Below are 71041 nucleotides of genomic sequence, written 5' to 3' on the forward strand. Positions count from 1 at the left end.
TTATATTCTGGTAGGGAGGGAGAAGAGTAAAATGAGCAAGTAGGTATATAATATCAGTAGTGGTCAGACCTGTAAAGACCACCGGAATAAGAGAAGGGCATTGAAAGTGATGGGTGGTAGTGAGGACAGGTCTCTGGGGAAGTGATATTTGAACAGATGAATTGGCCCAACACCCCAACTCCCATCCTAACACTCAAGAAGAGAAGAAAATTCTTGGAATTATTTCTATTGGCTTGACCCAGTGGAAGGGCTTCCCCAGAGCTACAAAACTCACACGATCAAACCTTCCCACTGTAGCCCCCTTCTGTGGTGGTGATCCCGTTACAGTGAAAACTGATATCATTGACCATTTTAATTGCATCCACCCAAACTCCTTACCATGGTGCGCAAAGCCCTACGTGATCAGGCCTCATATTTTGTACCACCCTTCCCTCACTTGCTAAGCTCTAGCCCCTGGCCTTTCTACTGCTCAAGCTGCCAGCTCCTTCCTGCTTATGCATTTGCTGTCTCCCTGCCCAGTACAGTCTGCCTTCTGAATCTCAGACCTCACCTCGCCAGTCGCCTCTCACAGAAGCCCTCCCTGGCCACCAGGCAGAAGTCGATCCCTGGTTCCTCACTATTAGATCCTCCTGCTTTGTTTTCATCAGGGCACTTGTTATCGGAACTGCATGCTGTTACTTGCTTCTATCCTGTCTAGTTCCCGCAATTGAATATAAGCTCCATGAGATCAGGCGTACATCGCCTGAGTTCATCCCTGTTTCCCAGTGCTTAGAGCAGTGCCTGGCACCAAGAAGAGGCTCAAAGGCCTGAGACAAATGAAGGAACATGGGACTCAATCTATCAGTCAGCTAACCAGCCAAAATAAGGCCCCAAATTGACAACTCAACTTCTGCTGTGGAATTCAGGTAGCCATCTCACAAATTTTGCCTGAAAGGCACGTGGAAGAAATGGGTGTTTATTCTGAGCAGCGTTCTGTACAGTTTGGGGCAAGTGAGAGTAATTAGGTACTGCTGCTACTTGTGCTATTTTGCCTCATATGTCTAGGATCTATTGCTGTGCCTTTTTAAATAACTTAATATTTCTTTTCAATATATTGACTCATTTTTACAGGCTAAATGCTATGTCATTGTCTTTGAGTGTTTGCAAGTAATGGAATGTGGGCCCAGAGTGAACCATGGCACATTAGTATGACAGAGATCCTGCTTCTTTAGAATCGATGATCCTAAGACTTCTTGCTTAGTGTATAGCATCTGGGAAATACATCAGAAGAGGGTGATATTGTCATGTGATGTCAGTAGATTTCCTCGTGAATCCTTGTGAATTGATGATCCTAAGACTTCTTGCTTAGTGTATAGCATCTGGGAAATACATCAGAAGAGGGTGATATTGTCATGTGATGTCAGTATCAGGATTCCAACTTCCATTTGGGATATAATTCGTAGCAGACTCGTGAATGTTTATCATGTACCAGACTCCACGGCAGGTGCTGGGGTACCAGGTGAAGAAGGCAGTGTTGCTACCAGGAAGGCTGACAGTCAACACTGGTGGCTCTAAACCCACCTGCATGCTACAATCACCTGGGGGTCCACTATATATGCTGAGGCCTGGGCCCCCTCCCAGACCAACTGAATCAGAATTTCTGATTCTATGGCCAGGGGCTTACACATCCATATATTTTTAAGCCCCAAGTGCTGGGCAGCCAGAGTTGGAACCCACTGGTCTCGTAGAACAGGCAATGGGACGAGGGCCATAGTAACAGCTGGTAGGTCTGCACTGGAAAATGGCAGTATTTCTCTTTGGTGCATAACTCCAACTCAGAAAGAAATGTTTGTGGGGGTCAGGTGGCTAGAGGACCTGGTGTTGTACAATAGCTAAACGTTGCATGTATTCACTCCCTCCCACAAAAAACGGATGAAAATTGGCAGGCACCATCTGTTAAATGATTATTCTTTCCTACATAGGGCCAAATAAATGATTTTCTTTTTCTATATAAGCCAGGAATTGGATATAACATCGTTCATCAAAGAAAGAATAGTGTCTTTCTTAACTGGCAGACATGAGAGAAAGGAAAATATGAGAATCCACAGGGTAACCATCAAAGGGAAGGAATTAACATGTCCTCTAAAATTATTTTAAAATGTCAGAATTTCCTGAAGTGTGGTGGTGAAGGTGATCCGAAACTCTCTCCCTCAGACTACCTGTGCCTTTGATAGAGGGCATTAAAGTGTTTAGACTGGAGGGGAAAGAAAGCAAATCTTTCTAGGTAATTAATGGAGGTTTATGTCATTCAGCTGAAGATCAGGCTTTGCTTTTTTCCCCCTTGAATATAGGTGAAAAGAACAGGCAAGTGAAAATGATTCTTAAAGGGCTAAATTGTTGTTCAGAGTGGCACTTCTGATGCCTTGGTAAAATATTCCTGTCTGATGTCTAAGCGGTAAACTGTGAGTTTTTTAAAAAGCAGTCTTTGTGATCCGATAAGGCAGCATGTTCTAATAAAGTCTGTAAGCAGAGTGTCTAACCCTCCCTGTTAGGCCCTCCTTCCTGTAACACGCTCTCTGCTCCTCTGCTCACCAAAAAGACACAAGTTTCCGTCAAAGCAGTTGACGCCTGACACCGGGAAGAACACCCGTCTCCGCATACCCGTCCTCAGACTCTGCCTCCTCGGATCTTACAGTTACCAACAGTTGGTGATCTTTAGAAATGCCCACAGCTTCAGATAAGCCCTATACTTGAACATTCAAAGAAAGAGAGATGTTACAAAGTAGAAGGATGACCTAAGAGAACGGCAGGAAAGAAGCCACGAGCATCCAGCCGTCTCATCCAGAACGAAGGTGGCCAACCAGCCCAGGCGAAGGGAAGGCCGCCCCCTAGGGGTGGCTCCCCAAGAACACGCTGCTTCCTGCAAAGCAGCAGTTCTCGGTCCCGGCTGCGCACTGCGGTTACCTGGGGGCTAGAAAAAGACTGACGCCGGAGGCCCCTGCCACGCGATCCTGCGGGGAGGACAGCCAGGAGTAAATGCATTTAGAAAAGCTCCCGGGGGGATCTAACTAACGTGCAGCCAGGATTGGGAACCACTGATGTAGTCCCAGATTAGCGACCGAAATGGGTAACCGGGGAGGTAACGTTGGTGGCAGACTCCGCCAAGCTCAAGGTCTTGGCACGTTCCGGGGTCAGCAAAAGGTAAGGATTCCTTGTGAAGGGAGAGGCTTTGGCAGGAAACAATAAGTCTGTATTGGAGCAAATGTCCCCTTCTTTCTGTGACTTCCTGACTGCTTCTTGCCCTGCAGAAACCACAGGGAGCAGGACAGACATAACTGTCAGATAAATGCCTGGCTTTCAGGTCCCTCCTGGCGTTAATGAGATTATGGTGAGAAAAGCCACTTGCAAATGAAGTAAATACTTGAGAGAGAATCAGAGGCTGGGCAATAGTGGGCCTGGGCAGTTCCACCTTAAAGGAGGGCAGGAGGGGCAGTTAGGGAGGTGTGTGCCAAGATCAGGGGCAGCTGAGAGACCACAGGCTGGCCAGGGCTCCCAAGTACAAAGACGCCAGAGAGCCTTGTATGCCCCTCACACCTCTGCCCCACACCTCCATCTCCTACAGCTCCCAGGACTAAGCAGAGCCGGGGAGCAGCATGGGGAAGGGGAAGAAGCCAAACACGGGTGTAATTGAAGTGAAATCCCAGATGCAGCCTGGTCACAAGAGGGGCTTGGGCACAAATTACATCTCAGGGTTTGTCCAGCCTTGGGACAGAGGGTGCGAGGCTTGTGTACTTTCACGGGAGCCGGGCATTGGCTAAAGGCCACCCGGAAGGCTTTGGGCTCTCTGCGGAAGGGGTGCAGCTCTAGGGCCCAAGGAGCATCCCCTGAAGGTCACAGGTGGGAGCTGGTAGGAGAAGAGCCTACAGAAGCTGGGAGATGGGTGCACAGCGGATGAGGGGATCCGGGAGGTCTGGGCTGGGCACTGACAGTGTTTGCCACGCAGGCCAGAGCATGGTCTCCTAAATCCATTAGCTTAGCACCCTGTAAGTCTACAGTATTGACAAACAATAGAGCGTATTTCTACATTTTCCTCCTCTGATACGGTAGATCTCCTCTTGATACCTTTCTCTTTCTTATTGCCCATTCCCTCAGTTTTCATTGTTTTTTGTTTCTTGTTACCATCGGAGTGGAAATTCTAGAAGGTCAGGGAGAGAATGTGACTAAGGAGGCCACGTTAACCTGTTCTTCAGTTAGGACGCTAGTGGGAGAAAGAGACAAGATACCCAACCAAGGGCCTTTGTAATGGGAACGCACACACACACACACACACACACACACACACACACACACACACACACACACACACGAGAAGCCTGGCAGCAGGTGGTCCAGGTCTGACTCGCTTGTTCAGCAATGTCAGGGCTCTTAGTAAGGGTGTGATATTGTGATTTATAAGAAGAAATATGTATTTGGTCCTTTATCTGGCACAAAGCTCCTAAAACTCTTGAATCTCCCAAGAGGTAAGAGAAATAAAGGTGTTTTGTTATGTTTTGTTATGTGACTTTTAGACCTCCATCCTAAGGATGGAGGCTGGTTGCCAAGAGAACCACAGTCCCAACCCCCGCCCCCATCCCTAACCTCCTAGGAGGGGAGAGCGGCTGGACATTGAGTGCAATCGCCAAAGGCCAATGATTTCATCAGTCGTGCCTATGTGATGAAGCCTCCATAAAAACCTGAAAGGACGGGGTTTGAAGAGTGAGCACGTGGAGGTGTGGGGAGAGTGGTGCTCCCAGAGAGGGCATGGAAGCCCCGTGCCCTTTCCCCACACCTGGTCCCACGCACCTCTTCCATCTGAGTTACATCCTTTTATAACAAACCTGTAATCTAGTAAGTAAACTTTCTCTGAGTTCTGTGAGCCACTCCAGCAACTTAATGGAACCCAAGTAGGGGGGCGTTGGAACCTCTGATCTACAGCCAGTCAGAAACAAGCGGGGCTTGCAACTGCCATCTGAAATGGGGGTGTGAGGGCCGTCTTGTAGGATGGAGCCCTTAACCTGTGGGGTCTGATGCAGCATCCAGGTAGATAGTGTCAGAATTGAGTTGACTTGTAGGATACCTGGTGTCAGAGAATTGTTTGGTTGTGTGGGAAAACCTCCCACACCTGTTGGAATTGGGTGCAGAATTTTTTTTTTTCAAGGTGCAGAATTATAAAGGGCTGCTCTACCATCCTCTTGGCCTTCCCTCCGTAGTGGTGGCAGCAGGGCTGCAGCAGTCCCTGGCGTCATGTCCCCACACCACAAAATCCAAAATCAGGGAGGGAGAGACTGGCTTTCCTCATGCATCATTCTCCAATCAAAAAAAAAAAAAAAAAAAGGAAATATTTCCCAGATCCAGGCAGAGACTCCACTTTACAGCTGAGCTGTTGGTCAGGACGGTGTCATTTTCCTATCACTTAGCCTTAGGAGGACTGAGAGAAAGGAGTATCTGCCTGCCGGTCGCTGCAAAAGGCAAAAGGAGGGTGATGGTCATTCTCCAGTTGTCCCTTGGACCCATCCTCTGCCCTTCTCCACCCTGCTGCCAGCTCTGTGCCCTTGGAGGCTGATATCCATGCGTTTTATCACCAGGCTCCGCCCTTGGTATCTGAGTGGGTTCAGCCCACGGGGCGGGGGGCGGGGGTACCAGGAAGAGATGGGAGGGATCAGGGAGAGAAGCTGGGGCATTTCTTCCCTCTGCTCCAGCCCTGCCAGGCCACAGTGTGGCAGTGGCTGCACTTCCCTACTGAAGACCACGGTCAGGGACATATTGCCTTGAGTGACCTCCTGAGGTATTGTTCTGCCTTTCATACTTAGATCCACAGTCCAGTTGTGACTTTCTCCCTGTTTCTTACTTTGAAAGTTTTCAAATCTACTGAAAAGTTTAGAATAACTTAATAAACACTCATACCCTTCAGCTAGATTCCCCAGTGGTTAGTGTTATGCCACTTTTTCTTTATGTCTCTTAATATATAGATACAGATATAAATAGATGGAGATATTTGTATAGACAGATAATGCACTGAGCTGTACAATTTTGGGTTTTACTGAACGATGTGAACGTTCTAGACAACTTGACATTTCACTCCTAAATACTTTGGCATGCATCTCCTAAGCATAAATACATAACACCCCCAAATTAACCTTAATTCAATAGTATCACCCAACTGATTTTTCTTTTTGCTTAAAAAATACTTTCTTGATAATCCTGACATTAGATAGTGCTTTGCAGCTGACAAAGCACATTCACCAACATTATTTTATTTCATACCCACAGTCACCTTCTTAAGCAACCGTTATCATCCCCATCTTATAGGTGAGGAAAATAAGAATCAGAGAGGCTAATGACCCACCCAGGGTCACACAGCATGACTGGGATTCTGACTCCAAATTCTATGCGCTTTCCATGACATCACCACTCATTTTGGACAAGGTGTTAGTTTTTCTAGAACTTATGCCCCAAAACATTTCCCTTATTTTTTCCCCCCACCAACCTTCTCATTCACCAGAAATAATGAGGATGCCTTTCTCCACCTTCAAATAGCGATACTCTAGATGTACTGGTTATCCACCTTGGCCTCTGCTTGGTGTGGAAAAAATGCTAGGCAACACGTTTGGAGACTGCATTTAATTTAAGCTAGCGTGATTGATTACATAGTATTTCTTAGCTGCCTTATGCTTGATTCACCCCTTCCTTCCCTGGGCACAGAGTGAAAGAAAGCTTCCCTCCTGGGTGGCAAGAACCTGGTTTATACTGCTCAAGAAGCAGGAGACGACAGGTGTCCTTGACGCCCAACCAGGGCAGAATCTTGGACTCCCAGCTACCAGATCTCCTCCTGAGGACCTCTCCAGTCAGGCCCTTTCTCTCCTTCACCACTGTCACTGTGCCAATCCAAGCCACCTCGACTCCTGCTAGGAGACTGCAGCAGCCCCTCACCCAGTCTGCCCATCTTCATCCCCTCGCTTCACTCTGAACCTCATCCGTAATGTCTGTCACCCTGGGAATAAAGTACAAAGTCTGTGCTGTGCCACCTCCTGGCTGCAGCTCCCGCTGACCTCGCTGCCTCATCTCCTACCATGCGCCCCTGCCCACCCCAAGTTCAAACCAGGCCAGCCTTGTTTTCCTCAAACAAGCTCAGGTCCCACCCCAGCATCTCTCTACCTGCTTTTTTCTCTCTGCCTGCGGTGCATCCCCATTTCCATCCCCAGCTGCCCGATTATGCATCCTTCAAACCTCAGCTTAAGGATCCAGCCCTGAGCCCCACAGCTGGGTCCCCCAAATGCCTGAATCACACCCTGTGCTTTTCCTGCATGCATCCCAGCATCTTCACATAAGAAGTGCTCAACAAATTGGTCAATGATCGAATCCTCCCAACTCCTCTAGAGAAAGTAGTGAGGCCCAGAGAGGAGGGGTAACACCTAAAGTTGGTGTCAGAGCCCAGGTGAGCCCAGGCCTTTCTCACCCAAAGCCTCAGCCCTCGCTCCCTCCAGAAGGAGCCCTTCCTGCTTTATCCTGGCTCCTTCATCCGGGAGTGGTGGCCCCCTTGCCCTGCCATCATCACGGGGCATGCCCCACTGGAGGGTGGTGGGAAACCCCCTCACCTTCACTTCACATCTACTTTTCAAACCATAGATGATCGTTTATACACTCGTTTGGTCACTATTACCGTTCACTTATTCACCAAATATTTATTGAGCAAATTATATGTGTGACATTATGCTATTCATCGGTGAGCAGTGAGCAAAACAGGTTGCTGCCTTCAGAGAGTCACCATGTAGAAGGAAGACAGACCAAACCGCATAAACAGACAGTGAGTGTTGAATGGTGGCCAGAGGGAGGTGCCGGGAAGGAACCCAGAGGGCAGAGTGACAGAGGAGCAGTGGTCCCCACCCAGCATCAACACTCTCGGCCTCCTAACAGAACCCCCGCTGTTGCATTCAGCGGTCCATGGCCTCAAACGTCCCCAAGCCGGGAGAAACCATCCTAACCCCCAGGCCCCAGGGTGAACCTGACTGGCCCAAGGGTAATTCTACCCCCTTGCCAGGGACAGGCTCCGAGAGGGAGCATGTGACCCATTTCAGGCCAATGAGACAAAGGTAGTTCTGCTAGGGAAGACAGGGACCTAGGAAAGCATCCTTGCTTTAAAGAGAAAGCCAAAAGAAGGGATGGTCATTCGTCTTCCTCTGGGTGCTGTCATGTCTGACTGGGACGGCTAGGAGTGCTGCAGCCTCATGCTCCCAGCCTGAGGGTGAAGCCAGCCCTGCGCCCGGCTGAGCAGAGAGGTGGAAGAACCAGGTGCGTGGTGCTGCTGTATCGTGAGGGCGCTGGAGCCCTCTGATTTCCCATCCGTGTGAGATTTCCTTTTTTTATAGCCCACCTAAAGCACCAAAATTGATACAGAGATGCGGGCTGTATCTGCTTCCCTCGTAGTTCTATCCCTAACTCCTGCCACAGTGCCTGGAACACAGTAGAGACTCAATAAATCGTTTTGGAATGGGTGGTATGTGTTAGGTCAGACTTCCCAGAAGCACACTGGTGGACAAGGCTTCCTGTGCAGGTGTCATATTATGAAATGTTCCTGGGAGTCTCATGAGGGGGAAGCAGAAGTAGCCCAGGAAGTGGGGGCAGGGGGAGAACAGGAACAGGATCAAACAAAGCCCCCAGGGCAGCTTCCACCTGATCCCCCAGGGAACTAGACCTAGGGAGCTGGGCTTTCTCTTTTTTTTTTTTTTTTTTTGCAGTATGTGGCCTCTCCCGTTGCGGAGCACAGGCTCCGGACGCGCAGGCTCAGCGGCCATGGCTCACGGCCCCAGCCGCTCCGCGGCATGTGAGATCTTCCCGGACCGGGGCACAAACCCGTGTCCCCTGCAGTGACAGGCGGACTCTCAACCACTGCGCCACCAGGGAAGCCCAGGAGCTGGGCTCTCTTAATCCCACTCCTCAATCTCTGCCTGAGGGCCACCCAGGGGGATAGAAAGCCAGTCCCTTCCAGTTCTCAGCTTTCGCAGTTAAAGTGGTTCCAGGAGCACAAGAGTGGCACCTGCCACCCCCTGGAGCCAAAGATACAGTGAAGCTGGCACAGAAGTGATGAAGAGACCAAAGAGCGTCCGGACGTGGGCCAGCAATGGGGGCCACAGGTAGATGAACGAATAGGCCTAGAGTGTGTCCACAATTGATTCTCAAACAGCAAAACCGAGGCAGCCTTCTGGTCTGCAAATGCTCCCACCATACCCCTCCTCCAGCCAGACGGGTCTTTTCCTGCTGCCCACATAGGATGGCCAGCAGAAACCCCCAACTTTTATTAAAATGGAAAAACAATCTTTGCATTTCAAAATTATTATTGTTATTCATCTTGAGATTCTTTTTGCAGAACATCAAAACCAGATCATAATTTTATGATGAAATATTGATTATGCATCTATATTTGTATGCAGAGCTCCATACTATGTAATATCGTCCACTTGTCAATATGAAGATGGATGTTCCCCCCAGGCAAGTTTTGATAAAATACTTGTGTTGATATAAAAAGACATTGATGCCAATGCAAATCAATACCTGCTTATTGGTTTGGGTCTCTTCTCCTCCCCGCAGCAGCCGCTCCAAGAGGGGCTTCCAAACACTAGTAGCTCCCAGTCAGTTTGCATATTTCTTCATTACACCACGTGAGTGGGAAATGTCAAGGGAATGTGGACAGGCAGGGGGCTGCCCACACCCGCTCCTGAACCGAATCGGGAAGGGAATGAACATAAAAGCAAACAGCCTGTAAACAAATCTGAGAGACACTTTATTACTGTCATTAGCAATGCGCTTATCCTGTCTCGCTTTCAAAAGGAGTAATATTTAAACAGCAGAGGAACCAAGAATCATCTCCATCCTTGTCAGGTTCTCAGCATACGACAGGAACTAGGTCTCGCCTTGACTGTGGGCATCTGCCATGTCTGCCTGCCCAGCACTTACTGTCACCTGAAACTCCATGTATTTGGTACTCTCTAAAAATCTCATTTATTCTCTGCCTTCCCCCCAATGAAGTAAGGTCCCAAGGGGCAGAGCTTTTTGTTTGTTTACTGCTGTATTTCCTATGTCTGGATGCTGAATTAATTTCTTTCTGCTTCATTCATTCATCCAACAAATTGACCAACTACTATATGACACGACTCTACTGGGTTCTTGGTGAACAAAACATTGTTCCTGGTGAAAAAACATTGGCGAACAAAACAGACATTCTAGTGGGCTAGAGGACAATAGAGATAATAAATATACAGGAAGTTAGAAGGCGGTAAATGCTATGGAGGGGGCAGAGGACGTGCAAAGTAAGGACTGGGAATGCTGGGGAGATGGATTCTGATTTTAAATCGGGTGGTCAGGTGCAGCTTCAGAAGGTAGCTTTGAGCAAAGCTTTGCAGGAGGTAAGGGAATGAGATACACAGCCATGGAGGGGAGGGGTTAGGGATTTCCATGCACTTGGAATAGTGCAGATATCCTAGGGCAAGAGTATGCCTGGTTTCTTTAAGGAAAACAGAAAAAAGTGAGTGGCTAGAATGGAGTGAGTAATGTTTGGACAATTGAAGTAGTTGGGTGATGCTGAGGCTTCTAGGGGCCACCTTGCCCCTAACAGCTGCCGTATGGGAGACCCCATGTGAAGAATAAACAGTCACACAGAGCCCCCTGGATCCAGCCACGCCTGAAGCAACTTCTACCCAACATCTTTTCTGTGCTTGAGCCAATGTATTCCCTTTTTAAAGTCACTTGTAACTGAAAGAGACCTGAGAAAACAGTCTGAAACCAAGCGACTAGGACGTTTGAGTTACTGTGCCGATGGTGGGTCTCAAAGATACCAGCCGGCTGGCTGTGGGACAATGGGAGATCCAGCCTGGGAGAGTGAGGCCTGGAAGCCATCTGTGCAGGGGAGGCCTGGATAGCTGACAAGTGAGAAGGAGTCTTTCAAATTTGCAATTTTCAAGTGTCAGAAGGATGTTGTGCCGCTCCTCTGACACTCGGCATCTTAGGCAGATTCTCCCTGTTTCCATCAACACATCTGCTGTGTGAGGTACAGCCTTTGCACTCACATGACCCAGAACCCACAACTGAGAATGAGAACTCAAGGTGTTAGTTTGTCCAACAAGTCACATTCAAAGGACCAGACAGGCCCTTCTTCCTCAGTTACCAAAGTTGACATAATACTTTCAAAGGATGCTATTCAATTCAACAGGTGCTTTGAACAGCTGCTCTTCAAGATGCTGGGGAGTCAGAAACACACAACTTGGCCTGTCCCATAAAAGATAATCTAGTGGGTGAGGGGCCCTTTAATTCATTTCATTCATATTTATTCCATGCTAAAGGCAAGACACTAGGTGCTGGGGTAGAAACTCCCAAAACAGGAGAAGGACAGACATTCGCATGTGATACTGGTATGTGATCACCCCACCATTATTCATTCAGCAAACTTGAAGTCGGTACTTCCTGTGCACCCAGCACTCTTAGGCATTAAGGATGTAGCAAAAGCAAATGGGCAAGATCCCAGTTCACGTGGACTTTATGTCCTAGTGGAGCATGACGATAACAAAGTGAAACTAATCTTTTAAAGAAAGGATGACTTCTGAAATTGTTAAGTGCAGAGAGGAAAATATATCAGGAAAATATATTCCAATAGAGAGATACTGGGGAGTATGGGGCAAGATGGAGAGGTCAGGGAAGGCTGAGCTGAGCCCACGTGCTGGGAAGGAGCCAGCCTGCAGAGATGCAGGGGGAGTGCTGTAGGCAGAGGGAATGATGGGTGCCAAGGCCTGAGCAGAAGCAGGCTTGGCACACCTGAGGACCAGACTCAAGGCTGTGTGGCCAGAGCTTAGCCGGTGACGAGGAGAGATGGGAGATGAGGTCAGGGTGAGTGGGGCCAGATCATGAGGGGTTCGGGTTTTATCCTAAGTGCCGACACCTTTATTTCAGGGTGATGTTGGCATACTCCCACTCAGATAAATTAGCATTCTCGCCTTGGCCGATCGTTCGGGTAGAAACAAGAAATGTACCCAGCAATGCAAAAAGAGGAGGGTTCCGCAGTTTCTCAAGATCCAGACAATGGCACCTTGTGTTTGTTTTGTTTTAAAGAGAAGGAAGCCTGCAAATAAACTGAACCCAAGACTGAAAGTAAAGGGGCCACAATAGAGGAGGGAACCACACAACACACGCCACAAAGTGAACAGCAAGACGAAGGCAGGAGCAGTTCATCCCAGGCGAGGGACTTGGGAAGGAGTGGGTGACCCCCCAGAGGTGGGAGAGATGTCCCCGCTCTGGAGGCAGCAGCATGGATGGGGGTGCAGCGAGCTGGCCAGGAGGATCAGGGTAAACGTTGGGGCTGAGAGTGAGGGAGGAAAGCTGGGTGCTGGGAGCAGATTTAAAGTTAAATGGCTGCCGTAGACCTTGTGTAGCCCTCTAAGCTTCTGTCCTTCTTGCGGGGGCTTCGGTCCTGGGCCCAGGGGAGACCTCACTAGGCCTCTGCTTTGCATCTGGGCCGTGGCAGCGTCAGGCTGCAGGAAGGACGAGGTCCCAGGCTTACAGCAAATCACACGTCTAGTCCTTGGCCGCGGCTGCTGTGTTTTTGGCAGTTGGAAACGCATGAAAGTTCATTTTTCTGGGGCTTCCCTGGTGGTACAGTGGTTGAGAGTCCGCCTGCCGATGCGGGGGACACGGGTTCATGCCCCGGTCCGGGAGGATCCCACGTGCCGCGGAGCGGCTGGGCCCGTGAGCCATGGCCGCTGAGCCTGCGCGTCCGGAGCCTGTGCTCCGCAACGGGAGAGGCCACAGCAGTGAGAAGCCCGCGTTCTGCAAAAAAAAAAAGAAGTTCATTTTTCTGTAGCAGCTACTGTCATGAAGCAGGGAGAAGCGACTGGAAAGGTCAAACATGCCCTTCACCTACTCAGCTCATAAACCCGGGGAGAGACCGAGCCCTGAGCCTTTGGGAGGAGAGTAAACCCTCCGCTGTGCTGAGGCTGCAGAGTTGGAGTCAGGGTCGGTGCGTCCTGGGGGAGACCTCCTCCTGTTCTAGCTCACCAGGCCCTCTGGCTGAGCTTTCTGTACAGGATGGACAAGGAGGAGATGTGCCTCTAGGGTTCAAGGGCCAGGTGCCTTAGAGAGGCAGGTTAGGGTTGTGGTCAAGAGAACGGGCTCTGGACTCAGAATGCCATCAGTTCAAATCCAGAATGGCTGTCATCCTAACTTGAGGGTGACACCGTTGAGGCTGAAACCAACCAATAAGATATTACAAAAGGAGGCCAGCAGCGTGAAGGAGGCCGTTCCTTCACCATACTAAGAGAAGCTTCACTGAACCGCAGAGCAGGTAAGAAGTGCAGCAGCTTGAATGTCTCCGGTGGGTTCCCTGGTAGCAGGCACGAGTGGGGGGCAGAGCTCAAAGGTAAAGCGTTAGTGGATTGCTTCCAGCATTATCTGGGATGGAGAGGGGTTTCCACTCCTGAAAGGGCCTGGATAGCCCTTTCTAGGAAGTTTTATCCCAATAGCCATCATAGTTTGAAGACAATGTCATTAAAACTATGAACTCCCTAACTCTAGTTCTATGCCCACCAAGCATCCTTCTTATTTCAAATTAGCTTCCTATGTTATGTGCGAGAGAGAGCGTGTTGACAGAAAGAGGACCAACTGACTATTTCTCTTGGTGGACATGTTTTCATTAATAAACCAACTTTACAGCCTCTCTCTCTCTCTCTCTCTCTCTCTCTCTCTCTCTCTCCCTCTCTCCCCAGCTCCCAGACGAGCATTAAGCCAAACACTAGGGGATGTCCCTACTGTTCCGACCCCCAAGGTACATATTGCTTTCCCACAACCCCCTCTCCTCCTCTCCTCCTGTGCCCACTGTGCTCCACCCCTCCTGGTATATCAGAGCTCAACAGAGTCAGGTCAGAGCTTGAAGGATTCTGAGAGCCCACTGAAAGCAATGACTCCTGCACTGAGGTTCACAGAAGTAGCATTGGGTCCTGTGAATTCTTGGCAAAAATTCAGAAAACCTAAGGGAATCCACACATTAGCCGATAATGAGACCACACAGACTAACTACAGCATCAACCACTTCATTAAACTGGGAAGCTTAATACTGTTTCTATCGCACAATCACTCCTAAATGTCTTTTATTAATAAAATTGGGGAAGTGAATTAGTTATTCCTTAATAAGTGCAGAGTGTTTAATTGGCAAAATCTTTACAAAGAAGAGGATCCACGAGCGGTGAGAATACTAAAAGCTGTCCTTGTTCTATGGGGTCAGAAAAGCTGAGCTGCCACCCGCCCCCCCTCACCATTTTACAAGTGAAGAAAGGGGACACAAAAAATACTTTTCCTCAAGTTTCAAATTTCCACTTCCCTTAAACTCTTAGAATATTCTGTAACCCTTTATAGCCTATAGCAGCTAGAATCATGAGGGATAGTCTCTCTAGAGTCTGTTTCCTTTTTCTGAATTCACTCAAACCTCAGTGGATGATAGATCTGACCCTTGAAGTCAATATTACACATAAATAAGAATCATCCTCAGTTCACCTACTATTCTTGGTGGGAGGGGAGGGAGGGAAGGAAGTGGTTCAGTAATTTTTAAGTGGGGGAGAAGGGTGTAAAATGACACTCTTACTACACCAGTAGTTTCTCCACATTATTTAATCTTCACAACAATCTCATGAAGAAAGTATAATTTTCCATTTCACAGATAAGAAAACTAACATTTGGAGAGGTTAAAAGACTTTCTAAGGGAGCAAATGTTTAGAAGTAAAGCGCAGTTCTAGTGGTTAAGCCCAAGTTCATTCCATAACGAGGCTCTATAAACGCCACTGGCTTCAGCACCATGGACAGAGGCAGAGCCCCCAGAGTCTTCACTGGGAAAGGACTGGGGGCAGAGAGGGTGGGAAGTTGGGTGCTGAGTCCCAGGGAAGAACTCTAACTACAGAAATGCCTGAACAAATAGGAAGGGGCCAGGGCCAAGGAAAGAGCTATTATCATCATAGTCTCTTCACATCTGCATCAAACTCCTCTTTTGAGAAGAATTTTCTATCCTCCTACCAACTACTTAAGCTAGAACAAGCATTGTCATCTGTAAAATGCCATTCCCAGACTGCCACCCAGAGTTCTTATAAAACACAGATGAATCAATGGATGGAAAAGTTATCTGAAATTCATAAAAATTCACTGTTAAGGAAACAGCTGTAGGATTGGGATTCCCCCAATCCCAGTGACTTAACACAATAGACATTTATATCTGGCTTGTGTAAAGCCCAAACAGGGATTCCTGATAGCCAGGAAGCTTGCCTCCAAGAGTGATTCTGGTACCGGGTACCCTGGGGTCCTTCCTCCTTGTGGCTCTGACACCTTCCAGCATGGTTTCCTGTGTTTAGGTTCCTGTGTTTATCGAGCTAAAAGGAAAAATCATGAAGAATATCCAGGGAGATTTTTATAAGCTGAGTCTGGAAATGGCATACATCACTTCTCACATTTTATTGATTAGAACCCAGCTCATGGCCACACCTACCTACAAGAGGGGATAGGAGGTGTGGTCTAGCAGTGGGTACAGGAAGACGAGGAGATGAGTTTAGATGAACACAGAGCAGTTTCTCGCTCCTGTGCAAAGCTAAGTTGTCACAATCACGTGATTCTTAGCCCCACTTGAGAGCTTGAAAGTGGGAATAAACTAAGGACAAACCATGTTAAATATCTTGACTCCTGGGCTTCTACTGGATGAATTCCACATGTGGATAATCTTGGATTCCCTAGCTGGGCATCTTGTGACCTCCATGGTACAAAAGCAGGGGAAATTATTACAAGCTAGAGCTGTTAGATCATTAGATCCCCCAGGAAGATATGTATATCTATATAGATAGGTAGGTAGACAGATAGATGATAGATAGATAGATGATGATGATGATAGATAGATAGATCTACATTCCTGGAGATTCTAATTCAGCTACCTGGCATGGACCTGGGATGTGTTTTTAACCTCAGGGGATTTTTCAGGACTCTTTCAGTTGCAAGTGGCAGAAATCCAACACACATGCTCTTAAGCAAGACAGGAAATGCACTGGTTCATGTAATTGTGCCAGGGATAGGATTAATTTGGGTCGTGGCTGGATATAGTTTCAAACAGTCTCATTGGGACACCCCAGCTCTCCATCTCTTACCTGATCTCTTCAGTGGAGGATCCATTTTCAGGCAATCTCTCTTCATGGGTCAAGGTGGCCACCAGCAGCTCCAGGCATACTTTTTTATCCACAGTCCCAAGAGAACACTGCTCTTTCTCAGGAAAAGTTCCATAATTTATCCCTTTGGAACTAATCATTCTGGCCTGGATCACATGCCTATCCCTAAACCAGTCACTGTGACCTGAAAAATGGATCCTCTGACTGTCCAGGTCATGAACCTGGGTCATGAGCCCGCCCTGAATCTGGGGGCAAGGTCCGAGCCATACCACACACATGGACTAGTTTGAGGTGGGGGGTGGTTCCCCAGGGACAACCAGAGTGTTATCCCCAGAAGAGGGGGGGACAGGGAATGGGTGCTGGGCAAGCATCAGCAACAGAGATTCTCATGCACTAGGCTATGGGGGGCTTTGAGAGATGTGGGAGCCCTGACCTTCATACTCCCCACAGGGCTGTGGGCAGGTCCCTCAGACCTGCAGAGAGATCTCTGCTCACCAAGCTGCCTGATGCCTTCCATTCCTACTCCGGAAGCCTGTTGAGTACTCTCTACATTGAACACATGATACTGGCATGACCCTCCAGGCTTCCTTTGTCACAGGACAGGAGTGTACCAGACCCCTTCACCCAGACCCTCTCAGCAGCCTTAAACCCAACAGGCTTGGCCCTCTTCCCAAGGCCAAGTGCTCGGTTGCCAGCGGCAGCAAGGACTCCAGCTGATGGTGACTTTAAGCAGAGGTTTATGGCCTGAGGCCTCTGGGCAACAAAGAACCCACACACCCCTCAATCTGAAGTCAACACTCGAGTGTATGTACATAATATGTGTGCATGCTTCTCTCCACCTGGGGGGAAAAAAAACCCCCACAACTTTCATCAAGTTACCCAAGGAGACATCCTAAAAAGACTGAAAACCACCAGTGTCAACGATGGCTTCTCTGGGCATCTGCTTCAAGTATTTAACGGCGAAGTTTCATGTACCATAATACGCAGTCTGGAGAAGCAGGGAGCCACAGGCCCACTTGAAATATTCTTAGAGCAATGTTTCCCAGAATGGGTTCCTTGGAAGATGGATTGATGTGATCTTATGTCTAATGAAAGGAACACAAACACTTCATGTTCAAATAAGTTGGGAACATGCTGAACATGAACTCATGGGGTATCCATCTGGGAACCCCCAGTCCTCAGGACTGTATGTTTGTGGTGGTGACTTTGAGTTTGTGCTGCTGTAAAGAGGTCTGGCGGCAGCAAGCAACTGAAAACTTCAAAAAGGGTGCGATACTTAGAAGAACTCATTCTCTGTTCTTTGCCTGAGTTAGAACAAACAGGGTGCCAGTATGTTTGCTAGACCCCCCAGCATCTCTGGATGTCTGTGAGCTGTGGAGGGGCAGAGGGGAAGAGTGAGGGACTGGAGTCAGCACGCCCTGGGAGGGCTCGTGACTCTGGCACTAACTGGTTGCACAGTTCAGGCGTGGACTTGACCCCTCTGAACCTCAGCCTGTGATCTGTAAAAGGGTTTGATGTGAGGATAGAGTGAGATCGTGTAGGGAATGCACGGTGTCTGGCACTCAGGAATGCCCACCCACAGGCAGCTGAAGCAGAAGACTGTTTGGAGGTCTGGGGTCTGCAGAGCTTCCTTTGCCCTGGCAGCTCCAGGAAATGCCCCACGTGTCCTTACCTACCTTCTCCTCTTACCTCGGTTGTCTCCTGCCTGCTCTCGACAGCTCCCCATTCTCTCCCCCTCAGGCTCCTTTGCTGCCACTCTGGGGACCGCCAAACATTGCTGGCCCTCTTTCCTGCCCTCTTGTGGCAGCTGAGGGGGTAGCAATGGGACGATGCCCTCCAAGGCTGGCTCCCTCCCACCTGCCTTGGCATCTCCCCTGGCTCCACCTTGGGTCAACAAGCCACATGGAAATGGATGCAGAGTCCTCACTGTTGGCTGACACTCAGACTGAACTTAAGGTCACCCTTTGTGATATGTCACCAAGAGCGAACAAATCCACGCCGCGTCTATTCTATCAGAGCGTGTTTCTATCTGCATCTGTCATTGCTGATTGCATTTGAATGGGTTTAGTCTCCATTTTAAATAAAAGATTTATGCCTTAGCTGTCAGAGCCTGCCTTCATTTGAAAATTTAATCTTGTTTCTAGGAGTCTAAATTAACTTATTAGATTTAGGCGTCCCTCGTGTGTCTCGGAGAGAAAAGGAGTAGATTCTCCTCTGCATACGGCCCCGTACATGCCACACAGTGGAAGCCAAGAGCAAGATGTGCTTCACCATCCAGCGAACCAAGGCAGGACAGAAGCCACCGTCTTGGACAGTTTTATTTGGTATCCTTGTGTCCAGGAAGTGTTTTTCTGGGTTCCCAGGTCTCTGGGCCAGCTTCCTGACCATTAGCTTGGGGGCCTGTGTTCCCTGCACCAAATTTGCCCTTTCTCCAGAGTTTTGTGGAAGCCCCAGCAGAGACCCCCAGTGAGAGACCAACTGGTCAACCTTAGCTGTGCGAAGAAGTTCTGAGTTTCCTTCGTATCTGTGTTGTATCTTCTACCCTCTCAGAGCGCTCACTAGTTAGACCACAGGGTCAGAAGACCTGGGTCTGAGTCCGAGCTGTGTGACCTTGGGCAGGCCACTTAGCTTCCCTGACCCTCGGTCTCCTCATCTGAAAGATGGAGGCAATGTGAATGCCCATCTCATAGGGTTGCTCTGTCCCTGAGTGAGAAAATAGGGGGGAGGCTCTTAAGAGCTGCTCTCTGTAAGTGTGTAGCTACTTCAGCAGGTATGGTAGGGGTGCACGTCTACCTCCTTTGGAGGTGAAGATGTGGGTGCTCCAAGGGAGAAGTGTCTGCTTGGGGTCACAGCGTCTGTGAACGGCAAGTGAATGGCAAAGCTGGCCCAGAACCAGGAATTCTGATCTCAACCCAGTGCCGTGGGCTCTTCCCTCCCGCCCCCACCGACCCCACCCCCATCTCTGTCTCTGTCTCTCTTCCTCTCTTTCCCTCTCTCCCTGTCTCTCTCTCTCTCTCTCTGTCTCTGCAGTAGACTAAATTGTGCCTCCTAAAATTCACATGTTAAAACCCTAACCTCCAATGTGGCTGTATTTGGAGAGAGGGTCTTTAGGAGCTAATTAAGGTTAAATGAGGTCACAAGGGTGGGGCCCTAATCTGATAGAACTGCCTGTTTTATATGAACAGGAAGAGCTCTCTATCTCTCTCTCCCTCCCTCCCTCCCTCCCTCCAGGAGCATGCACTAAGGAAGGCCTTGTGAGCACATAGTGAGATGGCGGCAGCCTACAACCCAAGAGAAGAGGGCTCAGAATGAAACCTGCCTTGCTGGCACCTTGACCTTGGACTTGCCAGCCTCCAGCCCTGTGAGAAAGAAATTTCTGTTGTCAAGCCACCCAGTCTATGGTGTTTTGTTATGGCAGCCCAAACAGACTAATATACTGTCTTTCTCTGTCTCTGTCTCTGTCTCTGTCTCTCTCTCTGTCTCTCTCTTTCTCTCTCTGCCTCTGTCTTTGTCTCTGTCTGTTTCTGACTCTGTGTTTCTGCGTCTGTGTCTGTCTCTCTGTCTCCCTCCCTCTCTCCTCCCTCCCTCCCCAGCAGTCCCTGACGTTCCCGTAGCACTCTCGCCATCTGCTGGTCAGTCTCAGGTTAGCAGGCAAGGTCCAGGGCAGCCCCTTCCCCTCTCTCTCTCTCTCTCTCTCTCTCTCTCTCTCTCTCTCTCTCTCTCTCACACACACACACACACACACACACACACACACACACACACTCCCTAGCCAAGGATGGGAGCTGGACGGACTCTCACCACCCCGTCCTTTGCCCTCCCTCACACCCAATAACCGGGCGCACCTCAGTTCCTGACACATGAACAAACATTTATTTTTTGTTATAAGCTCAGGACCACAACTGACCCATCTCTTTACCGACCCTCACGCCCACCTACTCACTCATTGCCTGGCACACAGTAGGTGCTCACTAAATGTTCCTTGAATGACTAAGGGAAGGCGCTCCCTTTTGAGAATTTCACAAGTTCTCCTCTTTGGGGGCTCTGAGCTCAGGAAGGAGAATGTCTCTTCGTCCTGGTGGGACCCCTACACGCTCACTCACGCAGGTAGTACCCACAGTCACACCCTGCACACAGTGCCAGGCACCACCTGCCCGGGCTACAAGGTGACAGATTGGGAGCCTTGTCTCCTGCCTCATTAAGTGACCTCACAGCCAACTCTGCAAGGCAACCTGGAGCAGGGGACATGCATCTCTTTGTTTGTCACTTGGCAAAACAACTCAAGGGGAAGGAAGATATAGTGACTGTCTCCATAATTCAGCTGTCTCAGCCTGGGAAGGAACCGTTATCTGAGGGGGCTAATTAAGATGAATCTATCCAAGGGGAGAAGAAACCCCAGCTTCAGCTTTCTAACCTAGAGGCTTCTCCATTACTCCAGTTCCTAAATCAGTCCAGGGTGGCAGGGGAAGAGGAGGCTCCTGGCCCAGCGTGCTCAGCCAGTGTCCTTTCATCCTCATCAGGCCAGGACAAGGGCGAGGAGAGTGAGGAACTGGCCTGGGGCACAAGATTTAAGGCAGTGCCACAAACAGGATCGTGCAAGGTGAGTATCACCCATCCTCCCCTTTGCTCTCCTGTGGCTCAGCACTGGCTGTTACTGATCTCGTCTTGCACTTTTTGATAGTCTATTCATAATGGACTTTTTTGCATGAATTTTGATTTTTTTTTAAATATTGCATTAATGAAAGCGGGACTTAGATATCTGCACACCCATGTTCATAGCAGCACTATTCACAATAGCCCAAGGATAGAAAGCAACCCAGGTGTCCATCGTTGGATGAGTGGATAAACAAAATGTGGTATATCCACAGTGGAATTTTATTCAGCCTTAAAAAGGAAGGGGCAACGATACTCCAATAAAAATTAATTTTTTAAAAAAAAGGAAGGGAATTCTGACACATGCTACAGCATGGTAGAAACCCAAGGGCGTTATGCTAAGTGAAATAAGGCAGTCACAAAAAGACAAATGCTGCATGATTCCACTAATATGAACTACTTAGTCAAATTCAGAGAGACAGAAAGTAGAGTTATCCTGGGGGCTGGGGGAAGCAGGGAATAGGGGGTTAGTGTTTAATGGATACAGAATTTCACTTGGGGAAGATGAAGAAGTTCTGAAGATGGGCGATGATGGTTGCACAACAATGTGAATATACTTAATGCCACTGAACTGAACACTTAAAATGGTTAAACTGGTAACTTTTATGTTATATATATTTTACCACAGTAAAAAAATACTGCATTAAAATACTGATCTTAATTGCTGAGATTTTTGGCACCCTCTTAAATGTTATGTCAGAATTAAGTACCTCTTACCTCAGCCTTGTCTGACCCTGAATTCCTCACATTGTCCCCATCTTACAGATGGTGGAGCCTGAGGCATGTTATAGGCCTGCCGAAGGAGACCTAGAAGATTCCAGGTAAGCCAGGAACTCAAAAGCCAAGCGCCCAGCTCCCAGCTAAGGATTAAGTTCGATACAGCTCCCCCTGCCTGCCCACCCCTAAGACACTTCCAGGGAGCTCTGTGTACACCACCATCCTTCTGGAGTCAGCTATTCCTTGAGTGGAGTCTTATCCCACAAATAAGGACCTCAGTGGACCCAGAGATCCTGCAGCTCAGCCCCTGCCCACTCCTCCTCTTGTAAAGACCCCATTCCTAACAGCTACAACTCTCTGCTCCCTTGCAAAGAAATCTCTAGGACTGTGGTCAAGTCCATTTTCACACTCTGTAGCTATAACAATGGCTGCTACTTTTTACCCAACATCTATCCCCTCTCCTTCTTCAGTAACAGAACCCAAATTTAGCTGGCACAAGTTGCCTGGAATAAAGGCTTCATTTCTTAGCTTCCCTTGCTAGCTGGGAGTACCCACAAACCTTAGATCTGGCCCCAAACATGTAAACTGAAGCACCATGTACAGGTTCAAAGATGTGTCCTTACAGAGAGCAGCACCCCCTTTCTTCCCTTTTCCTCCTTTCTGTTGGCTGGAAAGGTAGGCATGATGGCTGGAGCCTATGCTGCCATATTGGAGGATGGAGGAGCACAGGATAGAAGGGGACTGGATCCCTGACATGGTCAGGGCCAGGGCAGCCCTTGCCAACCCACCTGCACACTTCTGTGAGAGGTTCAGTTCCCAAAAAGTCACAAGTCACAAGCCCTGGAGCAGATGAGCTGACCCAGCCTCCCTCTCCACAGGGCAAGGACTCTATGTAGATCACTTCCCAGCCCCTCCTGGTCATTTCTGGAACATTTCCTAATAAATTACTTTCACAGGAATCTTGGGTGCAGGGTCTGTTTCTGGAAACCCAACCTAGGACTTCCTTCCCTCCCCATTTGGTCTTTCATAGCCTGTATGGTGTCCAGGTAGGCTGTAGTACAGCTGGTCCCGAGGGTCATTCTGAACCATTCACCCCATACTTCTTTAAGTGAGAGAGAAACTTCTATCAAGCTTAAGCCACTACTGTGTGGACTTGAGCAAATCTCTTGGCCCCTCTGGCTTAGGTGTGCCCTCTGTGAAATGCAGATACAGCCCAATGAGAAAATAGACATGAATGAATTTGGTGAACTTGTAAGAGGTATGTTGTGGACCGAATGTCTGTGTCCCCGACCCCCACCCCACCAAATCCATATGCTGAGATCCTAATCCCCATTGTGATCGTATTAGGATGTAGGGCCTTTGAGGAGGGAATTAGATCATCGTGGGATTAGTGTCCTTGTCAGAAGAACACCAGAGAGTTTGCTCCTGTCTCTGCTCTCTGCCATGTGAGGACACAGCAAGAAGACAGCCATCTGCAAACCAGGAAGAGAGCCCTCGCCAGGGCTGTGATCTCAGACTTCCCAGCCCCCAGAACTGTGAGAACTAAATCTCTGTTCTTTAAGCCATGCAGTCTGTGGTATTTTTGTTGTAGCAGCCGAGCTGACAAGGTACTTACCGAATTATCTGGTGAGTGGCCAATCCCATGAAAACCAAGAGCTCCCCCAAATCAGTGACGACCCCCATGCTCCAGATGTTTATTTCCAGCAATTCTGGCTGAGAAACTGGGTCCCTCTGACTTTGCCATAGGGAATGTGACCTGAATGTCCTCTATTCAGAGCAAGGCTGTGGGGACCATGCCCCTGCCCTCCACACCATTTTCACATCACTGCTGCTCCCCAGATCCCCCCACACCCACCCTGGGACCACTTTGCCCTTCAGCCTCCCAGGCACCCCGCACCCACCCCGTTCACAGCCATGTCTCCTCTGGGCTAAGAAGTGACAAAGCCTTGGGACAGGCTCCCACAGCAACACCTTCAGCAGGAATGCAGGCACATGTCCCAGCCCCAAGGGGAGGCAGGGGGTGGGGGAGGATACCAGAGGGAGGGATGGGGACTAAAGGGGAGCAGGGCCAACACCAAAGGGTAGAAACAGGCCGCTCCCTCCTAAACCGTGAGCAGAGATAAAAGCAGTCATGGGTGGTGTGACTGAGCACTTCACAGTTTCCAAAGCACTTTCTCATGCACTATGTCTCTTATTCCCAGCAAGGACATAAAGGTTCAGAGAAGGCAGAGATGTCGCCACAGTCACACGGCAGCCAGAGATAGCGCATTGACCCACCTTAAACATTCCTCAGAATTTGGAGAGCATCCTAGACACTTGCGCCCTCAGCGGTAGACCTGGGGGCGACAGTGAAGGGACACTCACCTGCTGACCATTTCCCAGCGATGGCCTGGCCCCTCAGGGAAGGGCCTGGACAGATGTTGGAGGCGCCCCCTCACAGACGTGGATAACACATGTCCCTCCTAGAAACTGGACGTGGCTCAGTGAAGGGGACATATCTGTTGGTTTTGTCCTCTGTGATACTAGCACCCCAATATTGCCTTTGAGAACCATCCCTCCCCACAAGATACATTCGGAATTCTTAGTCAAGGGTCCCACCCGGCAGAGGGGTGATCATGTGAGAGCGGCTCAGCCAGTCAGATTGTCCCTATCACTTTCACACAAGTCCCAGATGCACAGTCGATTTCTGGGAACCCAATCTCCCCACTTGGACTTTCACAGGCCATGTGATGTCCAGCCAGGCTGCAGCACAGGCAGGTGAGGTCTCCCACCTCACACCAGTGAGGGATGACGGCACCTGCTGTGAGCCATTGCTGCCCTTCGTCCTCTGCCCAGCCTCACATCACTTTCCTCCTCACTCCAGCCTCCTAGACCTTAGTCAGCTCCACGGGCTCCCCCAGCCCCTTCCCAACAAAGGACCTCTTTCCAGGTTCACACAAGGCTCAGCTCCAGCAATGCCCTCTCAGGGAGGCCCTCCAGGACCGCGTCGAGATGGAACTCTACCAAGCCACCCCCAGGCCAGCTGAAAGCAGCGCAAAGAGAGAGATAGCAGAGCATCCCTGCAGAAAACACTCTCGAACTTGCTCTTGAAGGAAGGGGAGGATTCAGACTTCCAGAAGTGAAATGGGAAGAGGGTAGAGAAAGCATTTATCAGCCAAAAGCGTGGCAGCTTCGGGGTCTGCAGGCAGCACGGAGGTAATGAGAGATAGAACTGGAAACAGGCTGGAGCAGATCAGGGGTGCATGGAAGTATGAGGTGAGGAAGTATGAGCTTTTCCTGTTGAGTCGGAGGGAGTCTGGGGGCCAAGATTAAAGACATCAAAGTCACAGCTACTTGCAGTCGTGTGGGGTCACCCCGGTGGGCAAGGTCAGAATCAGGAACCAGGGCGCTGGGCCCAGGAGCGTGACCGAGGTGCTGAAGTACAGCCCCAGGGGTAACAGCCTGGGCTACTCGAGGGAAACGCAGCTTCTCGAGCAGCCGCTTGCTTAGACCGCAACCTGGCCTTTAGCGCCGCCCCAGCCCTACCAGCCTCAAGGCCTCATGGCTTTTGAAGTTCCCAGCCTTCTCCTAGGGAAGCTGGGGGAGGGGTAGAGCCTGGTATGTTGGAGCCAAGGTCACTTTTCACTTTCATGGCGCTTCATCTCCTTACTGTGGGGAAGTAGTCTTCTGCTTCTAATAGCACTCGGTAATATTTTTCACGTGCTTATTGGGTTAGAAATCTTTCACACAGATTAATCCTCACCACAACTCCTGGAAACAGGTATGGTTATTAATCTCAGGTTTTACAGGTAGGGAAACTGAGGCAGAGAGATTGAAACCCATGTCCACAGTCACACAAGCAGTAAGTGGCAGAGCCATCACTGAACCATTGTGCCACACTGCCCTGAAATGGACAGGGGTGTATCATCTCTCCCTCCCCTGAGCTGGCCCAGGATCCTGCCCAGCCCCTGTGGCCAATCCCCTCCCTGCCTTCCCGACATCCCACCGGGACTCCCGCCTTGGCGCTTCCCAAATCCTGACAGCCCTCACTCCTTTCCTCTCCAGCCCCACCCCATCCTTCGCAGTGATGTCCCCATCTTCACCCTCCCCACCCAGGTTCCCTTTCACTCTTTCTCCTGGGAGCTTTAAGCAGGAGAGACACCTGGGAATCTGCTCTGCAAACTGCTTGGGACGTCTACACCGGGGCCACCCAAGCCTCCCGCTGCCACCGCCGCCCCAGGGCAGACATTTGGAACTTCAGCTGACTCCCACAGAAAAGTCACCGCATCATTGCCGGCTGCCACCATGCTGTGATTAGTTAATCACTAAGTGCATGGGGCTTTTAATTAACTACCAGCCCTGCACGGGCAGCTGTTCCACAAACCACATCTGATCATGGCTCCCCCGTTCCGGGCTAATGGAACACTTCAATCACGCAATTGATGCTGCAGGGATGGCAGCTGCCAGTACTGCAGCCCTGATGGAAGCAGCCAGCCACAGGAAGGAGAAAAAAAGACAGCTTTCAGCTGGGGGACAGTTGGGTGTGTAAGGCTGAGGAGCAAGTCTGCACAAGATCTGTGAGTGTGCAGATGTGGCTGGGATGTTTATCTATATATTAGAAGTAATTCAACTCAAACAAATGTAAGGAAGAAAGAAATCTATAGGTGCCACATAACCAGTCATACTTCAGGCATGGCTGGATCCAGGGGTACAAGTGAAATTACCAGAGCAGATGGGGCCTGAAGCATCAGAAGAGCAGTACTTGCGTCTTGGATGAGTCAGTTGAGCACAGAGAGCTCATATGAGGCATAGAAGAGATTATGATGTTGTCCCTTGTCCCAATAAGGACTTCCTTTGCTTCTCTCTAATTCAGTTATTTCTTCCCATCTCTGGACCTCCAAATAACTGTGGAGGGGCCCAGTGTTCACCCCCTCCCCCAACACAGCCACTTACGTGCACCAAAATACTAGCAGCTGGCCCTTCCCTGTGCCAGGCCGTTGTAAGGCCGATTCAATAATTCCTCACAGGAAGCTATGAGATACATCACATAGTTTTACCTCACTTCACAGATGAGGAAAGAGAGGCACTAGAGGGTTTGGTGGTGGTGGTGGCTTTTTTACTTGTCAAAGATGCCAGGTGGCAGAGCCGGGATTCAGATCCCACTGGTCTGGCCCCTGAGTCCACTCTCCTGCCTGGAATGCTCCACTGGCCCTGCCAGAGGGCAGAGCAGCCCAGGCTGTCCTCAGCCTTTGCAGAGCTGCCATGGAGGAGATGCCTCTGGGATCATGAAATGGAGAAAGTACCTGCGGGAAGCTCTTCAGAGAGGGGCAAGTGTTAGCACCCTGAGGACCTCCCCAGCCCAGCTACCTGGAAAGGGCAGTGGATTCCAAGGCTGAGGGCTTGTTTAAAATCTTGTCCCTCCAGCACCCGACAGTGGGACCGCTGGGTCCCTCCATTAACCTCAGGCTCTTATCATGGTCAGACTGAAACTGCCCCCACTTGACCAAGTTGCCCAGCATCTGGGGTCAACCACCTCCTGCCCACCCGCTGGGCCAGGCCTCCAGGCTGGCTTTCCGTGAGAGGCAGGGAGTAGAGAGGAATGAGCTCTGAGCCGACCTTCTGGGGAGCAGGACAAGCCCTCCCAGAGCCCAAGCGAAAGCCCCGGGTCTTCCTTGTGACTCTTGCTTCCGTGCTGCCACGGAGGAGAAAGAGGGGAAGGCCATGGCCTGGACTAGGCTGAAGTCATTTCTACGCTATTCCCCCTGCATTGGGCCCCTGGGCCAGCCAGAGCCATTGTTCTGTGGGAATCAGCATTCCTATACCACTCCCATCTTTGGCCATCATACGCCCATTTATCTGTCCAGGTTGTATATTCATGGCTACCATTTATTAAGCACCTACTGTATGCCTGGCACAGTGCTAGCACTTTATTCAGATAGTTCATTGAATGCTCACAATTGCTTGAGTAGGAACTATGATCGGCCTTATTTTACAGAAGAGAAAACTTTAGACCAGAGAGGTTAAGTGACCCGCCCAAGGACACACACCTTTCACATGGTCGATTCCCCTCCAGAGCCTGTACTCTTAATCATGATACTATAACTATGACACTATCTTCTGCCCTGAGTTTCTGCAACTTTGCAAAATCCTTGTCTCTTGAGCTCCTTCCAACATCCCCATGAGCGAAGAAAGGCTGAGGTTAGCGCCATTTTGCAGATGAGGAAACCAAGGTCTGTGGAGAATCGGCCTCCCTGTGGTCATGTAATCAGGAAGCCTCAGGGAAGGGAAGGGACCCAGTCAATCCCCTGACACCCAGCCCTGCACCCTGCCCGCTGCCCAGCCCAGCCTCTCTGGGAATCCCTCGTCACAGGGGTCTCCTGATCCCTCCTAATCCTCTGGGGGAACCCCAGACCAGAGAGTCAGAGAACATTCCACGTGTTGCCAACCCCTCAGCCCTTCCCCTCTCTCCTCCCGGTGGCAGAGAGGTGGAGTGTGAGGGCCTCCAATAAGGCCTGGCAGGACCCTTAGCCTCAGTGAGCCCAGGAAGACCCCAGGGATCGACCCATTACTTAATGCAGGCCTGGAAGGAGGGTGGGCTTGGGGGTCAGACAGGTGTGAGCCCAGCTGCACCACACAGCAACTTCATGTCTTTGAATCTTGGGCTCCAAACCTATAAAATGGGTTAAGAATCCTTACTTATCCAGATCAAGGCTAGGAGGAGATAAATGTGTCTTTGTAACTTTGTAAAGTGTTTAGAATTACTACCTAGTCTGGGGTCACAAACTCATGTGTCTTTAGGGGACAAGCGGGCCGTGTAGGTGGGTGAAGCTGGCCAGGCAGGGACTGTAGCAACAGAAGGCCTATGCCCCACCCCAAGGGGGAAGGTGCCGGCCCGGTCACACCAGACCACCGTTTATTAAACAGATCAGAGATCTGGATTTTTTTAATGAAATGCCCTGATTTCTAAAACACTTTGCCGGCTGAATAAGATACACCAGTGGACCAAATATCACATGCGCTGATTTGCGACTCCTGATGGAGTCCTAGTTGCTAGAAAAGCAAAGAGGCCAAACAGCAAGCCCAAGGTCACACAGCAGACGAGGCAGAGCCAGGAGAGCCTCGGCCGAGGCCTCTGGCTCCCTGATGAGCCCAGTCTCCCCAGCTCCACGCTGCTCAGCGTTTTAAGCACCTTCAGAGGCGTCCAGCCCAAGGTCTGCGCCCCTGGGAAGCAGCGGCCTCCTTGGAGCCCTGCAGGGCAAAGGAAGGACATTCCCGGGACAGAGGAGACTGCAGGGCTCTAAGTGTGTAAATCACAGCACAGCCACCCTGAGGCCTAATTGAGACATTTGTTTGGAGTGTCCTCAGAAACTAGGGCAGATGTGGCGCTCTGAGAGAGCCACCCGCCGCAGCTGCCCTGCCAACACCGGGGACCGATGGCTGCTCTCTGGAACTTGGACCAGCCACGGGGAAGCCGCTTCTCACTAATAAGATTATATATTTTTTAAATGGCTCTTGTTTACTGCAAGGATACTGAGTATTAAAATGCCGGCAAAGAAAACGAAGTAAAAAGAGACAGCCCATCTCTACAGGAACCATGCAGAACCAGGCTGAAAACCCCCTGTGGATTTCGCCCCTAGGCATCCCCTAGCCTGAGCCCGGAAGGATGGAGTGTGTTCAAACCCATCGCAACACTCGAGGCCTCCTTGACTCTTGAGGGGGGCTGCTGCTTGAACCCTGTTTCTCAGACTCCTTTCTCTTGGAACCCCACGGTGCTCTCATGGGCTGGGGGTCAAGAGAACCAGGTTCCAGTCCTGGATGTACTTATTCCCAGCTGAGTGGACTTGAGTAAGTCACCTCCCCTTCTCTCTGTCTCAATTTCATCCTCTGTCCTTTGCGCTGACATAACACCCAGCTCTGGTGAGGGTCCAATGAGGCAGAGGCTACAAACGGGCAACCCCAGGCCTGAGAAAGGCCACATGGGTTTTGTCCAATCAGCATTTCTTTTTAAGTTTGTTTCCAACTAATTTCACATAAACAGTTGGATTTTTGCCTTCTCTTTAAAAATCACAAGATCTGACCCCACGGGGCTGACATTCCCCCATGGCCACAATGGGCCATAGCTGAGGGACAGCTTGCCTGTTCCCCCCTCACCACTCACTCCCTACTGCCTATATCAGCCAGCTCCACTCCTTTATGTTACCTACTTCACACTTGAATTTGAGACCCCTGATTTAATGCAATAGATATGAAAATTCTTTGGAGGAAGTCTACAGATTCTGGGCTTCATTATCATTAGTGGAATTCCCGGGTCTCACTATTTGGCTTTGACCTTGGGCAGGTCTCTTGGTCTCTCTGGGCTCTGGGCTCCACCTCATCTGTGAAATGAGGGCGAGTACTACAGGCGTCCAAGGGCATTTCCAGCTCTGACCCTCGGAATGTCTCAGGGGTCCGGTCTTGCAATCTCGGCTCTTCAATTGCAGCCCAAGAACCTCTTGATTACCTAGGTTCTGCCGGAATATCTGTTAAAGGGAAGGAGGCAGAGAGGGAGGGAGGAAGCTGCTCAAGGCTCCCTGGGTACAGCCCACTGAGTTTCCATCTCTCTTAACCCAGCCCCCACCCGCTGTCCCCAAGACAGAGCCAGGCTCTAAAGCCAGGAGGAGTGAGCCTAGGGATGGGCCAGCTGGGAGCAGGACTGCATGTTGGTTCTGCTGACAGAAAGCATGGAAAAACACCATCTTCCCCCGACCACACTTTCTATTTCTTCTTTCTTTTTTAACACCTTTATTGGAGTATAACTGTTTTACAATGGTGTGCTAGTTTCTGCTGTATAACAAAGTGAGTCAGCTATATGTATACATATATCCCCATATGCCCTCCCTCTTGCGTTTCCCTCCCACCCTTCTAGGTGGACACAAAACACGGAGCTGATCTCCCTGTGCTATGCGGCTGCTTCCCACTAGCTATCTGTTTTACATTTGGTAGTGTATATATGTCCATGCCACTCTCTCACTTCATCCCAGCTTCCCCTTCCCCCTCCCCATGTCCTCAGGTCCATTCTCTATGTCTGTGTCTTTATTCCTGTCCTGCCCCTAGGTTCTTCAGAACCATTTTTTTTTTTTTAGATTCCATATATATGTGTTAGCATACGGTATTTGTTTTTCTCTTTCTGACTTACTTCATTCCGTATGACAGACTCTAGGTCCCAGAGATAAACCCACACACACATGGTCACCTTATCTTTGACAAAGGAGGCAAGAATATACAAAGACAGCCTCTTCAATAAGTGGTGCTGGGAAAACTGGACAGCTACATGTAAAAGAATGAAATTAGAACACTCCCCAACACCATACACAAAAATCAACTCAAAATGGATTAAAGACTTTCTATTTCTTTTGCACCACTGCTCCTAATGTCTTTTTATTAAAACCTTAATGAACATCATGTCAATAACTTGTCTTGCAATTTGTTTCAATAAGTACTATTTGGTGGGGGGTAGGGGGAAGGCGTTGTTCTCCACTCCATCGCCAAATTCCCAAGCTTCATTTCTTTCATCCAACCCTCAACTCAATCCCAGGTCCAATCTGGACTTGGGATCCAGGCTTGCTGGCAACGGTGCTCTATTTGATGCTGTTTCTATATCTGCAGGTGTCTTCCTGCCTTTCTCCAGCTCAGCCTGCCCACTCTCCTCCCCACCTGCCCCTATTTCTGTACACATCACTTAGAGGTACCTGGCCCATCAGAAGCATTCACGAGCTGATTGTTGAGTGAATGAGCTTTCTAAAGCAACAGAACACCCCTGCACCTTCATACCCCGGTTCCAGACCAGTTCCCCACTCCCTGTCCCCAGGTCTCCACTCTTTAGACGCACAGAGTATTTCCTCCCCATACAACTCCGTGCTCTGGTCGATGCAGTTCCCTCCATCTGGAATGTAATTTTCCTATTGTCAAAATCCTCTGCCAGGGCTTCCCCGGTGGCGCAGTGGTTGAGAGTCCGCTCGCTGATGCAGGGGACGCGGGCTCGTGCCCCGGTCCGGGAAGATCCCACATGCCGCAGAGCGGCTGGGCCCGTGAGCCATGGCCGTTGAGCCTGCGCGTCCGGAGCCTGTGCTCCGCAACAGGAGAGGCCACAACAGTGAGACGCCCGCGTACTGCCAAAAAAAAAAAAAAACTCTGCAAAATCCTTTAAGACCTACCTAGCTCTAAAACTTCCTCGGTGGAGTTTTCTCTCAGCCCCCGAAGCGGACTTTACCATGCCCTCCCTTGTGCTCTCACAACACATTCTGTAATGTCACTACTGCACCATCTCCCCTGCATTAGCTGTTCGTATCACACAAAAGATTTTGATTGCAAGTAACAGGAAACACAACTCAGGCTGAGTTACACATTAAAAGTCTGAAAAGCTCAGACACTGGTTCAATTTTTCAGTGAGCCTCATGGCTCCGCCCTGCTCTTTGAATGGGGTTCATCCTCATGGTATCTTCCCTCCCTCATCAGAACAAAATGACCACCACCATTCCAGGCTTTACATCCAAATGCCCCACCATTCACAGAGAGTCTGTTTCCTCACATCTCTAGCAAAAGCTCCCCATTCCATGCTGATTGGGCCCAGCCAATCCGTGCCAATCACGGTAACCTGGGGAAGGCCGCATGTTGATTGGCTCAGACCAATCTGGTCCCTTCCCTCAAATTGGAGCCGTGTTTACTCACCCAAACTACAAGGGGCAGCAGTGGAAGGAGAATGGGGAGACACAACAGTGCCCACCAGGCTTTGTAAATGTCTCCCTAAGGAAACAACAAGCTCCATGAGGGCAGGGACTGACTCTGATTAATCTCTGGGTCCTCCTTCCTCAGTGCCCAGCACGGTGCTTGGCACCAGAGACACATGTGTAAACGTTCCTTGATTCGAACACCCTCCTGTCCCGTGAGATGATCCTCTGGGACCTGGGTGGCCTGGCCTCTGGTCTCTCAAAATGACAGTGATGGCTGTCAGATGACCTAGAGCACTAATACTTATGTTCACAAGAGTAGAGTTCTGCTACCCCAGTTTCAACCTCAGAATAGGGCTTCTGGAAACATGTGACCTCTACTGAAGATTCGGGGAAGAGAAACCTAGGATGAAGAAGCCTGAGATTAGGCGCCAGGTATTGTCCATTCACTCACTTGCTCATTCACTCACCTGCTCACTGTACTGATGCCTACTTATCATTGCCTCCCCAGCCCACAGCCCCTGCTGAATGGGGACAGACTGTGTGACTGTACCCTGCCTGCTTCCACCCATCCTAACCATTCTTGATTGATTACAATAGATCATTTCATTGGTTTTCAGTGGAGTTGTACCATTCCCTCAGAGGTGTTTGGAAAATTGGGGAGACACGTCTTCTATTTTAGTGAGACCACACATTAAAATATTGACATACACCCAAAGGAAGACTATATTTTTTTAATTTCTCTTTTTTTGTTGTTGTTTGGAGGATTATAGTAATTTTTTTAAATATGTGTATTTTATTGCAAGATAGCAAAGGGGGTCTTCCAAAATGTGTTACGTAAAGTGTGCATTGACAGGGGACTTCTGCCTCCGGCTGAGTGAGAATATGGTAAATCCTCTCCCCAAAACACAATTATAAAGCTGGGCAAAATTGATCAAAACAACCATGCAGCACTCGACATCAACAACAATTGGAGCAGCACTTGTGCTTGGAAACTGGAAATGTGGGCAATAACAGTGAGAATCTATGGCATTCTAGCCGGAGGCGGCTCCCATTCCCCTCCTCCCAGTTCAGTCTGAAGGGAGGGTGCACCAAGGTGGGGCAGTTTCTCTGGTTTGGTTAAAGGGGGCTCACTGGATTTGGATCAGAGAGCAGCACCCACTCTTGGCAGCCTTGTTGGTTTAAGTGAAAATCTCCAAGTCAGAAAAGCAGGTAGGCCAACAACTCCACTGGACAAATGTTGCCGTTGTGTTTGGGCATATATATTTCTGGCCAAAGCTGCATGCATGCACCGCAGAAACTAGAAAGGACTCGATCAAGCCACAGGCTCCTGGCCAGCCCTGAGGCTGTGAATGTGTGTGAAGGAGACAAGAAAGAGCCCAGTAGAAAGTAAATGATAAGGACCGTGTGCAAATGGCCTGAATTTTGAATGTGCTCCTGGGATAGGCAGCTTCTAAAATGGTTCCCGATGATCCTCACCTCTAGGATTACTGCCCTGTGTAATCCTTCCTTTGGATGTTGTCTGGACATAGCAACTTGCTTCTAATAAATAGAACAAGGCAGAAGTGATAGATGTCACTTCCAAGTTTAGGTTATAAAGGACTGACTTCTTTCCTGCTCTCATTCTCTCTTTAGTTCTTCTCCCTTGCTGTTCTGATGAAGCAAGCTGCCATGTTGTAAGCTTCCCTATGGAGAGGCACATGTCACAGAGAACTGAGGGTGGCCTTCTGCCAACAGCCAGCAAGGAAAGAACTCAGTTCAATGGACTGCAAGGAACCCAGTCCTGCCAACAACCAGATGAGGAGCTTTGAAGTACATCCTTTCCCAGTCAAGCCTTTTGGGCCAATCAACCTGGCCAGCAGCTTGATTTTAGCTTGAGTCAGAGGACCCAGCTAAAGCACACTCAAAATCCTGACCCAGAAAAACTGTGTGGTAGAAAATGCTTTTTTTTACATGATCTGTCATGTAGCAACATGATAACTGATACGGTTCCCCTACCCACACACAGGCTAATCAGCAGAGGACAGATAATTGAGGTGTTTGAGCACAATCTCTGTCCAATCTGATATGCAGGTGTAGACACAGAGACAATGCTTAGGAAGCTAGACTTAAATATATAAACAAGAATATAAAAAATTTAATCAGAACTTCAGCAGCTACATACCATAGGGAAGACAGGATTCCCAGATTCCCAGACAGGGATTGTCTGATTCACAGAGCCTGAAGAAGTTACTTTAAAAATAAACAAATGAAAAAACAGTAACAATAAACCTTGAGGGCAGAGGGGTGAATCAGAAACCAAAGTTACTACTATATTTTTTAATGTCCAATTGTCAACGAAAAGAAATTACAAGTTATACAAAGAAACAGGAAAGTATGACACATACTCAGAAAAACAGCTGTCAATAGAAACTGTCTGAGTGTTCCCAGATGTTGAATTGAAAGACTTTAAATACCTATTAAAATACGGTCAAAGAACTAAAGTAAACTATGTTTTAAATTTTAAATGAAAGCATGACAACAATGAATCAACAAAGAGAGATTCTGAATAAGGAGAAAGAAATTATTTTTCAAAAGGGGATATTCTGGGCTTGAACAGTACAATTGAAATGAACATTATACTAGAAAGGCTCAACATCAGATTATATATGGCAGAGGAAAGAAGATTGAACCTGAAGATAGACTGATAGAAATTATCCAATCTGAAGAACAGAGAAGAGAATAATTGAAGAAAAATGAACAAAGCTTTAGAGACCAGAGGGACAGCATTAAACCTGCCAACAGATGTATAATGGGAGTCCAGAAATAGAGAGAAGGGCAGGAAAAAAATAATGGAAAAAATAATGGCCAACGTCTTCCAGAATTTAATGTATTTAAAGACATTAAATACATATCCAAAAAATTCAACAAATCTCAAGTGGGATAAATACAAAGAGATTCACACCTAGACTCATCATAGCAGACATTTGAAAGAGAAAAATCTGCAAGAGAAAAATGATTTATATGCAGGAGAGTAACAATATGATTAACAGTCGACTTCCCACATAAAACAACGAAAGGCAGAAGAGAATGAAATAACACATCAAAGTGCTGAAAAAAATGGTTAACCAAAAATTCTATTATCCAGCAAATTTTTCTTCAGAAATGAAGGCAAAAATAAAAGCATTTCTACATACACAAAGACTAAAGAATTCATTGCTAAAATCCTGCAAATATATTGTAAAACAAATGAAGCCAGATACAAAAGACTACATGTGTATGATTCTATTTATAGAAAACTCCAACAGACAAAAGAAATCTATGAAATTAGAAGTCAGAGTACTGCTTACCTTTGGAGGGAGGTAGTGACTAGCAGGGGCCATAAGGGGGAATTTCTGGAGCATTAGTTACTTGTGATTCTGGCACACTTCTGCATATAGTTTCCATCAATAAAAAGAAAAAAGGAAGCTTGATCATATCACTCCCTCCCTTATGTTTGATTCCCTTTATTGTTTTCCCTTTGCTTCCCTTTCCTTCCCAGTCTCAGCAAACCTGTGATCTCCAAGGTGCTCTCTGGTCCAGCCTCTGCCCACCTCTCCAGCATCATTTCTCATTACCGAGTACACTAGCCACCTTGGCCTTCTGCTATTCCTCAAGTGTTCCCTGCTTCCATCCTGCCACAGGGCCTTTGCACATGCTTGTCCCCCTGGTCCAGAGCCCCCATTGAGACCAGCTTACCCTTTAACTCCAGCCACTCCCCAAGTGAGATCTACTCATTACCCATCCAAGTCTAGTTCTTTTGTTTTGTTTAGTTCTGAGGATTATATTCCTTTCCTTCAGAGCACTCATCTTCATTTGTCATTATGGATTCACAGGGTAATTATTTGACTGCTGTTTTGTCTTTCCCACTAGTCCATAAGTTTTAGAAGGTCTGACTATGTTTTCATCTTGTGTTGTATCTCCAGCACCATGTCTGGCACATAGTAGGCATCTGATAACTATCTGTTCAATGACTATAAAACTAATTAAGGCTATACAAATCTTCATTCTAATTAGAGCACATTGTGGAAAGCCTACCAGACTAAGAAATTTTAGATTTTTTTTTTATAAGCTACAAGGAGTCATTGAAGGTTTTGGAGAAGAGGAGATATGTGAGCTGAGCTTTGTTTTAATAAGATCTCTGTAGAAATGGAGGTGGAGAGCCCATAAAGGAGGCTGTGGCAGAGTCCAAGTGATGGACAGTGCCTAAAGAGGGACAGTGGCCATGAGGGGAAACCAGTGTCTTGCTCCACTCTGACCCCCATGCACAGCCTGACAGTGACCTCACAATCACCCTCTGGATCTCCTACCCTTGAAGGTTAATATCGCGGCTCTGGCCTAACGCTGCCCTTTATGTTCACATTTATGTTCACATCTAGGGGACAAAACCCTACCATCTGAGTCATCCAGGCCAGCAACCAGAGGCAGAGGGTTCAACAAAGCAAGAGTGTGCCACCTTTCCGCCCAAGGCATGACCAAGGCTCCATGAAGACAGAGCAATCAGAGGACTTGAAGGATTCCCTGCCCACAGAGAGGAAGCATGTGTGGAGGACGGCCGAGGAGAGGCAGATGTCAGACCTCGCGCGGGTGTTGGAGTGGCTGGAGCGGAGGCAGGGGAAGAAGAAGCAAGCTCTCCAGGTGTGTACTTACTGTCAAAGAAAACCTGCAAGGAAGGCTTCATTCGAGACTACTACTGCATGATGTGATGGGGTGAGGGGAGGGTTTGCAGCACTGGGGTGAGCCAGTAGAAAAGCACCGGAGGACATGGGGAGAGATTGTCACTGTGATCAGGCCACCCTTGTGGGCTAATTATCCCTATGTAGTTAGGCTCCTACCCTCCCACAGAGACTGGGAGGTGGGAATGCTATCCTTCCTGATGATTGCATTTCAAAGGGATGGCTCCCAAGCTCTGGAGAAAAACATTCCTGGATTATAAAGCTGGGCAAGAGGCTGGGAGAAGATTTACATCTCAAAGGGGCAGAGAAAGAATTTACAGGTGTAAATTGTCTAAAGGAATTGTTCTAGGAAAAGGGAGGTCAAGGTCCTAGAGTCAGGAAGAAACCTACCTAGTTTAGTCGAGGTGAAGAGACCTTAAAGCCATCTTGGTCAGTGTTGGAGAAGGGCTGAGAGGCAATAGCGTCTAGTGTCTTGATGATCTCAGAATGGGTCCTCCCACTGTCCCCAGGCACTTCCATATCCACATGATGGTCCCGGGTCAGAGGGCATTCTCCACCTCCACTATCTCCACTGGGACTCCTGCTAACATACCTCTTCCTTTCTATCCTGCATTAGAACTAGTTGTAACCTCCTGTCTTAGTCCATTTGGGCTGCTACAACCAAATACCATAGACCAGGTGGTTTAGAAATAACAGACATTTCTTTCTTACAGATCAAGGTGCCAGCAGATTTGGTGTCTGATGAAGATCTGCTTCATGGTTCATAGACGGCTGCCTCCTTGCTATATCCTGATAAAGAGGAAGAGTCAGGAGAGCTCTCTGGGGCCCTTTTTTAAGGCCCTAGTCCCATTTATGAGGGCTCCACCCTCATGACATAACAACCTCCTGAAGTCCCCACCTCCTGACACCATCACGTAAGGAGTTAGGATTTCAGCACAGGAATTTAGGGGGACACAAACATTCAGTCTGTGGCACCACCCTTTCCTCTTTCTCCAGGAACTATGACAACCAATTTTGCCCCAGTTTCCCCCAGAGTTCCCCTCTGGGCCCATCGTCTACACAAAATGAAGCCATGTCCTTGGAAAGTGGTCTCCTCTGCAGAGGATGCCACCTAATCTTCACTGCCCTGGCTCCCAGAGAAAAATGGGTGAAAACGGCATTACTAAGAACAATGATAACTTTTATTAAGTGTTTCCTGTGTGCCAGGCCCTGTGCTTACTGCAGTGAGTTGCCCGGTCAACTGCTCCCAGCAAGGCTACAAGGTAGGCACCGTTCTTACCGCCAGCTGAAGGATAAGAAGCTGAGGTGAAGAGGAATCATTTGCTTGAGCTCACAGAGCTAGTGAGGGGCCGAGCCAGGGCTCAACCTCAGATTTCTCCAGTTTCCAAGCTCGTGGGCTGTCAGGCCCACGCACCATCACCACCTCCCCTTCTCCTGCTTCAGCCGGTTCAGTGGCCCCTGCCTTTCAGAGGAGCTCCTGTTCTGGTTATGTGCTTACTTGTCAATGATAGTCAGAGATCTGGAGTGCCAGTTCCATCAGATACGCGTAAACACACCTGACAAACGTATTTTACTCTAAGGCGTTAGTGATTTACCTACCCTCCCCCTTCCCCCCATTTCTGGGCCTCTCAGAACTCATTCGCAGAAATCAGTTCTATGATGAATATGTTTGATCCCATCTCTTCATACTAAGATTATATTCCTTTTTTGTAAATTTTTATTGGAGTATAATTGATTTACAATGTTGTATTATTTCCAGGAGTACGGCAAAGTGAATCAGTTATACATATACATATATCCACTCTTTTTTTTAGATTCTTTTCCCATATTGGCCATTACAGAGTATTAACTAGAGTTCCCTGTGCTATATAGCAGGTTCCTATTAGTAATCTATTTTATATACAGTAGCATGTATATGTCAATCCCAATCTTCCAATTTATCCCTCCCCCACCCTTCCCCCCCGATAACCATAAGCTTGTTTTCTACATCTGTGACCCTACTTCGTTTTTGTAAAGTAAGTTCATTTGTACCATTTTTTTAGATTCCACATATAGGCGATATCATATGATATTTCTCATAAGATTATACTCTAATAATGTTTTCACAGCTTTACCTTATATGTGGCTTTTATTGTAAATAAGTTTGGACCCAGGGAGGGAACAATTTAATCTGAAAATACAGTTAAATCTTCAAGCATCATTACCCTCGCCAGAAACATTTGTATTTTGAAAGACGCTCCTGAGAGAGAGGGTGATGCTCCCGTGGCAGGTCTCGTATGGCAGGTGGCAGGGGACCCTTTAGTGAAGACGGTTGGAGGGGTGCTGTCCGCAGCCTCCTCTCCCTTCTCCTGGCAATCCAGGCTTTTCTCCACTTCAGCACGATTGTGGAGCTACCCAGAGGGCTGTGCCCCTTGTTATCCATTTGCCATCCATGAAGACCCCTGAAGTCTCAAAGTCTCAGCCACAGGGGCCACTGAATCGTGGCTATTGCAGTTTCCTCGGGTCTGTGGTATCACCACATCCATTCCACTCAGTTTCCTCCAAAAATGGGGGCTGGTAGCTACTCAGGTGACTCTTGAGGAGAGGCTGAGGGTTGAGAGGAGAAGGTGGGAGGTGGGTCACCCGCGGGGGAGCCGGCCTTAGTCTCTCTCTAATCACCCTGCAGCATCAGCCCTGGCAAAGCTCCAAACAAAACCCCGAAGTTGCGTAGCACCCCGTCCTTTGATGGCCTCAAGCAGGACCTTGGACAGCTTCCCTCCACACATCCAGATGGCTTATCCAAACCCTCCTTCCGCCCATACAGTGTGGCTAACATTCATGGAGGGCTTAACACTTCTGCGCAGTGATTCATGTATTTCCCACTATGACCCTATGCAGTAGGTTCTGCTATCCGTCCCCGTCCTCAGAGGGAGCCGTCCCTTGCCCAAGGTTGCTCAGACACTCAGCCCTAGAGCAGGATTGCAAGCCGGGCCGTCAGCCCTGGAGACCAGTCCCAGCCGTCACCCCACGACCCCGACACCCTACGGCACACCCGAAGAGGAGACCTAGATGATTCAGCTTCCCCACGATGCTCCAGCACCCCATGCGCACCCCTTAGACATGGGCCTGGATGTGCGTCTGTGGGCTCCTCCCCCGATGGGCCCTGCCGCTCCCTAATGAGCCTTACTCTTTCCCTGGGTGCTCCTGGTGGCAGCTTTCGGGCCAAGCACACGTGCTCTGAATGGACGTGCATGTGCCTGACCTTCCTTTCCCAGCAGGCAGACAGGAACACCCAGGGAAATAGAAAGGCAGGAGGCCTTGTGATCACAGCTCTGGGAGGACAAGACGGGGTGGGAGTGGGGCAAGGAGAGGAGGGGTTCTGGGCAGAGGGAGCAGCCCTGGCTGGGCTTGAAGACTGGAGGTCGCGGTAGGGAAGTGGCAGGGAGAGAGGCCATCTGAGGGCCAGAAGGAATACCTACCAGGCTGGGGCATGGGGCCCTCACGTGGAGGGCGATAGTGATGGATTTTGAGGTGGACAGGGACAGCCAGACCTGGGGTTGGAAGGCCATCCTGGGGGCGGTGTGATATGGACACCGGGTGCGTCAGGAGGCAGAGGGGCTGCGAGGGGGAAAGGGAGCGCCAGAGTGGGTGCAAAAGCTGGGTGGCACCTTCCACTCTGCAGGGTGCAGGGCTGGTCTGTGCCCAGTGGGTCAGCCACTGGGTTTTTCTCTCTGTTCTTTCAGAAGAACAAACCCAAGGTGGTGACGCTCTCTGCAGCACCTGTGAAGGAAGAAAAGAAAGCCAAAATTGTCCAGAAACAGCAGGGAGGGAACCACCAGGTGGCATTCTCTAAGCAGGTGACACAGCCCCACCACTGTCTCCACGTGAAGGAGGGGCACCCACTCTGCTCCTGCATGGGATCGGCTACTTTTTTTAAAATTTAAAGCTCTAAAATTCACTCCTGCCCCACACTAGCACCCAAATGGATCACCTGCCCCCTCCACCCATCCAACCCCCACCCAACACTCTGCACACCCCGGTGGGAAGACTTGCACCCCTGTGGTAGAGTTCATTCTTCCCGGGTGCCACCTCCCTCCCCTAAATCACTCAGGAGTGCCACTGGAAAGAGGAGACCACCAGCGAAGGCTGTGGTTTCCAAGGTCCCTCATGGCCTCCCTCTGAGCTATAGGGACAGAAGGGAGGCGCTGGTGAGCAGACACCAGTGTGCATCCCTGTCCCAGTGTCCCAGCACCCAGAGCAGGACTCTCCTTAGGCCGCCTCGCCTGCCTTTCAGCAAGCCCTTGAACTTGTTCCTTTCAGGAATGAAGGAGGCGGAGCCAGATCCCCGTTCTCTAGCCTGTAATGTCTCTCCAGCTCCCCTCCCAGGCCTCAGCGCAAAGCTCCAGAAAGGACGGGGAAGCCTCCGCCCTACACCGAAGGCTCTACGGAGTGGAAGCAAAGGGAAAACGCCTCAGCAGCATGACCCCGAGCAACTACCCCAAGGATGTGCCTAGAAATCTGGTAAGGGAAGCGCCTTGGTCCGGATGCCAGAACTGTCCTCAGAACTGTCCTCCTATCAGAGGGACCAAAAGCTCACAGCATCCTTAGGGCAGCACCATCCATGTCAACCCAACCTCTGTGGATGCAGGAGCCCCACGTGACTGTTTGGAGAATCACAGCGCAAGGGGGTGTGACCTGGACAGGAGGCGAGCGGATGTCAAGGCTCAGCTGGCACCAGGGTGTTCTCTTCTCAGGAAGCCAGTATAATGTCCCCCAGGTTCCTGAAGCCATTTTGGTGACATCAACCTCATGTCCAAATGATCTAATTAGTTTAGATACTGTGACAATGTCAAGGTGCTACAGAAGGAACCACACCTGCTGGCTTGAAATCTGCCAGGTGACGCTTGCACCCAAGAAGAGGTGGGCTTGGGTTATGCCAGATACCGATTGCCAAGACTGCCTGAGTTCACATCCCAGCCCCACCAATAGATAACAATTGTATATGAGATGTTATATAATCCCAAGCCACTCCAACTCTGGGGTCTAGTTTTCACATCCATAAAATGAAACATAACATGACCTGCCTCACAGTATAGTTGTGGGTTGAGGCACAGAACATACTTAGCCTGATACAGAGTAGGTGCTCAATAAATGTTAGCAAATGGTTATTTCTAAGTAAACATTTTGCTAACATCCTCTGGTGGGCTGTGTTGGAAAAACAGATGCATTTATTGTGCCTGCCCCCTTGGGATGGAGGCGTATGGTAAAAAAGAAATCTGGAAGGGATTCCAATTAGCCCAAAGAAAGAGGGGCAACAGCCTTCAAGTAAGGGCTCGTTCTCCTGTACAAACTTCCCCCATTGTGCCCAAGAAAAGCTCTTTTTTTCTTTTTCATTGAAAAAGTCATTGTAACCAAACTGTAGTTACTTGCCACTAAGAATTAAATATGATTGGCTCTAAATGCAAGGCAGGACCCTGGACTGAATCCTAAATTAGGTCTTCAGTGGAAAAACTGGTGAGACCCAAAAAAGCTCTGTAATGTGCCCATGTTAACTGCTTGTTCCCTGCTTATGTAAGATGTTAACGTTAGGGGAAACTGAGTGAAGGGTGTATAGGAACTCTCTGTACCATCTTTGCAACTCTTCTGTAAATCTTAAAGTACTCCAAAATAAAAAGTTTATTTAAAAAGTAGAAAGAGATTGACTTATGTCCTATGGAAAGCCCCACACCTTCCCCAAGTTTCCCGTCACTCTCAGTGTCCTGGTCCTGCTGGGACCCTGAGCATCTGTAGGTCTCACTTCCAGTGGCTGTTCCCTTCTCCCTGCTCTCTGCCAACCCAAACACAGAACACATTTCCTTCACTTCTCCCCAAACCTTTCACATGAAGCCTTTATGTATAAGCAGACTTTACTGAAGGTTTCGGGCAGCAAAGGGAAATAATTACATCACAGACTTCACAGCAAACGTATTAGAAGTTGATTACAATCCCCTCTTGTTCTTCAAAGTCCTTGTCCCCTGCCACCAGGAGATTTCTCTGGCTACATTTCCTGCAGGGGTGGCCTCCAGATGTTTTCCTCAACCCCAAGCACCCAAGTCACAAGATTTAAGGAGGTGCCCTCTCTCAGGTGCCAACCCTGCACTTTCATGAGCCTGAGAGCAAGCACCTCCTTAAATTTTGTCCCCTGGGTACCTCGTTTGTCTCACTCTAGTCCTGGTTCTGCCCAGCTCTCCCTCTTCCCTCTTTCCTATCCCCTCCATTCCATCCTCTGCCTTCCTTGCCCCGCACATTCCCATTGGCTTCTTACATCAAGGGATCACCTTGTTTCCTTTGTTTCACTGTCTCATTCCACGCTCAATGTAATCTATCAAGATATTTTCCTAAACAAAGGCAGTTCCTTCCCTAAGAGAAACTCTCATGCAAGTCGATTCATTTTTTTCATTTCACTGAACAAGGATGCCAGGGCAGGCTGCCTCACCAGCTATTTGGTCTTCTGCAGTTCCCCCTGCATCTGCCCAGCCCTGTCTCGCACAAAACCACCCTGTTGGAGAGCAATCTTCCCTTTCCTAATGTAATACAACCAATGGCCACTGGGGGTCAGCAGGTGCTCACGCCCCTCAAGTGCAGCAGCTGTTCAGAGACGTCCAGGAACCACCTGCGCATCCAGGTGTGGCACCCAGGACTGAGTCAGTGCTGAGCCTGGGCACAGCAAGGGGAACTTACTGTGAAGGCTGTCAGGAAGCCTGAAATGAGTGAGCAGGATCTGGTTTGGGAGTGCAGCCTTTAGGAAGCGCGTAGAGGCAGTTAAGGGCTAAAGCAGGAGTCTAAGAGGGGATAAGTGTAGATCAAGGAAAAGTACTCTAGACCAGAACATCTGTTTCTAACCTCCCTCAGCCCCACTCAACACCCAGATCATTAGCGTCATTTTCAAGAACCAGATCCCCTGTGTGTCCCAAGTTCCCTGTCGGAAGAGTAAGCTCTTTCCACTCTCCACGTCATGGTTCTGTGTGACCTGGTGGGCATGACCATCGAACATTCCCCACCACCTTCGGGACTGGAATGTGACAGCTCAGCCTGTGCAATCACAACCACTCCTGCTCTTCTGTGTTTCCAGTGTTGTGATGGCCACAAAATCAGGATCTGCAAAACACTGTGAGCGCTCTGAACGAATGATATTAACTGTCCCTGGCTCCAGAGCACCGAAGCTAATAGGAACAACGGTGACAACACCCGTGTGGAATACTTTTGCTTTTCAGAGCAGACTGTTTCGCCTTTGTCACCTCACCTAATTTTCACAAAAACTCCCACTCACTCCCTTTAAACTGCTGAAATGCCCCTGGCCCTCCACTGATTACCATGTGGCACATTCAGGATGCCACAGCCTCTGCCACTCCCTTCTCCTCCATTGCCTCTCCCCCCTTGAGTTCCCTGAGCACGCTTTCTTCTACTTTCTTTCCTCTTTCACCACCCTGTCCTGGTCCCCTCTGAGGGCTCACCATACATGTTGACTCCTTGCCCCCCTCCCAGTACAGCCTCTAGTTCAGCCCAACCCAGACGCAAGGCAGCAAGAGATCCATATGGGGGCTTCCCTGGTGGCGCAGTGGTTGAGAGTCTGCCTGCCGATGCAGGGGTCCCGGGTTCGTGCCTCTGTCCGGGAAGATCCCACATGCCGTGGAGCGGCTGGGCCCGTGAGCCATGGCTGCTGAGCCTGCGCGTCCGGAGCCTGTGCTCCTCAACGAGAGAAGCCACAACAGTGAGAGGCCCGCGTACCGCAAAAAAAAAAAAAAAAAAAAAAAAAAAAAAAAGAGAGATCCATATGGCTAAGCTGAAGCTGCGGTCTTGGGTCACCTCACTTTTGTGAATAAAGGATGCAAAATATTCCCATTTGATGGGCTTCTTTCCCCTGCTTCATCTGATTCCATTAAGGCTTCTCTGACCCGCACATAATCTCCACTTAAATTTATTAACCTCATATATTTCTAACTTGCTACTAACCAACCTTCCCTTCTTTCCCCCTTCCCAGACCTAAATTTCCCCTCTGAATTCCCCACTGATCAGTACTGCCATTCTCATCCCATTATACAAGTTTCCTGGCTGATTCTATCCAAAGGAGTGGCTTTAACCTCTGTCTAGTGAATTCCAAATTCAAATCTCCAGACAGCCTTTTCTCCTGAGTTCCATCTACATGCCTGCTCCCAGTGTTAGCTTGGATGTCCCTCAGGCTCCGCAAACCCCCATGCCTCGCCTTCACAGGGGCCATCGCACGGGCTAGCACTGGCCCAGCACAGTGACCCAAGTCAGAAGTTGTCTCCCTCCACGACCCTTTATGACCCGTTACTGGGTCCTGGAGATTGTACCTCCTCCATACCTTTCATGCCTTTCACTTCCTCTCCACTTTAACTACTATTATTTAAGTTTAACCCTGACCCTAAGAACCTCCAATAGCTTTCCTCCTCTATGGCTACCAAACTGGCCTTTCTAATTTATTTGGGTCTTTATATTTAAAGGGAGTTTCTTAGAGGCAGCAGACGATTGGGCCTTGCATTACTTTCAATCCAGTCTGACAATTTCAATCTTCCCATTGGGATATTTAGACCGTTTACACTGAATGTAATCATTGATATGGTTGAGTTTAAAGCTACCATGTTGGTATTTGTTTCTAATTCATTCCATCTATTCTTTGCCCTCCCCGTCCTGTTTTTCTGCCTTCTTTTGGGCTGAGTAGTTTTTGTGATTCCATTTTATCTTCTTTGTTGGCTTGTGAACTATAACTCTTTGTTGTGCTATCTTAGTAGTTGCTTTAGGGCTGACAGGATTCATCTTTGACATATCACAGCCTCCCTTCACCTCATAGTCTGTATCACTCATGTAGAACATAAGGAACTTACAAGAGTATACTTCCATTTCTCCTCTCCCAACCCTCAGGCTATTGTGGCCATTCATTGTATTTCTCCATAAGTTATTATAAACCCCACAATACACTGTTATTACTCTTGCTTTAAGCAAATATCTTTTAGAAAGACTTCAGTGTTTATCCATAGTTAACATCTCTAGTGCTCTTCATTGCTTCACACAGGTCCAGCCTTCTGCCTGGAGTCATTTCCTTCTGCCTAAAGTTCTTCCTTCAACAATTCTTATGGTGTGGGCTTGTTGGTGACAAATTCCTTCAGCTTTTATATATCTGAAAAGGTCTTTATTTCACTTTTGTTTCTGAAAGGTACTTTTGCTGAGTGTAGAATTCTAGACTGACAAGCTTTTTTCTTCAATGCTTTAAAGTTGTGCCCTACCTTCTAGCTTGCATTGTCACCAGTGAGAAGCTGGCTGTCATCTTTCTTTATGTGTTCCCTGTAACGTATCTTTTTCCTCTGACCTCTTTGGAAGTTTTCAAGCATCTTGATTATGATGTGTCTTGATGTCATTTGCTTCATGTTTCTTGTGTTTGTGTCTGGGGTTTGTTGAGATTCTTGGTTTATAGTTTCCATCATATTTGGAAAATTTTGGACCATTATTTCTTCAAATATATTTTCACTCCTCCACTCTCCTCCTCTCCTTCAGGCACCACAATTACACATATTTGAAGTTCTGCAACTCAGTAGGGTTGTTCCCCAGTCTTTTCTCTCTGTGTTTCATTTTGTATAGTGTCTGTCACTATGTCTTCAAATTCACTGATTTTTCCTTCTACCATACCTACTCTGCTATTAATCCCACCCAATGTATTTTTCATACTAGACATTGTAGTTTCCATGTCTAGAATTTCAATTTGGGTCATTTTCAACCTTCTGTGTCTTGCCTTAGCATGCTCAAGCTTTGTTGAACATACAGAGCTATACAGTTATAATAGCTGTTTTAGTGTTCTTGTCTACCAGTTCTATCTATGTAGTTTCCTCTCCTGCATAACTAGTATTCAGCTGAGAGAAGCTTCTGCAGATCTCTGCAGCTCTCCATGCAGTTTTCTCCTGTTACTCTGCCCTGTGAATTCTAGCTTCCTTGGCCCATTTAAATTGTCTATTCTCTCTCCCCAACTCAGGGAAACTGCTAGATACTATCTAGGTTTTCCCCTCCCTGTGCTGCAACCTGGAAGCATCTCCCAGCTCTCAGCTGGGGCTCCCATGGGACTCACCTCTTCCTTTTCTCAAGGGCCACTGCCCTGAGTTACCTGTTGTCCAATGTCTGAAAAAGCCTGTTTCATGTATCAGGCCCCACTTTATAGCTGCTTAAGATGGAAGGATAAATCCAGTCCCTGTTACCCTATCTTGGCTGAAAGCAGAAGTCTCACATTGGCTTTTCCAAAGCACAAATCTGATCGAGTGCAATGACAAGTCATTGAAAAATTTTAGGAAGTAAGCTACCAAGTTAGATTTGAATTTTTGAAAGGTGACTCTGGCTAAGGGCCACTAAAAGATGCTGGGAAAACATTGAGAACACATTTCCAAAGTAAACCTTGACAAAGTCTGAGCATCTAGACTAAGAAAATGGAACTCATTTGGCTTTCTCTCCTTGCCCACTATGCTCAGAGCATTCTGTCCATGCCAGGTGCATTCCTAATGCAGAGAGTTGGAGGGCAGTTACCAACTCTGTCTCTATGAATACAGAGTAGTCCCTGGAGTCCCAAACATAGCTCACCAGAAATCTTAACTTATCTGTTCAGCCATGGACTCAGGAACATGGGACATTTTGTCCAAGAGGGTAGCCAGGACAGGCTCCCAGAAAAAGGCACTGACAACCTGGGTTCACATTTTCCTGGATCCACCACTGTCTATGGCATCTTGGGCACATGACTTAATCTCTCCAATCCTCCACTTTCCCATTTGTTCAATGGATGTGACATGGTTGTGAGACTGTAGTTGCCCCCCTCCCTAGAAAGGCTTTAGAACACTGCCTGGCACATAAGTTATGCAGTAAGTGTTAGCTAATATGTAAAATTATCATTACCCTTTCTATTACTACTCTTCTTTCCTACGTGAGACCTACCTTGACCCAGAAGAGGATCAGATGTCTCAGGAAAGGCTATGGCCCTTTCTCCAAGGGATTTCAATTTGTGTCAGTGAAGATGTGTAGCTCAGGATTCTCCTGGAACATAGGACCAATTTCCACCATGCACAGACTGCTAACACCACCTGACCCTATCACTCTATTAGGGGCCAGCTGTCAGTTTAGAGAGCCATGCTGGACATAAAGATTCCAGTTCAGCCACTGACTCATTATGAGACCTGGGGCAAGTCAAAGCTTCTCTCCAGGCCACTGTCCCTCCATTTATGTAATTGTAGAAGGTCTAGACTCCCCCAGACATATCCTGGTAAAATTCCTGAATTTTATTTATGAAATCTTGCAAGCTTACAGGAAGAACAACTTACTTACAAAGGAAAAAGAGTCAAATTAGCATCAATCTAGAAGTGAAATGAACACCTATAGACTACTGAGAGCAAAGACTTATAACCTCATAATCCTATCCTCAGCCCATATATAAGTTACCGTCGGGGTGAATGAATGATATTTGCAAATTCAGAAATATTCAGGGACTTTCTCAGCCATTTATCCATTCATCTATAGAAAATGCCCTAGAAGAGGGCAGAGGCACCAAATTAGGAAATAATTGGTTTAAAAATCAAAATCTAGAGACACACTTAAAATCACGCGCTATAGAAAGAATGAAAAAAAGATAGGCAAAGAGATAACAAGAAATGCAAACATATGAGGTGGATTTAAGGCCAAAAGAAACAACAGGGTAAAAGAGGGATATTTTAAAATGTTAAAGAGAACAAATAATAACAATAAACCTACACACAACAAAAAAATAGTAGTTAAATAGATAAACATTTAGAAATGCAAAGAGAATCTGACAAAAATAAAGTTATAGTAGGAGACTGCAAAATACCTCTTTCAGAACCCAATAGACAGCTCAAAGAGGCAATTGCAGTAAGTGCCTAGAAGAATCTAACAATGTAATTAACAAACCATAACTTTATAGTTGAACAGAGAACACACATTTTTCTGTGGCCAAAGAATATTTCTAAAAATCATCTGCATATTCATCAAAAGAAAACATTAACATTCACAATAGTAAAGACTTTAGGGCCACCTACAGTATCCTAAAGCAATAATTAGAATTAAAATTAAAAGATAATCTCAACAGAAATTAAGAAACACTCCTAAAATACCATTATTTCAAAGAAAAAAACTATTGAAAATAAGTCTGTTTCATACCAAAATCCATGGGATGAAGGCGAAATCTATGCCCAGAAGAAAATTTACAGCAAAAACTAAAAGTAGTCGTTCTTGTCTGTATAAAACAAAAAAATTAACACTTTTATTAATTTAATGATATAGAAGAAATAATATGAAAAAGAGAGAATTAATACATTAAATACCAGCTAAGATTAATGAAATACAAGATTAAAAGTAGTTAAAAGGATAAATCCAAAGCTAGCTTTTTCAAAAACCAAGTGACAAACAGTATGAAGTTATCATGAGCCTTGTCAAAAGAAGAGTCAAAAATATACAAGATTTTATATGAGAAAGGATGCATAAGCAAAGACAAGAAATACATTGAATGAATTATAATAGAATACTATATGCACATCTACACAATACATTTGAAGATCCAGCATAAATGAATAATTTCCTATCAGGCTATAAGTTATCAAAATGGACATAGTAAAGAGTAGAAAAGTTGAATAGAGCAATTTCTGAGGTAAAAATTGAAAGATGGTAGACATTTTCCCACTACAAAAGGCACCAGGACAAATGATTTCACACCAAGTTCTACCTAACATTTAAAAAGCAAATAATCCCAATGTCACTTCAACTATTGCAGGTCATATAAAATACAGACATTTGTGCATTAATTTGACAAGCCATCATAACCTTAAACTTAAAAGATTAGGCAAAAAAGCAGGCCAATCTCACAATAATAGATGATTTTTAAATGATTTTAAAAATTTTAGCAAACAGACTTAATGTATGAAAATATAGCAAATATATCCACGTACGAAATGAATAATAAACCGTGACCAGGTGGGATTTATTATAGCAGGTTACGAATGGTTCGGTTAATCCATATCAAGCTATCTAATAACAGAATTTATTACATCAAGAAATTAAAGGAAAACCATATGATCAGTAGATGATAGAAAAGCAATAAATAGAATCAAGCAATTATGACTAATAAAAACTCTACGTAAACCAAGAGCAAAGCTGCTAAATATTATAAAACATGTTCCAAAAATAGTGGCAAATATTCTAAATGATGAAATGCTGGATCACTTTAATTAAAATCAGGAACAAAATGAGGCATGACTGCTATCATCATTATTGACATTGTTTTGGAGGGTCTGTCAAATGCACATGTCAAGAAGAGTACATAATTTTTATAAATATTAGGAGGGATATATTTTCATTTTTCTCCTGATACGATTGCCTTTCTACAAAACTCAAGAAATTCTAGTCAAAAAATAATAAAATCTGGGCTTCCCTGGTGGTGCAGTGGTTGAGAATCCACCTGCCGATGCAGGAGACACGGGTTCGTGCCCCGGTCCGGGAAGATCCCACATGCCGCAGAGCAGCTAGGCCTGTGAGCCATGGCTGCTGACCCTGTGCGTCCGGAGCCTGTGCTCCGCAACAGGAGAGGTCACAACAGTGAGAGGCCCACGTACAGCAAAAATAAAAAATAATAATAATAATAAAATCTGGTATGGTTGTTGGTGTACCAGAAAAAAAAAAATTTAAACAGTAGTGTTTTCTCTATACTAGTCACACCAATTAGAAATAGAAATGAAAAGAAAATATTCCACTCGCACAAGTAAAAATCTGTAAAATACAGAGGAGTATGTTTAACAAGAAAATAATTAAGGTCTCCAAGCTCTAGTCCCAACAGTATTTCCCTCAGTACAAACCCCATATTTGGGTAACATCAGACCCTCACTACTTCATTTCATATATGCGTGTCTTTGTGCACGCTGTTCCTCCTGTCCGCCCATGCTGTTCCTCCCTTTTTCATCTGATAAACTACCTGTCCTTTAAAAATCCAGCTCAAAGTTGATCTCCTCTGATACCTTCCCCTAACCCCCCTTTAGGCTAACGTTCACTTTAGGTGAATTTTCTCTGGGGAGGGAGAGAAGATTGAGAGAAGGAAGTGAATGAAAGGAGAGAAAGGGAATGAGTTGTGAGATGAGGGGAAAGGAGGGAGAAAAAGATGAATGGGGATTAAACAAATGCTAAGAAGGAGAACCTGCCAAAGCCTTGAAAAGACCTCATATCTCTAATGTTTGAAGCCCTTGCAGCCTTCCAGGTCTCATCCCCTTCCTGTCCACCCTACTGCTCACCCCTACCAGGATCTAACTCCCTGGTGACATCTGTCCAATTTCAGACTTAGACATCAAGGATGAAATCACCCAAGAGTCCACTCAGCTCTCAACGCCATACCATCAACAAAGCATCATAGAACCCATGTTACAGGATGCTATCTTTGTCCCACGGAAGTCAACCCTCTTGCGAGATTGGGTTGGCAAGACGCCCGACGCCTCCTACGAGCGTAAGCTGAAGAGCCTCATGGAGAAGGGCAGTGAGCCCAAGATGGAGCTGGTGAGGATGCTGAAGCCGGAGGAGGTGCTGAGCTGCCGGTGAGCAGCCCTGTGCAGGTGGGGCTGGGCACATTCTGCAAGACCAGGCTTTGCTCACGACTGTCTGTGGTTCATGCACCTGGGCTGAGCCCAGAGCAAGGGAGGGTGGCTGCAGCATGTCCGGGCTCTGTCTTTGAGTCCCAGAGGGCTGCTCCAGGGCTGAAGCTGTTGGGTTTCTGAGCAGCCTCACTCGCTAGAGGATCGTCTCCTGAATGGACACGACATTTAGGTGCTGCCATTTTGACGCCACGCCTTCGGACACATACACAACCTTTCTAAAATTTCTCTTTGTTTCACAAAAGAAGCCATGAATATTATTCACAAAGGAAAGAATGAGTTGTTTGTGGCCTTGTTTTTAACAGGAAACTCCCCCAAGTTCCTTTACACTAATGGTGTTGAATTGCTGGTGACTGTAGCCGCCATTCCCAGGGCTACCTGCTGTACGTTTGGGGTTTTAGACTCCAAAGGGACCATGAACAAAGTATGAAACCATTTGGTATTTACTGCTCTTACCAAGGGGTCTCACTTCTTGCTTGTTCTTTGTCATACTTATCAAGACCCACTGGCTTTCAGCAACACCAAACAGCTTGGTTTCTGCCCCCAAATCCAAGCATCCCTCCCCAGCCCAATGTTATCCTTTACTGTAAAGATGTAACTGACAACACTCAGAAACTGGCAAAGGAGGAAATAGGACAAGAGACTAAGGTGGTCAGCCTTGTAGAGTTCACAGCAGTGAACTCGCCTGTAGGTTTCAGACGGCCTCAGATGCCTGGCGTCCGAGGGCCCCATCACACAGTCCTGCTCTGCTGGCTGACTAACTGGCTGAAAGATGGACAGGCAGTCTCCTCCACTAGAGGGGGTTCTGGCTCATGCCACCTCCACAGCTGGATGACTTTGGCTATGGGTTTCAAATTGATCAAGTGGTTTTAATTGACTCTGGCCAAAGACAGCCTACCTGGGCTCCATGGTGGGGACAAAAGAGACTTGGACAGGGTAGGGGGAGAGCATATTTGGAGAGATGGCAATTAACAAGCCATTAGAAAAACACCCAAGAAAAGGATGAAATTGTCCTTTGCCATCATAGTGAGCGTCCACAGCTAGATATGTGTGAAATTGTCCCCTGGGGCTGGGCTGGTCAGGGCAGGGTGGGGCTGACCTGAGCCGTGTCGGGGAAAGGTAGTACAGGTATAGGGGCTGGTGAGTGAGGTCTGAGCTGCCTGTAAGAACAGGGAAGCTCCGGGCAGATCTTCAAAGAGAAGGGAAGTTCCCTGGTGGCCTACTGGTTAGGATTTCAGGCTTCCGCTGCCAAGGGCCTGGGTTCAACCCCTGGCTGGGGAACTAAGATCCTGCGGGCCACAGGTATGGCCAAAAAAAAAAAAAGAAAGAAGAAAAAAAGGAAAGAGTAGGGAGACCATTCCCAATGGATAGAGAAGCCAGGTTCCATCAATATGCAGCTCCTCCCCCACCATCTGTAGCAAATTAACCAACCGGAATGCAGCCTGAATCGGAGGCCTCCCTCCTTATACTAAAGCTGGGAGCAAGGTCAAAGTTGATGGTGGAATAAGGGATATAATGGCAGAGATACTGTCTAAATCACATAGATGGCATCAGTCCTATTCTTCAGTACAAGTCAGAACGGTGGGGCTTTAGCTAATATTTTAAATCAGTGTTTTAATTTTAATTTTTTAATTGAAAATTGTAATTGTTTGAATACTATTAAAAATACTCACCTCTATTCCTACAGTTTTCTCAGCCTTTATTTCCACTGTCCTGGATTTCCCCCAGTCCTTGGCCTCACTCAGATTATACACACATGGCAATGATGAGAGAAAACACCTAACAATTTGCATCCTGGTGTTTTCTCCCCATTTGGCAATAACGTCACAGCCATATTGCATTTTCTTCTTCCTAACGACATTTTAACACTAGCAGAAGAGTCCTTGAAATGGATATTCCATTTTTTGCTTGACCATTCCTCTATTGATGGAATTTCCTATTTTCCTATTGTTGATAACCCCAAAATAAACACTTTTGTTTATGTAGCTTTTCCTTCCATTGAATTCTCTTCTTGGGATAAGTTGAGGACCTGAGTGGAATTACTGAGTCAAAAATAATAAAGCTGGTTTTTTGGGGAGTGGGGCAGGAGGTGTTTGGCATATATGTTGCCAAATTGATTTCCAAAAGAGTTATACCAATAAAAACACCCACCAAGTCTGTGGGGTGTCCCGGTCTTTTATGAGACCTCTGTCAGCTCCAGAAATGTCTGGAGGGCCAGTCCCTTACAGAGGTCCCACACTGTCGCTCTTTAACTCTAAGCTCTTTTCAATGAAGTTTGCGCCTGCAGTGACTCCACCCTCAGCTGACCTCTTTGGCCTTGTCTCGCACAGATACCTGAGGTTGTCCAAGAACAGCATTCGAACTTTGCTCAAGCTGTGCAAGGATGCAGGAATGAACGTGGACATCCACCCCCACGTGGTGGAAGAAGAGAGAGATGCTGAAAAGGTGTTCAACCAAAACATCAGTGTAGCCCTCTAAACAGCTCCTCTCCCTGGCCACCTCAAGCCCCCTCCGCTGTTGGACCCTCGGCCATCAGACGCCACCCTCTGGCACACCACACCTGGCTCTTCAGACCTGGGGCGTCCCCTTTCGACAGTAGCGATCAGGAAACAAGGTTAGACTGCTTGGATCATTGCACTGACGTAGTGTTTTGTCCTCGTCATCCAAGTCAGAACCAACGCAGGAGGAACTATAGATTTCCTCCCCACCCCCCAAAGAACACTCCTTGGAAAAGCCTTCTTAGAAAGGAAGTCTTAGAAGAAGTGAGAATGGGAGCCCAGAGCCTCCAGAGGGATTTCAGGAGGGACAAAGTATTGGGGGGCTGCTGCGGACACATACACCCCAGGTCTTGCCCAGCCATCCCCACTACCTCCTGTGGCGGACACGGCTCTGCGGGGAGCTGGCCCTCGTGTGTGTAGGGTGGGAAGCTGATCGGGAGAGCAGGAGGGAGAGGATTCTGTCAACCCAGGTAAACAAGGATTACTCAGAGAAGTCACAGAGGGCAAGGAACTGGCTCAGAGTCACACAGGCGAGAAGCGGCAGGGCTGGGATGGGAAGAGTGTCCTCACCTTAGTCTCCCGTTCTTGCCTGACGGAGCTCCTGGCAAATCCTGCTCGACGGTTCGGAGATGCTGCCTTCCTCTCATGCAGCAACGGCCAATGGAGGTCCCTGTAAGCATTCAAGTAAGTTCAAATGCCAACTGCCCCACTTACTAGCTGTGTGACTTTTGGCAAGTTACCACCCTTCTCTGTGCCTTTGTTTCCTCATCTGTAAAATGGGGCTAATGATGGAACCTGCTGAGCAGGGATGCTGAGAAGAGGAAACGAGAGCTTCCATGTGAAGCATGAAGCACAGACATTGACACACAAGAGCTCGATAAATGTGTGAGCTGTTTCCCTAGTTTCTACGGTGAACAAGGAGCAGATTTCCCAGCCCCGGCTTCCCCAGGAGGGGTCCTTAAAACTGGGCCTATCGATGTTGAGTCAAACCCTGTTGAAAATCTGCTGATTCCAAACCCGTGCCCTTCGTGGTAAGTCCAAAAATTAAATGGCCCCTGAGCCCTCCAGGGCTAGTGAACACCCCCAGGGGATGAGGTGTAGCCACTGGTCCAGCTGGGCCCCGCTAACCAGGTTTTACTTTCTGCCTCCATATATGAAAAGGGCAGGGATTCCACTGCCCCCCACCCCATATGCTTTTTAAATCTCCATGCCCCATCTCGAGGCTCCAAAGTGACCCCTCTGAGGTGAGTGGCTCTCTCCACTGAGAGTCACTGCCCTTGGGAGTCAGAGTAAAAGTGTGGAGGTTTCCAATCCCCCCATGCACCCACTCAAGTCACCACTAAGGGAAAGCAGAGCCCCTTACGGTTGTGGGCAGCTCAGAGACGTGTGCCCGGAGCACGGCACCCCAGCGATGTTTGGACAGAGCCCACAGCTAGAATCTCAAGAAACCAGCTGTGAACAATTAGATGATAGTCCCTTTCTCCAGCAAATACCTGTTCTTGGGGAGAACCAGCTCTTCTAAAAGGGGAAAGAAAGGTATTTCCTGAGCATCACCAAGTGTCAGGCACTTTGTCGGTATTGTCACATTCAAAATCAAAACCTAAAACCATCTTCAGAGACATTCACTTCGTCCCACTGACTCAGTGGTCTGCATGAGTCACTGCACTGAGTCTTTCCTGCACTGAGTGTTCTCACCTCCAGGAAGTCCTTCTGCCTATCTAATCTGCCTCTCTCTTGCTGCCGTTTGAGCCCATGTTCTCTCCTTTGAGCCACAGTGGAAAGGGAGGAGAAGTCAGTCTCCTTTGTCTAATAAATATTCATATTCAGGGAGGATGTGTACTGAGGAAAAAATGCACAGATGAAATGGCCCTGAGAAGTTAAACGTCAGATACATCACCGAGAGCCGCTGTGTGATACGACAATGACCATTTGGCCTTTCCAACTTCATACTCGTTTTTTCAGTTTTCTGTCACATAATTCCACTTGATTATTTCTCCAGTGTCCTTTCCACACCCTTCTTAAAATGCATTGATCAAGGCTGGATCTAGCCCAGTTTTCTAATAAGGTGCCAAAGACTGAGTTCTTCCTGGTAAGAAGGATTGACTCCAAGGTGACTATCAATTCCATTCATTCATTCGTTTGCTCTCCCCCCACCAATTATACTGAATGGCAGGCTTGCTGCAGTCCCCTTACGGTTCATCAAGACCGCTGGGTCCTTTTCTGCCGGGCTGGAGTTTTACATCAGCTTTTTCTCCACAACTCACTAGGAGACCCAGAGGCAGGGAGGTGCTCAGGGAGAAGGAAGCCCAGCCCTGCTGACGTCACAGAGGAGCCAGGAGGGGTGCCACCTTTCCAACCTCCAATCTGGAGCTCTCCTCGCCAGGTGGAGTGGTCAGGTGACGCAGAGCAGGACGTTTGCGATTCTAACACTCCAGTAGTTATCTCCACTGCACCACCCAGTTCCTTAAATCCATCACGGCCCACATTCTCTCTGACCTTCACAAGTTTGGATTGGGGAAAGAGCAGATCTTCAGCTCACCTCTGCTTCTGATCATATCACATATTTACTGAGCCCCACCAGGCCCTGTGGCTGGGCCAGGGACTCAGTAGTTAAGAAGGCCTGGTCCTGCTGGCTTGGGCCATACGGTCCTGAAGACAGAGGAGTAAACAGTAAAATCAGTGAAGTGCAGAGAGCATGTGAAGCACCTGGGAGACCTGGGGGAGGACCGCACCATGCGCTGGGAGACATGGGGGAGGACCGCACCATGCACTGGGAGACCTGGGGGAGGACCGCACCATGCACTGGGAGTGGGGAGACAGAAAATCTTCTTTTCTTTTTCAATTGAAGTATAGTTGACTCACAATGTTATGTTAATTTCTGCTGTACAGCAAAATGATTCAGCAAAGTGATATATATGTATACATGTATATACTTTCTTTTCTATATTCTTCTCCATTATGGTTAATCACAGGATATTGAATATAGTTCCCTGTGCTATACAGTAGGACCTTGTTGTTTACCCACTCTATATATAATAGTTTGCATCTGCTAACCCCAACATTTTTGAGAAAAGCTTCTTGAAGGACAAAACTTCTGACATAAATCTTTTGAGAATAAATAGTCCCCAGTGTTTTTGTATGGGAAGGAAGAGCAGACCAAAGGAACAGTGTGTGCAAAAGCTTAGAGGCCGGGGCAGTATGATGGGGAACCTGCAGGTAGTTCCATCTGCATGGGGTGGAGAATTGACGAGAACAGTGACGGGAAATCATATGCTTGCAAAGGATTTGTAAGCTATGCCACAAGGGTTTTTTTTTCCCCCCCTTGGGCTTGCTATTCATTCATTTAACAAATCTTTATTGAGCACTTACTATATGCCAGGAACTGTTATAAATACTGGGGGTAGAGCAGTAAAACAGAAAAACACATGATTGCTGCTTTCCTGGAGTTATATTCTAGTTAAAGGAGTTACTATGCTCCTCGACACCAATACATTCAGGAACTGATGAGGAAATAAAACCAGGATGCAATGAAAGGAAAGGACTGGGCAGAGGCTGGGGAGGATGTCTTTAGCTAGAGTGGTCAGGGCAGGCCTCCCTGAGGAAATATTTGAGTTAATATGTGGCTTAGGAAGAGGCAGCCAAGTGCAGATATAGGAGGGTCTGCTCCAGCAGAGGGGTCAGCAAGAGCAAAGGCACATGCATGGGACTGAGAGGATGATCACTGGAGGTGAAGCAGACTGAGGAAGCAGGGAATCAGTCAGGCCTTGAAGACTATGGTCCAGAGCTTGGAGTCATTCAATTGCAACAGGAAACCACTGGAGGGTGACAAATAGAGGAGAGATCACTCTGGCTTCTGAGAAGAGAAAGTATTGTGAGAGGTGTTCTCAGAAAATATTGTGAGAGGGGAAGGGACAGCCTGGTGACTAGTTAAGGAGGTGTATCAATTAGCTATGGCTGTGTAACAAATTACTCCAAAACATAGTTTAAAGAACATAATTCCTCATGAGACCTCTGGCCAATCAAACCATTCTGATCCAGGCCAGGCTTAGCCAATCTAGTCTGGGCTCACGTGTTGGTGGGTTAGCTAGTGACTTCACTGAGGGTTTGCTGGTCTACAACAGCCTTGACCGAGATGTCTAGTCTCTGCTCCATGCACGTCATCCTCTAACCTGCTAGCTTGGGCTGGTGCTCACGGTGGTGGCAGCATTCCAGGGAGTGCACAAGGTCTTCTGAGACCTAAGTTCAAAACCGGTACACCATCACTGCATGCAGTTCTCAATGGCCAAAGCAAGTCCCAAGGTCAGCTCAGAGTCCAGGGTGGAGAAGTAGACTCTGCCTATAGAAGTAAGGCACTGCAAAGCCAATTGCCAAGGGCCTGGACGTAAGGGGGAATAAAGGATTATGGCCATTTTTGCAATCAACCTACCACAAGAGCCTGTCATGTAGTTCAAGAAAGAGCAGTTGGAGGCTTAAAATATTATGATCATGGTGGAAGCAAAGAACTGAGAATACACTTTAGAGGTAGAGTTGATAGAATTTGTCACTGAATTGTAGGCAGGCATGAGGGAGAGGAGTCAAGGATAACACTTGAGTCATCTTTTGGCCAGAGTGACTGTTGGGTGTGCCTAAAATGAGCTGGTGGGGTGCTGGGGGGAGGGAGGCAGAAGCCAGGGATTCATCTGGGGCTGGTTGGGTGGGAGACGCGGTCAGCATCCGTGATGCTGCTCCAGTGGTCGCGATGGGCCACTACTGACAGGTGATCACAGGAGAGTGATGTGATGAAGGACAGATGGGAGGGGCAAGCCCAGACGCAGGCTGTATTTGTTTCCTAGGGCTGCTGTAAAAAGTACCACATACTCGGGGCTTCCCTGGTGGCACAGTGGTTGAGAGTCCGCCTGCCGATTCAGGGGACACAGGTTCGTGCCCCAGTCCGGGAAGATCCCACATGCTGCAGAGCGGCTGGGCCCGTGACCCATGGCCACCGAGCCTGCGCGTCCAGAGCCTGTGCTCTGCAATGGGAGAGGCCACAACAGTGAGAGGCTCATGTACCGCAAAAAAAAAAAAAAAAGTACCACATACTGACTGGCTGAGAACAACAGACCTTGATTTTCTCACAGTTTTCGAGGGCAGAAGTCCCAAATCAAGGTGTTGGTAGGGCCATGTTCCTTCTGACGCCTCTAGAGAAGGACCCTTTCCCCCTCCTCGTCCAGCTTCTGGTGCCCCAGGTGTTCCTGGGCACGTGGAAGCATCACTCCAATCTCTGCCCTCATCTTCACATGCTTGCCTTCTCTGTGTGTCTCTGTTCTTCCTGTAAGGACACCAATCAGATTAAATTAGGGCCCATGCTACAACATCATCTTAGCCTGATTATATCTGCAAAGACCCTATTTCCAAATGAGGTCCCATTCCCAGGTTCCAGGGGGTTAGGACTTCAACGCATCCTTTTGGGGACACAATGCAACCCATAACACAGAGAGACCAAAACTGAGGAGTTGGAGGCCCAGAGAGGGGCGGAGAGTTTCCCAGGAGGCCCTTGAGCTCATGCCAGTGTTGGCTCTGGAACCCACGCTCCTGACCCACTCCCTGACCTGGCCCTCCCACCACGCCCTGCTGCCCACACTGCCCATCTCTTCACAGTGGACAATCCAGAGTTTGGGTCCCAGGCTTGTGGCCCCAGGAACAGAGCTGTCACTCTGCTGGGATACTCAGAGAGCCAAGAGATTGTCCCCATGCCCCCAGACCCTGGTTGCTGGACTTGCTTATCAACATGCAACCCTCTACACAAAGTGAAGTCATCTTAGCAGGAGGTCAGGCCCAGCCCCTGCTGTGCTGAATGCCACATCCTCAAGGGACCGCTTGGGGCTCACAGACCCTTGAGCGGTGAATTGCTGTGAGAACCCCACCTCTCAGACCCCAGATGCTCCTGCAGAGCCAGGTGCAGTCTTCCCTATGGCCCAGCACAGTTGGGAAAAGGGAGGGAAAATGAATGCTGGGAAGAGACTTTGCCCCACCCCAGCTGCTGGGGCCACATGGGTGCTCTCTGGGGGTCCAGAGACCTCACAGGAACTGGGGGCATCCAAGTCAGCTTCCTGACTTTGTGGGCAAGTGAGCCCATGGTGAGCCTCAAGATAATGAAGAGAGGGAGACGCTTGTCAGCAAGCTCAAGCCAGGGTCCACTGGCAGACAGCCCCACCTGCTGCACACTGTGCTCTAGGAGTTCATAAACTCTGAAATGACCTCGCGCATGGTACCATCGCATTGCATTTTCTAAAAGAAACAGACATATATACCAGGAACAGATTCACACGGGTACCATCCCCTGGTTTATGACAAAGGTGACACAGCAGTGCAGTGGGGAAAAGATGACCTTTTCCATAAATCAGGCTGGTCAATTAAATATCCATATGGAAAAAGATATTGATCCTCTGCCTCCCACCAGACGCAAAAATCAGTTCCAGAGGGGTGCAGATTGTGAAAGCTTTTAGAAGAAAAGAAGACAATCCTCATGGTCTTGGCATAGGCCAAAAATTTTCAATAGCACACAAAATAATAAGAGAAAATATTAATAAATTATGTTATAGTAAAAGCAGAGACTTCTGCTCATTAAAATACATCACTAAGAGACTGAAAAGGCAAGTGACCCAAGTGGGAGAAAATATTTCTGAGAAAGTGCTCATATCCAGATGACATACTTTTTAACTCCTATGAACCAAGAAGAAAAAAGTAGGCAACTCAACAGAAGAATGGCCAAAAGTCTTACATAGACAATTCACAGAAATTAGCCAAGTGACCAGAAAACATAAGAAATTTCATTAGTCATCAGGATTGCAAATTAAAAAGACTATGCAGTACCACTAATCCCCACCAGTACCACTAAGACCCACTAAAAATACTATGCAGTGTACCACTAATACCCACTAAAGATACTATGCAGTACCACTAATACCCTTGGTGACAGTACCAAGGGTAGGTGAGAATGCAGACCAACCAGCACTCACACTGCCACTGGGATGGTAACTTAGCACAACCACTTTGGAAAACTGGCAATACCTACAAAAGTCGAATATACACCCTACCCATGGTCCAGTATTTTCATTCCTAGACAAATACTTAACAGAACTGTGTACATATGTGCACCAAAGCTCTGTACGAGAACGTTCATAGCGGCTTTATTCAATATAGCCAAGTTCTGGAATCAGCACAGATTCCATCAGCAGTGGGAAGGATAACTTGCAGTGTATTCATATAACAGAATACTGTATAAAAGAGAGAATGAACAGATATGGATGAGTGAACCACACAAACGGTATTGTGCAAAAGTAGCAAGATAGTCAAGGCAACAGCTGTATACAGCGGTCAACCCAGCAAAGCAATCTCTGGCCTTAGGAGTCAGGACAGTGGCAGGAGGGGCTGGAAGGGGCACCTGGAGTGCTGGTTACACAGATGTTCACTGCTGAAAATTCACTGAAAATTCACTTGGGATTTGTGTCCTTCATGCAGGTATATTGTACTTAAATTAAAGTCCCTTTAAGAAACAGTACACTAGATGTTTTTGTAAGAGAGTTCTGGTTTTGTTTGCTAAAAGCAATAAGAGCCTCAAAACGGAGACGGTTCAGGTCCCCTGCACCTGCAAGGTGAAGGTGATGGGGGTTCAAACTTTCAGTCATAAGATAAGTCCTGGGGATTTGTGTATAGCCTGGTGACTACAGTTGATGACGGGGTGCTGTATATTTGGGGGTTGCTAAGAGAGTTGATTTTGAAGATTGTCATCACAAGAAAAAATTACATTGTACACCTGAAACTAGTATAATGTGTGTCAGTTATATCTCAATTTAAAAAATTTGAAAAATAGAAATCAAGGAGAGCCTCAAAAGTGAGGCGTTTCAGGTTCCCTCCCCTCCTGTCCTCTCCCGTCCCCTCCACAGCGGCAGTTCCCTCTCCACACCACCAGGTGGGGCTCGATCACAGCGGAAGACCTGCACTGCACAAGTCTGACCCGGCAGCTGGTAGAACCCTCAGCCCACGAGGGGCAGTTGGACCCTGGCACCAGCTTGAGCCCAGAGTGGGTGGGTGAAGCCCAGCTGCTCACGCACCAGCTGAGGGCCCCTGGGCACATCATTTCTCTGAAGCTTCCATTCTTCCCCACAGATGAAGGCAAGAAATGCAATTTAAAACAACAATGAGGTATTACTTTATATCTAATGAGACAGGAAAATACTAGTTAGCTGGGGAATGCCAAAGTTGGCCCAGATATGGAAATGAAGGAAGCTTCAAACCTTGCTGTAGGTAGTGTAGGTCATTGCGGTCTTTCTTGGTGAAGTTACACACAGATGTTGCAGTGACCGGCAATTCTACTCCTGGGTGTATAATTCCAAAGAAGTTCTGTCACAGGAGACACATTTGAGGATGTTCACTCAGTGTTGACAGAGGTAGATGAGTGCTGGAGGCCGTCCACGCGTGGGAAGGTGGATGTCAAAGCGTGGTGGGTGGAAAAGGTGGAAACGGGATGAGATGTGACACAATAACCTTCATACAAACTAAAAATATGTATGTATAAACAGTGCATTGCTTATAAGAACATGTATAAATGCATTAGGACAGCTGGAATGGGACTAGGAAAGAAGGAAGGGAGGGAGGAGGGAGGGAAGGAGGGAAGGAAAAGAAAATGTGGCTGAGAATACCAAGTTTCTAGGGTGTTGTGAAAAGAATCTCAGGGAAGTTTCCATAAGTTTCTAGCACTTAGTGGGCGCCCCATTAATTATTTTCTACTAGTGCCTTTATACATTAATATTTATTGAGTGCCCACTGTGTGTCAGGCAATGTACTAGGCTCTGTAATACAATAATGAATAAAGAAAAAAAAAAATTCCCGCCACCCTGGATCTGACATTCTAGTACCTTTGAGTCTTATTCCACAAACTTGGGTGTAAAAGAAATGGCACATTTTCCTAAATTAAATTACTATGAATCCTTTTTGTGGATTGAATTTTGTGCCCCTGTCATGCTGGTCTGGTGGGAGATTCCATTTCAGTTGTCTGTGGGGTTCCCTCCCTCACACCCGCAGGGGCCCAGGACATTACCCAGAGCAGTACATGGGGTGTGCAGGATTCCCGGCATCTGGTGTCAGTCTACACTAGTCACTGCTGAATCACTATGGGTCACAGTCCACAAAGGCCTAACTAACAGTCAGCTCCACTGGCTCTGCACCAAGCTGGTTCAAGGGTTTCTGCTGGGAGGCCCCATGACTACAGTCCTGCCTCCTGAGATGGGTCGCACTGCCATCTCTCCCAGGAAGGGCCCAGCACCTCCAAGGCACTACCAACAACAAAGGTCCCTGTGCATCGTGGCTGTGCTGGCACTCTTTCCCCCGCCTATGCTTTCTTCTCACCCCATGCTCACCTCAAAGAGCCCAGGCTTCCAGGCCAAGGCAGGCTGGCTGGCGTGCTGCAGATAACTGCTGTTCCCGGCCTGGCCACAGGTGACCAGGAGCTGGTCTCATCCGGAAAGGTGTCGGGGGAGGGGTGAGGGCGGGGAGAGATGCAGAGAGCCGGGCACAAAGAATTCTTGGCTTTTAACTTCTTCTCCAAGAGTACAAACGACACAAATGAAAATCACCATAGATAGCCCTGACGTCCTTCATATTTCTAGGTGTTTATCCAACACACAATGGTTGAGCACTTACTGAATGGTGGGTGATCTAGGCACTTGGAGGGGAGCCTTCAGTGAGTGGTGTGAGGGTGGACGGGGCTGTGAAGAGGATGACTGCAAGGTGGCTGTGCCAGTCCAGGTTATCTGATGGCCAACAATAACTGACTCTGGCACACACACACGTGTGTATGCATGTTTGTATGGTAGGTATACATGTATGTGTATAATGCATGTGTGTGTGTGTATGGCATCAAGTAGGTTCTAGAATCAGCCTAACCACTTCCAGATCTGGTATCTATGCCTGAGATACAAATTCAGGGAGAGGGTCTGATCGTCCTCTCCAAGGTCAGGGCCCCATCCCTTGGCCCAGGGAAGACAGAGCATCCTTACAGACTGTTTCACCAAGTCCACACGCAGGGGGAGAAGGTAGTTCCCCCAAGGGATCTGGGGTACTTATCGGTTATCTATTGCTGGGGGAGAGTTTCTCTCAAAGAACGACAAAGACTGATTGTCTCACTGTTGCTGTGGGTCAGGAAGCAGGAAGCAGCTTGGCTGGGACGGCTCCTGAGGTTACAGTCAAGCTGTCTGTCAACTGTGGTCATCCAAAGGCATGGCCAGGGCTGAGGACCCGCCGCCAAGGTGGCTCACTCGCGTGGGTGGTGCTCGGTGCTGGTGGCAGGGAGGAAGCCTCAGTTGCTCTCCACGCGCATCTCTCCACAGGGCCGCTCGGGTGTCCTGATGACGTGGCACCGGCTTCCGCTGAGCAAGCCAGGGGCCTCCCGTCCTTGATGCTTCTGCCTCCGAAGTCACACACACCGTCACGTCTGGTCTGTCTAATGTCCCTCAGTCACACAGCTCTGCTTTATTCATCGTGGGAGGGGACGACACAAGGTAGGGAGTCGAGAGTCATGGGGGCCATTGTGGGGACCAGCTGCCACAGGTGCCACTCAAGGAGGTAAGACAAGCAGACGTAACAGATGTTCACACAAGGATGATGCCCTTGGAGCTCACCATCTAGAGGAAGAAGGTAAGATGGCAGAGCCAGTGAGTAACCGCTCAGCTGAGGACACCCCCCCATAATGGAAAAAGGAACAAAGAGGAGGGTAGGAACCCAAAGAGGCAGCAAGTAGCCTTGGCTGGAGGAGTCAAGATGACATTTGAGTTGGACCTTGAGCAGAAATAGAGGCTCACCAGGCAGAGATGGGAGGAAGGGCAGTCCAGGCGAAGACAGGAGGTGGGAAGTGAGTGGAGTCAGTTCTGCTGAAGAGAAAGCCTTTGAAACGACCCAAGGGCTGCCTACCTGTGGGAGACCTGCTCCCAGGCCTGCCTTGGCTTTCTGCTTGGATTCTCTGCTGGAAGTACTCACTTTCCCCAGCTAACTGGCCCCTCGGGGAGAGATCACAAGCCTGCCATTCCAAAAGAAAGGCTGGACTCTTAATGGGCACTTCCCTCCGCCCCAACTGAGAACTGGGTGGGTGGGGCTGTGGGCAGCCAGTCAGGGCCCTACCAACCCACTGGGCCATCCCTGATCCCCCCACGGCATCCCCCAAACACACACACAAATTCCCACTGGCTTCAGGCCAGCGGGACATAGCTTCAGCAGGGCCAGGGGAGCCGCTTTTCCTAAGGCATCCGCCTCCCCCAGGACACATTAGGCAGGCTTCGCTGGTCAGAGCAGGGCGAGTCTGCAGAGAAACAGGCTCAGGGGGGCCTCACATCTCCAGAGGGGAGGAGGCCATTTGGCCCCAGCTGTAGAAGCAACAAAAGGGGGGTACACAGTGGCCTTCTTGCCACCCCCCTCCATGGCAGAAGGGAGGTGAAAGAGGAGGAAGAGGAGGAGAGGAAATTAAGATGCAGGCGGCGATGGCACTACTGCATCCTAAGTAGTCAAGGGCCAGAGTCAAGTCCATGCTTCCTGCCGGCAGAGCCCAGCACCTGGGAGCCGAGGGCCCCTCCCCACAGGGTCCCGGGAGCTGCAGGGGCTGCCACCAGGGACCCAGGCAGGAGGGTACGGGCTGCAGCTCTGCCCACTCCCGGCACATGTCTCCTGGGCCCACGCTGAACACCAGCCCACTAGCTCCAAAGTATTAACCAACTCTCAGATTCAGGAAAAATTCTCGTGGCCACCAAGCTTGGAGGGACAGGATTTGTCCCAGATCTGCAGAAACCTCTGAGGTGGAGGGTAAGGCCTTAAACAACTTAAACACTTCAACAACTCTGGGCACTGGCACAGAGAAGGGCAGGGCTTGCCAAACACACCCAGTTAAGAAGCTGCAGAGTCAAGACTCATCCCATGTATTTTGTCGAGGAAGCCTCGTTCACTCTTTAAATCATTCGTGGCCTAAAGCATTCAGTCAACTTGCAGCAAACATTTACTGAGCTCTTCCTATGTGACGACAAAGACTGCTCAGCTGTGAGATTCTGTGATGAGCAAAACCAGACATAATTCCACTACATGGAGCTTGCAGGTTAGTTGGGGAAACAGGCCTTAAATAAGTTCAAAAATACATAATTGCTAAGTGTGAGAAGCTTGGTAAAGAAAAGAATGGGTTTATTCATAGAAAACAATTGGGGAAGGGGTGACCTCCTTCAGAGGGTGACCAGGGAAGATGCTTCTGAGGAGGTACTTTTAAATCCTGCTTAAGTACAGCAGAAATGAGATTAAATGAAATTAGTCAGGATCGATTAATAATGTCTGCCATGGCCACTGAATTAGCAGGTGGTGGTATGCATGCCAGATACTTGTTTCACCTGTTTTATGCCCTCACCTAGGACCCTTGCTACCCAAAGTAGAACTAGATGTAATTCTAATTCTCCTGGAATTCACTGTGAAATAGAGTGGATAAACATTTGCAGAAGAAGCCATGATACAAGGCAGCTCACTAGTTTCATTAGTAGAAAAATCAAGGAAGTGAAATAGAAGCAGTGAGGGAGTGATCGATTGCCACTAGGGTGATGTTAGTGAGGCTTTGAAGGACATGGCACTTGGGAGCTTGTTGAAAAGAAGGCCCTCATTTTAAAGAGAAGAAGGTACTTAGCATCAAAGAATGTCAGAACTTCTCTGGCCTTGGTTGGAAGGACAGTTAATTCCTGCTCTGATCACACCTCCACATTCATAACAATCCCTGCTTGAAGATACTTCCCCACATGTGCTCAGAGTCTCACCACAGACCCTCAGTGAGAACCGACCTTCTTCCATCAGCCTCCCTACGCTCAGCATCCCATCAAGTGGTCCATCAAGACAACTCAGGGCTCTCCACTGCTACCACAGCTGCGCAGTCAGCTTAGACCCCACCAGATGTAAAACAAAGTCCTTGAGAAGCAACTGTTGGGTCCATCTAAGCACTCCTAGAGCAGCCTGCACCTACCCTTCACTGTATTTATCACAATTGTAATCAAGCCTTTCTGTGGCTCTTGATTCATGGCCTGTAAGTATTAAGAGAATGGGGACGATATCTTGGCATATCCGCCACTGAATCCCCAGTGCCTGGCCCATAGCGGGCCACTTAACAATTCTTTATTGATTGAGTGAACTGTTACAGAACAGAAAGAGTTGAGACAATGTTGAGAAGCTGAAAGTTTTGGCTTTGCCCCAGGGACCACCGGTCCTCGAGACTGGTTAGCAGAGGGTGATAGCAATGTGGTGGCAGCTCCTCCTGAGTCCTGCTTGCCAGCCTCAGGCATGGAAGACCCCCAGGAGGAGGTGGTGAGCCCATCTCCTCTGCATTCTCCAGCCCACAGCCTGGCCACTTCACACAGTTTAAAAGCAACCAAAGCTTCTTGGGTCAGAGTTTAGAAGAGGCCAAAGCTTCTTGTGCCCACTCTGTGGGTCCTGTGCTATGTGCTGCTGCCTACGAGGTGGAATCCTTGCCCCTAGGAAGCTGACAGTCCATTGGGGAGAGTAGACTAGACTGACAATCAATGAAATGGGTCGAATGCATATAGAATCAGTGTGTGGGAACTCACCAAGGAGTTTCATGAGGTTGGGCTAGCCTCAGAAGCCTCCTGGGAGTCAGGTCTGCTAGGACGCATAGACCTTGGATGGACAAGCGGGGAAGAGACTACTCAGAGAAGGGAGTCTTCCGTGGGAGAGGGAAGAATGACGTGGGATAAAGAAGGACGTGGGCATGGTGGGAGAAGTCTTAGGTAGGTGTGCGGACTGGGAAGAAAGGCAGAGTGGAGTTAACCCATGGACCTTGGCTGCTAGCCTGGGATTTGGAAGTTGAGCCTATGGACAATGGAAAGCCACCATGACCTTCTAGACAAGGAGCCCAGAGCTGGTTGTCTGGGGTTTCAGGGGCAATGGGCAGAAGACAGATCCATGCCCCCTTGGAGGCCAGACTTTGTACACAAGGGGAGAAACGCCCCAGGGAGTTAGCAATGGATGACTCCTCTAGACCTTGGTTTTCAGAACGTGCCTCATCAGACGAGCTGGTTGCCTTATTAGTTCCCCAAACAGCACGTCTTCCGTAGATCAAGACTCCAGTGGAAACACAATGGCCACAAAAGTGGTTTTTGTGTCTTGGTTTTCTGGGCCTCCCACTCCCCCCTCCCTCCAAAATCTGCTCTCCATTATTGGACAGACAAAACCCATCCCAAGATGCCCGCGTCTCCGTTACAGCTGTCATCTGTCCTTTCTCACCCGTGCACTTGCCCGTCTGCGCCTCCACGAAATCTTTCATCCCATCCACACTGTAAGAATTCAAAGTAAGGAGGTTCATGTTGTCAAAGAAGCCTTGATCTGAATGCCTTCCCCCCACTTTCTCCTTAAATGAGTTGTTAACAGGAACCCAAGTGTCTGTTGAACCTAAAATACTTTTTTTTTTTTTTTAAATAACATTTCAAGGTAACTTACGGCGCGCACTTTAAGAGGCGAGGGCTCAGCGTGTCCCCGACAGCTTCCTCCTTGAAGCTCTGGTCTTCAGGGCTGTGGGAGGCATCCAATCAGACAGGCCGCCGCTGAGGGCCAGGGGAGGGGGCTGCAGCGGTTTTATCTCAGATTCGAGCCAAGACCATGAAATGGAAGGCAGGGGAAAAGTGAGTGAGCGAGCGAGCGAGCGTGTGTGCCTGTGTGTGTGTGTGTGTGTCTGTGTGCGCACGGCCAGAATAATGAGTCGCACTAATTCATAGAATTCCATTTTGGCCATCACACACGGCTCCCTTTTCTCTTGAAGGCCACTTTGAAAAATCCCGTTTTCATAAGTCATTTACTTCCCCTAGGAGGGCAGGCCTTCTAAAAATATTCCCCATTTCTTACACCTCGGAAGCAAATTATTTATGTTAAAGCAGCTTCGTTATCCTGGCCCCACTGGGCCAGCTTGGAAGTGGAGGTGACTTCAAGAAGCCACCACTGTCAACGGCAAAGTCCTCGGAGGGGTCTGTTCCCGACGAGGCAAGGCGAGGCTTTCCACCGGACCTGCAGGGCCAAGAGAACATTCGCAGGTCGATAAGGAGAAGTTCTGTTCTGTCTTTCCACAAATATTTAGGTACCAGGCACGGTGCTAGACAGTGAACAGTGAACAGACATACGGGTCCTCAATCACATCTCAGTGAGGAGAGATAGATGCTTGATGAATACACATGTTAATAAGATATGTTGAGAGCATGAGGGTGAACGCGGGGGCGGGGCATGCCTCTGGAAGGTGTACTTGACATTGTACGGGGTGGGTGGTCTGAGTCACTGGTAGCTACATCCAAATGACAAGAAGGGATGAGCTGTGCAAAGATCTAGGGGTTGTGTTTTGCAGGGAGGGGAACTGCCAAGAGTGAAGACCTGACATGGATGATCTGGGCAAGCTTGGAGGGGAGTGAGGTCAGAGTGGGGGGCGAGGCTGGGGCGAGTGGGCAGGGAGTGGGCCGAGGTGAGGTCCGCAGATGCAGGCACACACTCACTGAGCCTGGAGGCCAAGGCCAAGCCAGGGAAGCTTTGTGCTACTGTTTCCTCTTCATGCTGACCCCGTCCACAGGTTTACTAAGAACTCAAGCCCCACAAGGTAAGTGTGCCCCACTAAAAAGGGATGCTGGGAAAGTGGCTGGGACTGGCCCACTTGCATCCCCATCTCGATGCTCTGACTCTACCTGGGAAAACGCAATTAAAAATCACCTCTGAAAAGTCAGGCAGGAAGCAAGGCACCGGGTAGGGCACGGGCTCTAAATGGAGGTGGAACCCATCACGGGCCCCCGAGAGGGGAGCTCATCCCCCCTCTCTAATCATTCCCAGGTTCTGTCATTATCCAGCAGGGGAAAGAGGAACGAGGAGAGGACCGCTCCCTGGAGGAGCCCCTCCATTCTTTCAGTGTCCATGAGCCAATTAAGTCTTAACGTTCGCAAACCTGAAGGCTTTCGTGGGCTGAGCCAATTGGTGCTCCTCCGTAATGAGGGGGGCCTTCTGCTCACCAGGCGTGCTTTCCCAGCAGCTGGTCCCCGCCTCGCCGAGGAGCAGCCAGGCCGGGGGCTTCCCTGCGAGATGCACAGCCCCGGGCTCCGGGCTCCGAGGCACAGTGTGGGGAGAGGGCCGAGCCCCGGGTAACAAGAGGGTGGCTCTGACGCAGAGCCAAGGCGGGAGCTGTAGAGCAGGGGCCTGGGCCCAGGATGAAAGGCCGGCTGTGAATAGCCTCATCGCCAACGAGCCCCAGATTAAGCCTTTATTGTGGGCCTAATTGGAGAGTTAATTATTAGGCGCCATTGTGCGCTACAGTGAAGCTGATACGGTTCACCCAGATGCTGGGCCTTCACTAGGGGTCTCCCCGGTTACCTGGCAGTGCAGGCCAAGCAGGGGCCTCCCTAGAAGCGGGGGATACAAGTAGGAGCAAAGCAGAGCCCCTGCCCTTCTGAGGCCTCTTGGGGGCTGGGAGGAGGCAGGGGAGAAATAACAAGAGATAACACACGGGAAGGAGGAGCTCAGGGCATCCTGAGGGTGGGTGGGAGAGGCCCCTGCTTCAAACTGGGGGCGAGGAAGTCAGGAAAGGCCTCCGGAGAGAGAGTGAGGGGCAGCGTGCTCCAGGTGGAGGGAACAGTGTGTGCAAAGGCCCCGGTGAGGGACCAGAGAAATGGGGCTAGAGGGGCGATGTTGTCAGGCATGAGGGGGAGACCCAGGCAGGAGCCAGCCTTGTGGAGAGAGATGGGCAGGGACCGGGGAGTAGAGCAGGAGGTTCTCGCGAGAGTGGCCGCAGGTGGTGTCCGAGGAAAGGGAGAGAGCGAGTGACCTGTGCTGCTCTGGTGCTGCTAAGGCCAGAGATGCGTGAACACTCAGCTCCCTCCCTGCCAATCCCCCCAACTCTCTACGAGGTGCCAAGAGAACTGTCCA

General features: G+C 48.6%; 1 protein-coding gene across 6 annotated transcripts; it reads left to right on the forward strand.

Moving 5' to 3' along the window:
• Nucleotides 1-12838: 12838 nt before the first annotated feature.
• Nucleotides 12839-54068, forward strand: C20H16orf78 (chromosome 20 C16orf78 homolog). Of its 6 annotated transcripts, XM_067721313.1 has the most exons (9): nt 12839-19551; nt 20629-20790; nt 21609-21664; nt 22908-23095; nt 36643-36901; nt 40662-40775; nt 41305-41435; nt 51276-51533; nt 53921-54068. In XM_067721313.1, exons 5-9 carry the CDS (start codon nt 36749-36751, stop codon nt 54066-54068), a joined length of 804 nt encoding a protein of 267 aa, XP_067577414.1. In that variant the 5' UTR covers nt 12839-19551; nt 20629-20790; nt 21609-21664; nt 22908-23095; nt 36643-36748. The 6 variants fall into 6 exon arrangements, 1 of the variants encoding a protein (XP_067577414.1); XR_010939383.1 differs by lacking the exons at nt 12839-19551; nt 20629-20790; nt 21609-21664; ... (1 more) ...; nt 51276-51533; nt 53921-54068 and adding an exon at nt 37653-38201 and having other exon boundaries at nt 36762-36901; nt 41239-42596; XR_010939385.1 differs by lacking the exons at nt 12839-19551; nt 20629-20790; nt 21609-21664; ... (1 more) ...; nt 51276-51533; nt 53921-54068 and adding an exon at nt 37653-37853 and having other exon boundaries at nt 36762-36901; nt 41239-42596.
• Nucleotides 54069-71041: the final 16973 nt, after the last annotated feature.

Source organism: Pseudorca crassidens, chromosome 20 (genome assembly GCF_039906515.1).
Source record: "Pseudorca crassidens isolate mPseCra1 chromosome 20, mPseCra1.hap1, whole genome shotgun sequence".
NCBI lineage: Eukaryota > Metazoa > Chordata > Mammalia > Artiodactyla > Delphinidae > Pseudorca > Pseudorca crassidens.

Bases quoted from the DNA above. Each gene is read 5' to 3' on its own strand.
- C20H16orf78 (XM_067721313.1), top strand. From the start codon at position 36,749: ATGAAGACAGAGCAATCAGAGGACTTGAAGGATTCCCTGCCCACAGAG. The intron at 40,776-41,304 runs GTGACACAGCCC...CTCCCCTCCCAG, and splicing joins AGGTGGCATTCTCTAAGCAG to GCCTCAGCGCAAAGCTCCAG. The intron at 51,534-53,920 runs GTGAGCAGCCCT...TGTCTCGCACAG, and splicing joins GAGGAGGTGCTGAGCTGCCG to ATACCTGAGGTTGTCCAAGA.